Raw genomic sequence first — 71,711 nt, forward strand, 5'->3', positions numbered from 1 at the left:
TCTACACTAATAACATGTTTGAAACGTAAACAAACCTACAGTAAAATTTATAATTATAAGCAATGGACGCTCAGCACGGCTTTGTTCCCAGTAGACATTCACATGGCATTTCTTTGTATAACTTAACAACTGTTACATCTACATATGTGGAAGAAAAGAAATCACAAAAAATATAGAATAAAGATAGCCCTCTAACTGTATTCACTTCGGCATCGAAATAATGATAAGACAAGACAATTCTATATAATATATCTTTTCTCTTGTATAGAGCAGTTCTTAAAAACCTTAACTCTTGTCATATAGTCAGCCGTGCTTCCTTTAAAATTAGTTCAATCGGTAACTTGTAAAAGTTTTTATTCTGACATCCTTGACCAAAAGTATTTTACCGTTATACCATACGTTATTGACAAATTTTCTTTAAAGACACATTATGTCTTAGGAACGAAACTGTTTTTCATTCTTTGAAAGGGCATAAACGTTTAAATAATGGTTTTGGAGCATGTCAGATGTTTCTCACCTGATGATTTAGTGCTGAATGTGGAACTAATTGTAATTAAAGTAGCGAAATGAAAACAAAGTAGTATGATGACTTCCATACAAAATAGTACTTCACTAAACTGTCCTTATTGCAAAAAAAGTTACAGATGCAAAATATGATTCAGGTAAATGGCAAATAAGTACTACAATAAAAAGAACACCAAAATTAAGAAAGCTTTTGAGAAATATAAATATAGGCATTTCTTCTGAGACATAAAGGCCCTTTAAATCTAGCGAAAAATGTTAATCCGTAAAGAAAACCTAGATCACTCATCAGCAAAAAATGGATTAAACAAACCAACTGGCAACAAAGCAAATCAAGATTTATTCTCTTAACAGTAGTGAAATTCTATTAAATAAAGCCCAAGGTACGGACTGTGAAGTGATTGTAAAGGTGAGCAATGGCTTGTGGCTTCATTCACATCCCGACGAGTCTGATAATTGTTTCATTTCCCCCGATTTTTGTTTCTCATTCAAAAAAATGGTACTATAAATAACACCCTTTTGCAATGTAGAATGATAGACAATGTCTATAAGGCTTGCCCTGTCTGTCTCGGTTTAAATTCTAATCTTACACAAAACTGCGAAAAAGCCAGTGACATTTCCCTTTTGAATACTAGTATAGCTGATACTCTACTCAAATGCAAGACATATAACACAATGCGATATATAACCGCTAATACCAGCATATTCAAAACATAATTTAATACCAATGGTACTTCAATGTATTGAATGATGTACACGAACAGTTGATACGTCACTGTAATCATTCAGTGGACTTTGATTCGAACTATGTTTTTCCTTTTCGTTTGGGTTTACTTGGTTTTACTGGAATCAAAATGAATCGTATATGAATAGTATTATTTCTACAATTGAGAAAAGCGTTTTTATTTCATTTCATCATACTTTATTTCAATTCAACTTTGTCCAGTTGAATTTGTGATATCTTATAGGAAAAATTAAACAAACTTCATTTTTCATGATTTTATTATCAAAAATGATCATTAAGATTATGTACATAATGCTTTTGTTTAAGTAATACAAGTATCTTCAAGTTTCCTTTGTTATAGAGTAACAGTTGTGTGTAAATCAAAATGAGCAGAAAATAAATATTGAATTTCAAAAATTGCGTTTTCATATAAATAAAATAACCTGTCAACTTTTATTCACAAAGTTAAACATATTCTATTTAAAACTTCTCACTATGATAAAATGTATATATGCAAATGCTACGTTTTAGATCACAATAAATTATACATATTAATATTCAAGAGGTTAGAAAGATAAACATTAATGTTTCCAGTTTCCATGATATCAATTCAATAAATCAATGAATGAACTCCGACATATTGTTAAGACCCTTTAACGCAGCGGAAAGCAACAGCATAATCATTATCCGAAATTCGTTTCGGAAAGGAAGCTCCTTCACAATACTCTTTTGCATCTGATCTAGCATGGTCAATGGTTGTTCTGTTTATTGAATAAATACCATCCACATGACCTTCGTCAATGTTTTCTGCATAAAAAGTGAATTTTCCGTCACTTAGGTATTGATTGACGATATCATAATTGAGATTGGACTGATTAATGTGTATTTCTGTAACTTCGCATCTACCGTACTGAGACGGATACTCCAATATAATCTTTACCTTCGTCTTATCAACCTTTTCAATGTTACAATGATCTATAGAACCACTGCATCTATATTCAATGCAATACGTCTTACGTGAATCAATTTTGGCTTCATGAATACCAATAATCTTACCTTTAATGTCATTGAAAGTACCGCCGAAACTGGATACGCGTATTTTCATGTAATTTGAAATTAAAGTGCTATCTATTCTAACTTTTACAAAGCAAGCCTTTATTCCTGTCCTTAAATTTGTTTGATACCAGCTTCTCATTCTCAAATCTGAATTTTTAGAATGGCAATCTAATGGTGATTTCTCATTAAATTTCCACTCATAATTAGACACTCCGTAAAAGAAACGTAGGTGGGGAGCTGACATTGAGTTTGATGCTTCACATAGTGATTTAGTCTCATAAAATGGTCCACTTCTAGAAGAACAGAGTTGCATCGTAAGGACTCTTCCATCGTTCGATATTGAATGTGTAGTGCGTGGATAAGGCCCATCTGTATATATTTGTTTTGTTCGGTCATAAGCTGGATACATTGTGATGTAAGCTTTTTCGTCTTCACAAGGTATATTTAAACATACTTTTTTGTTTGTATTATGTCTGATAGAATGCGCCTCTGTTCCGCGGATGATATGAATATTAAACCGTAACGTGGGTAGGTTAGTGACGGACTCCGCCATTTCTATACTTTTATACAAGTCAAATTTGAAGTAACATTCAGGGTTTTGAATTAGCCAATTTGTAAACCTTATCGTAATTGTACCATGTCTGTTTCGATACGTCTGCGAGAGCACCGACCCATGCATAAGCATTGCCATGACTTCTCCTTTTCCGTGTTATTTCGCCACTGTCTTTCTCCAGTTCCCAAATGCCAGTTTGGGGACTTAAAGTCCACAATTTAAAGTCTCCGGACGTTCCACTTTCATCGACATCTTGAGGCATATAAGCATCGATTACTTTATTCATTATCAAAGGATTGCCAGATATATCTTCAAAATAAAGATTGAAAACACCAAGTGAAATCAACCCTCCAGAGTTTCCTTCTTCATCAATATACTCAAACTCTCCTGGCATATCATCAAAAACAGAAGTGTTTGACGGATCAAGAAATGTTAATCTTGCTTCAACTATTCCAAAGAATTGACTACCATTTTCAAAATAAAATGCATTTGCAGGTACAGATAATAAAATATTGGAAGAATTTGACTCGCTAGAAGATCCTGCTTGCAGCATATTTTCTACCGATGAGTTTATCTTTATAGGTTCAGCAGCCCTCATCATTTTCACTTCAACTTTCAAAATATCACTCAGACCGTCAGATAATTCAATTATTCTAACAGCTGGAAGAAATTCATTGAAGATATTATCCTTGATAATTAAAATTATTTTTGAAACCAACGGTTCAATCGAAAATTCGAAAAAACCTTGGTCTGTTGTATAACTTTTTATTTCCCCATTCACATATACAGTTCCGAATTTAACAGGTGTTCCGTCTTGTTGTCCCTTTGCAGTTCCAAGAACAGTCATTTCTGATACCTTGCAAACATCACATTCACAGGATTGTGCGTCCACTAGTTCTAAGACATAATCAGAGCAGTCCACAGTTACAATCTGAAAATCTTTTATTGCGCAGCAAAAGTTATCCTCATCTCTACAGTTCTGTTTCCCGGTAGACGTGTAATTTCTACATGGAACACCTGAGCATTCGTGTAGCTCATATGTAGTTGAATTTGTATTTTGTTGAACACAATCATCTGGCAACTGCAACGGTTTTAGCTTCAAAGCGTCATTACAAAATTCATTTGGTGTAGCTAAAAAAAGAAAGTCGTTAAAATCTTATAATTCACAATCATATTTTATTTGAAAAGATGGCTACTTAAAATATTCCCTATTAAAAATTATAAACTGTCTCTGAAAATGAGACATAGAACTTTCTGGTATGAATTTGACATAAATACGATATGATTATAACAATTCAAAAAAGCATGTTGGTAATCTATTTAAAATTAGCTCATAACAAACACTAAGTTAGGATCTGACGGGCACCAATAGGAGCTCACCTCTTCGTGACCTTTCAAACAGCCAATCATCGATTAGCTTTCAAAATTTTGAAAGCAATGCGGTTTTTATTTTAACCTACTGGAAAATAAAGTACAAAATTGGTAATTTTCACGATTTCAAGAACAAACATTGCCTTGTTTATAAAGCCGGCAGGTAAACTGGCAAAACAATCTTGCTTTTAAAATTGAGTCTATTATTTCCACTTTATTTGACCTTTCCAATTACTCGAACAGTTTTGTTTTTTACAAAAATCAACAATTTGTTTTACTTCCACGGACAGCGATATTTTAATTGATACTTCGTCTAATGCCTATCTTTAAAGGACGCTAAAATAGCTCTCCCGTGAAAACCGAATCACACTACAGGCGAAACAAATACGATGATATTGAGATCTACATGCAAGAAATAACTTAAATAGATCTGAACACTTCATTGAAATTGGCATGTTATAAAATAATTATGGTTAAAATGTACCTTTTACATTTAATTTTGCAACTTCAGACATTATAACTCCTGTATCACTGTAAGCTTTACACTGGTATATCCCGCTATCTGACTTACTCAAGTTTGTCAAAAACAGTTGTGTTTGATTCGGATAAACATGGCTATCTAGTTTGGAGTGATTTCTAAACCTGCAATAGTAAGTCATTTACTCAAAGAAGTTTCAAGTACTGCTAATCTTTAAACTCAATTGTATGCTGTAAAACCTTTCTTGATGTTTACATAAAAAAATGCATTATACAAAATGTAATGTTTTAATTTTAATATTTATTAAGTTATGTTAAAGAGTGTTTAAGTAAAAATATTTAAAGTTATGCCAACTAATAAGTTGAATAAAATTACCATTCATAATAGTGAATGTCTGGATTTGCAAATGCTTTGCAACAAAACGTAACATTTTCCGCTATCAATCTGTACTTCGATTGTGGCGTCTCAACGAGATAAGGTTTAACTGCATGAAAAATAAGTAAATTAGCATCGGTATCGGCGGGAAGTTTTGACGTCAGTTTCTAAACAAAATATTTTTCTCAAAATAACCACAGTTTTCCCTTCAGTAATAAACATAGATCAGACAAGTTTGGACAACATAAAACTTTCGCATTGGCTTCATAATTCATATGCTTTCTGGAAAAGGAAATAAATCAAAGAAAAACATAAATTGAATATATTATATTCATTTGTCAATAATTCATTGGTTTAATTTATCAATTCATTCAAATATTTACTTTAAACTATAACATTATAAAAAGATGATTTCATAAACTTCTTGAATTGCAATTAATTTTTCGAAATTATTGATTTTACCTATCTTCGGCATATGTATCTCAAGGTAAGAAGTGCTAACATCTATTGCTGTATCAACATAGCCCTTTTTCGAGACATAAAGCTTTGATGGAGTACAATTAGTTTTCAAGCTAAAATGTCCTGTAAGATTACTTAGTGCAAGCTGAACTGTCGTCGGTTCGGATTTCGGATCAATAGTTACATTCCCTAATGGATTACCAGTTGACACAGAATACACTCTACCAGTTATTTCACAAAAACATAAGTTGCACCTAGCATCACTTGATCCGATGTTGCAATTCTGAGGACAATCTAAAATATTAAAATATAATATGATGTAAATTACCGCTCTATGTCTGTCTCGTTTGTTTGATTTATACGTTAAAATGTGGGAATTAATTGTATTGCCTTAAATAACAAATTAATTATTATCCAACTCCTTTATTCGTGATTACGTTTCAACAACTGGTTCATTTAAATTTGTTTTAATAATACTTTATTGTATATTTTCATTCAAATTATCACAGTCACTCAAACTTATATTAATTTTAAGAATGAAGAATATTCCTTATAAGAAAGGATTATTCCACTTCTAAATGCGCACGTTTATTTTGTCACACAAACATTAATAAAATAATGATTTAACAACTTTGCATAGTATCCATACAGTGATTTGTTGTTGTGCTATCCCGACAATGCAAAGGTCGTGATATGGCGATATTCCAGCTTTAATTGCCCTTCGCACAAGCAAGCAAATTTAAATTATTTGTGGATAAGATATTAAATAATAAAAATCTATCATTTTGTAATGTTAACGGTAATTCCCCTTATTGAAGTTCAAAATATATAGATTAAAGAACCCAATGAGATTGCGTAAGAACATTTCAATGCTTGCTACGAAATCATCCGGAATTTTGAAAATTGACAGCAGTTTTTTTTTTATTTTGAATCTATTGAGTCGCTGGTTTAAATGTCAAGATGTATTCTTTATGAAATTTGTACAATTCAATAAGTGTCTTCTTGTAACTTCTCAGCATTATTGGTGGGGGAAGATATCAAATCCCCTTCTGTGCATATACCAAGAGCGAGTACATGAGTAAGATCATTGTTAGTAGTTTAACTGGATATTATGATTAATCATTCATTACCCACCGTAATGCGATAAAGAGCCAGTTGTTCAAAATTAGCAACATTAATCATTCCGTCACGGTGGTTCCGTGTAAATAAATAATAAATTATAAAAGTGTATTATCTATGTTATCAATTAAAGTGACTTATCTTGAATAAGGTTATGTACACAGTATCTATTTGATAAATTGAAATAATCAAATCAAAATTTTTAATCAAGCTTCAAACTGTTAATATTTTTGTACCAGGTGCCAAACATACCTCTTGTCTGCTTTTCTCCGCCATCGTCGTTTTTGTTTTTTGTGAGAGCGACAGCAAGCCCTGCTATCAGACCTAGCACACAGAACTACTATGACAATTGCTATTTCGACTCTAGTACAATGTGGCGATGCAGATTCCTTAATGCCTGTAAATTTTTCATTGCAATCCCTTGTCTCTACTTGATCTAATTGTGTAAACGATTTTTCCTTCTCTCTTGAAATAATGTTAAAAATGTGTGATGTCGGTGTGTATCTCGGCTTCTTGTTCGCTAAAGCTTTTGCCATGCTTTTATCAAAACAATACCGATCTTATTAAAATGCGCAAAATTGTTTGTTCTTATAAATGTCAGAGAACAGTTACGTCATAGTGGTGGACCCCGCCCTAATTGTTCAATAATACAACTCGACGTTTTTAATTGGCTCATGCGATATGAAACAATCCTTGTACACTGTTTTCCACAAATGAATGTTTTAATATCTGATAGTTTATACCATTTAATTACACTGTGTCTGTAAGGAGATCAGTGTACTTTGTTTTAATTAACACTACAGGTGCTTAGCTTCTAATACGCGAGTACACAACTGAAAACAAATATGAATGAAAACCAGTAATATATGCCAACTTGATTGTATGTTCATATAAAACGATTAAACGTTCGTTAGTTACCGTCAATATCCTTAGAAATATATAATTGACGTGAATAGCACTAGTACTTTACCACACTTGATTCACGTAAACATAATGCATTCATCATAATATTGAATGCACCGTAAGGAAAAAAAGTGTTTCAAATACACTTGTTAAGATGTTAGTATTTACAATTATTTATTTTTGATTAAGGTTAGATTTAAAAATACGAGTATATCCATGAAGGTTTACTTGTTTTCTTACAGTACTATGCAAACTTCAATATTAACTAAATGAAAGAGCATTAAAATGATAAAAGTTCCAATGCTTCCAATTCATAAAAATAAAAATCATTGTAAACGTATAAGGCTTTATCATACATTTCAACAATTACATTAAGACTAGTGTAAAAAATCCGAAAATGACAAACGATGTCCGATTTGCAATTAATGATAACTAGAATTTGAAATTTGACAGTGACATTATGCCCATTTACACCCGGTGATCAAAATAACTTTACGTTTTGCCATAATTGTGTTCAATTTTAAATTTTGTCATGCAAAAATGATTAATAGTCAACATGACCAACGGTCTTTAATTATTGTTCCGAATGCATCGGTAACGTTAAACGTTAAAAAAAAATAAAAGTGTATAGCAGTCTTTTTTATAATTTAGGTTTTTATATTTCAATCATTTTTCATCATCAACAATTGGTCAAATACCATCAAAATAGTCTTTCTTTTGAAGTATACTACTAATTCAACACGACAGTGAAAAATGGGCCCAATGTCACTTGAAGTTTCGCCTATATCTTTGATATATATAAAAGATACCTGTAAAAACGTATTCTGTTTTTCTAAGGCAAAGCTTGTTTGTTTTGTTCAAGGTTAAATATAAAAGGTTCAAAACAGCTGTCTGGTATGTCTTCATAAACATATGTTTGACATTCTGATGTCCTTGTTATGTTTACCAAATGCATGCTATTTTAATCTCTTTCTTTCCATTAACTTGACAATCAGATAACTATAAAATCAACCCATACAATACTGTAGTTTAAATAATACGCAAAACATATCTTAATTTAGTAAAGTTTGATATTTATGCATTGATCAAACAAGTTTGAATCAAGATGCTAATATCAGATACTAATGTGTGAGCTTAAAGAAGGTATAACCTAAATAGATAAATGTGTCTTAACTAAGGCAAAACATAAACTTGAAACGCAACAGTCTACATCTTGCATAAAAGATATTTGCTAAAAATATCTCGAACTGCATACACTTAAGGTTATTCTGTTTTTCAAGTGCAATCGAACTTTTTACACGTGCCTACCTTAAGGCAAATAAAAATGAATACGTCTATATGGAAATACATTCGACTACCGTTAAATGCCACAACAGTTCCGGTATATGTCGCAAGATAGTATCATATCAATTTTAACGTTATGTTTGTAATCTGGGGACCAGCAGTCTTTCAGATAGGAAAGGATTGTTGTGATATCTAAAATAGTTGGTTCAATTTGAAGTCATCTTAGTCGGTACTATAACTTGACGACCATTATTTATGACAAAGAGCCCCTTGATGATTTAACACGTTTGTTTAGCAACCCAGGTGTCGTGGGTCAAAGTTTTGACATCATCTTGAGATTGATCTAACACACCAAGAAGTCTATTCTAGGACGATTTCATTACTATTCAATCCATTTATCATTATCAAACTATTGTAGAATTGATATTTCAATAGCGTGATCAAGCATATTTGAATTTACAAATATAACAAACAAAGTTTTCAGCACGCAAGGTATTTGACTTTTGCTGTAAATGTGTGCTTTTGCGCAGTTGTTGTACACTACCTTGTAATATTATGGTTTGGTTGAAGGTCAAACAGGTTTAAATTACCACCCAGACATAGTACATCTGAACTATATACACGTGTTTGCCTGTACAAAATTAAATAAACTTACTGTTTCAGAAGTAATATAATTTGACAACAAAAACATATGTAAGTGCAAAAATGAACGAAAGAGTAACGCATTTTCATAAATATTATTGATTATGAAGTGAAACAGGATTACTGGCAACCAGTAGGAGGGAGACGATGAGGGTACAAAATAACATTTCATCGCTTAACCAAAATAAACCTTGATGTGTTATCAAATATTTTTGGTCATCTAACCAACTGATATGGGTGTAGATATATGTATGCAAACCTGGAATGTATTAGTCTTGGATAGACTATTTAGACAAACTCTTCTCATTTATGCCACTTTCCCAGATCGTCAGAAAGGACAGATTATGGAGAATTAATCATATCTTGACTTCTAAGGTAAACAACCAAACGTTGATGATGTAACTAAAGGAAACAAATAGAGATTTGCTAGACCATGCTTTCAAATATTCATCTACAACTGAATCAGGATATTTCAAATACGGTGGCTGCAATTTTAATGCCGAAACCCTAATATAAAGGCCATAATATATCATATCTCTACTGCATGTTTATAAATATCTTAACAAAATACGAAATGAGTATTTTAAGCAACTATCTACAATACATTGTATTTCCTTTAAGAATGAAAAAAACATTGAATCATTTTAGCACTCATACATTCTTTATCTTAATGTATACACTAAAGCAAATACAATTCTTGTACAATATTTATACCCTGCACTACATAATCTTAACATTGAATAGAGTTGCATATTGTAAAAAGCCATGAAATACAAGCAACTTTATTTTTAACATATTCAGTATTGACATGATATATTCATATTGTATATTTTTCAACAAAATACCATTCTTCCATCTTATATGTACGCCACACTACATAATGTTTAAGTAGAACATTGTATTTTGTTGCACATTATATAAAAAATACTAAATTTAAAACTAACTGTAGTTACTCACTAAGAGGTATGAATGCAACATCTTAATTGACTTTTATGATACAATTGGGCAAATGGAGGTAATTGGCAGTCACTGTACTTTATTTTGGCAACCAGTGGTTTTGATTTGATAACGATATTTTCACAATTATGTTACTTACATGAGAAATTTTACTGATTAAAATCGATTGCAAGCTCTATTTTCAGCAAACCACAAAGTCAAAAGTAGCAAGTTGATGCTATTTAATTTTTTTTACCTGTTTAAAAGATTTGTTACGGAACATAGTTAATTATTTTGAGATCATAATCTGATGTCATATATGTACTTTATCCTTAGTTATTTAACAATTTGAAATGAATGATTGGTTTCAAACACGGAACACATTTTTCGATGAAAAATTAGTGCACAGTTTATCAAATAGTCAAAGACAATTTGTTACGGAAGCATAGTTTTCTATCATCTTTTTTCAGCACCATAATACATATATTCAGTTTGTTTACAAAAACTGTTCCAGTGAGTTTTTTCATTATAAAGATATACGAAAATGGTGTCCAATATTAACTGGAAGTCTAACATGATTTGTATTGTGTTGTAAGGTTGCAGCTTTCCGTTACGGAACATTTCAAATTTGTTACGGAGCATAGCATTCATAAATGCTATGTTTGAATATGATTTTTTATGTTTTTTACTATTTATAAAATACCAAAATTGTATCATTATGTCACTTACATTATCTAAAAGTTTTAGAATTACAATTATCATGAAAAAAGTAATATTAATAATGATATTAATGTAATAATGATAAAAATGATGATTATTATGTAATTGTTATATTGATAATCATGATAAAAATAATATTTTAATGATGATCATGTATCAAGGTTAATAAATTTATAATATGCAACGATTTTCTTGTGTAGAATGGTGCTTTTAAATACAGAAATACAAAAGACAAAAGCAGAGAGGGGAAAACAACAAATCATTCAAAAGAGAAAGAAAGGAGAAAAAAGTATGTTCCCATTCAAAAAAGAAAAAGCACTGGTGAAGAAAATGTAGAGAGAACTACATGAAACATTATAACATTACAACAAATTTGTGTAAATTAGGCAGAAATAAAGCAAATAAAAGTGAAGAAAAAAAATTCTTGTTCATTTTCAGTGAAAAACATAATATTTTATTTTCCATAACATATGTTCCGTATTATATATCTTTTCCTGCACTACTCACTAAATTAAACTGTTGATGTTATTTTTAATTGATACAGTGTTTTATGATTATTGTTGTTTGTGAAGATACCACATTTAAATTGTTAAAGTAATTTTAAAGAGTAAAAATATTGAGTTATAAATCCTAATATGTTTTATAATTTTTCACCTATGTTCCGTAACAGATCATAAGGACTGTTTGATGAACATTTGTGCAGCGAAGTTTTTTTGGGAACGTTACACCGATTAAAAGTTATGTTTGATTTGTTTTCTGCTTCTGTTTTAGATATAATTCGATAACTTTTATGACAGTATTTGTTTGTGCATTGTATCGAAATAATGTCAATCTTTAGTTACGAAAATATTTGCTTATACAAGCTTTTCAAATACGAAGTATACAAGTTTCAGAATAAGATATGACATGAAATATTTTTGCTTAAGGTAACCATTGGTCTTCAACTTTACAATGCATATTCTTTCGGATTGTTTAATTTAAAATGTTAGTTAAACAATAATTCCAAAGTAATTCCTATGGTATATATATGTTCCGTAACAATGTAATTCAGTAACTCACTTCAAACGCTTTCAGTATACAAACGGAGCGAATGGTGTGTGTTAAACTTCCACACAATCTGTCCAAGGTATTGAACATTAAAAGCAAATCATAGAAAACGTTGTTTATGAAAGTCAGATTTTTCATTTTTTGTGAACCAAAAGTGCTTCAATTATGGGAGAATGGCTGTACATGTACAACTGTTTATATATCATCTTTATACTCTATACGATCTTGTAAAGTGAAGTACGGAGTTATCAACAGTAAAATTATGTGGTTTCATTATATTATTATATGGTTGATTCCCGAAAAAAGTTGTAACATAGAATGTCTCTGTTATTCATATACATGGATAATGTATGTAAACAGAATGAAATGTTCTGGAAACAATTTTTTTTTTTGCTATTTTAGTAGGATTTTATCCGTTTAGCAATGATTTGTGCATGCGTCATTCCCTTTTTAAAGGCAATTACCTACCATATTTATTTCGGAAGTTTTTTGTTTTAAATTAAAACAATGATTTTTTGCAGATATAAATAGCTTAATACACTTTAACTTTTTGCTATTTTTTAAGTAATGAATATTTTGTCGTTATACTGATAATAAAAATATAAATTAATTTGATTATACATGTACTTATTACCAATTAGCATACAGTTAATACAATGCTAAAACAGTAACACTTGTGTTATTTGTTTGTTAAATTAAACAGATATTGGAACGGTACCAAATGAGATTAAGTAGTAAAGTTTATATAAGTTTATTGAATACAGATCTTTAATAGCATCTTTTACGGCAAATTTGATTGAAACGCGCATCTTACAACAGGATAAATCATTTTCCTTTCTTTTTTCAAAATTTCACAAACTTTCAAAACTAATTATACAAAAAAAGAAAATAATGTTCTTTTCGTGTCTTATCATTTAACAGCCAATAATCTTCTTATATACAGCAAAACAGTTGCATGCCTAGACACGTCGTTTGTCAACGAACATGTACATTCCATTTTCTGTTCTCATTACCGCCGCTTGATTCTTCCTAACTTCGTGACTTGTATCCAGACGAAATGTAAAACTGAAATAAACATATAGTTGTCAACTATCTATTTCATTGAAATTGACTTAATTATCTAAATTGAAACATAGACCTTTCACTGGTTGGTTCATTGCAAATACGCTCATGTTTTTGTGTACCACCTATTACAAATTGAAACTAGAACTTTTATATTAATAAAAACTTGTTAACTACATATGATATTCCATATACATTGTTAATCACATACCCTTGTCGCCTTTGAGACTCCTTAAAACGGAATTGCACGGCCGTGCATATTACGTGACGTTATTTTCAGCACAGTATGCAAACAAAGCGTAAAAATATGTGATAAACAAAAGTATTTCGTCTAGTTTTATCTGTAAAGCTTTACTTAAAGTCTGGCTTTTTTCAATTCGTTCAATAATATAAGTAATGAGCCTACACTCATTCCATGTCCTCTTGATATGCATGAGAAGTCTCCTTAAAGTGACTTACTGTTTTAGGAGTTTTGACAGAACCACCTTAAGTTCGTTCATTGCAAAGTTCTGACCAATGCAGTTCCTAGAATAACAAATACAAAAAAATTTGTGTATTATAAAAAGGAGCCAGTGAAATGATTCAATTTACATAAATATAAGTAATGCTTTTTTTATCATTTCTTTTTCCGGTCAAAATTGCTCTGCCTTTCTTTAATTCACCATTGAATTTTAGCTTTTATTCTATATAACGTATGGCAGCAAGGCCGCGTTATTGCATAAAAAGCGTTCAAAGTCTGATTAGACTCGGTAACTAATGTAGCAGGATGAAACAACTATGTTACAATATTCACTACACTAACAAAATTTATCTGGTCAGTTACATACACCTTGTTTCTAAATCATGTAAATATCATACACGTTGATGTCGAATATATCAAATTCAGTTTTATCATGAAATGACAATCATTGAAATCGTCGAAAGACTAATGAGTAAGTCTCTTAAGAATCAAGACTCGAAGCAAGCATTAGGAACGAACTTTCCGAAAATGGGGTTACTATCAATTAAATACATGTAGCCCAACTATGTACATTTTCAAGCGAAGCACTGGAAGAGATAATATGCAAAATTCACTCTACTTTATGTACAACAACTGTATGCGGTTTATCATTAGATTATTTCTTTTTCTATGGAACATGCTTTACCTACCTAGGTCCAGCTGAAAATGGCACGAACTGGAAATTTTCCATTGTGTCAATATTTTCTTTTGAGAATCTTTCTGGTTTGAACTCCATATGATCAGATCCCCATATATGCTCCATGTGATTCAATGCCCAAATGTTGATCTGAATCAGTGTCCCTTTAGGTGCAATACGGTCACCAAGATCAAAGTCGTGTTCTATATCACGACTGACAATCGGTACTGGTGCATGAAGACGCATTCCTTCTTTAATACACATCGTGAGATACTCCAATTTACCCAAATCTGACCTACAATATATTTCATATTTGCAAAATCTTCGGGCAGAGATAATCAAATGCGATATTTCAAGAATGTTTAGAGTAGATGTCGTACCATGAGTTAATCATGCTTGCACATATTTCAACGAGGAATTTATATGTCAAGAATGAAAAAAACAACACCAATAAATATAATTTCTTTGTAATCATCAATTACCTTACCATTCAATATCGTTGCTATCTCTGTCTCTTAAAAGTTCGTCTATTTCCTCTTGACATTTCCGTTGACATTCGTCATTTTCCGAAAGGGAATAAAGTATCCACGAAATGGCACTGGCTGTCGTATCATGACCTTTGAATAAATTAAAGGTTTATTAGGTTTTATAAAATATCCTTTATCTATGGAGTCAAAAGAAAGTCTTTCGCGTGATGTTTCCTACTGCATTAATAAATTTAATAGTCTGTCTTTAAAGTGTAGTTAACTCATGTTGTGACCCCCCAACTCCCTTCCCCCACCCCCTAGTCGGCAAGTTAGAAGTATATACTATTTATGGGCAGATATATCATAATTATGTAGCGTACTCAGTGTTCTTTTATACCCCTATTTTTTTCAATTGACTTACCTTCAAATAAGAATGTATCAACTTCATTCCTTACTTCTAATCGTGTAAGTTTGTTGCCATCTTCGTCCTTTGCCTTCAGAAGAATGTCCAGGAAGTCAACATACCGTCGCTCTTCGGGCTTTCCTGTTTCCTGAAAATAGTTGTTTCATGTACTATGTCAGTAATTCAGTTTGGGTACGCCTGAATATCTTGTATTAATCAACAATGTTATTTTCTAAAATAAAACAAAAACATTTCCCAACCTGAGAATCGTAGCTTTAAGGTGTTAATGTGACTTTAATAGTTATATTTAATGGATATCCAACGGTAAAAGTACACAGTTTGAACGACTAATACAATAAGATATTGTAGAATTGAACTGCTAAAAGCATTTTGAAACATGTTATTCCAAAAATAGAACGCTTAACTTTTCTCGGTTATTTGACAGCCAAACCGTAAACTATATTTTCTTAGTTCATAAGTAATCATAAGTTTAAGTTATTTACATACAAGAGATAAAACGTTTGGTCAGTAACCTGAATACATTCGCTTACATATATGTATATGTTTCAAGTTTCAAGACGTGTTATAGGGTACAGCGGTAAAACGAAAAATAAAACTATCAAAAACAATTCATTATACAACTGTAATAACTTTATTGCTTGTTCAGTATTAAGATCAGACTTAAATGGCTATTACTTTTTCACAACATATTGCAAACATATCAATGACATTAAAACATAAAAAAATATCAACAGGCATGTCTATGTTGAAATGAAAAAGACAGCCAAAAATGTATGCACAGTAAATCCATAGTGTAAACTAAGAAATAGTTAGAGTCTGTAAATAGTTTAAGTTCAACTTTAAGTTTTAAGAGGAGATAACTATGAAATATAGACGCTGGGTTATGAACTATTTGCTTGATATGGCAGATGATATAGAACATGCATCTGAAGTTTGGTGAAAATCCCGCAACAAATAGTTTTAAACATTAAAAAGCCTTATTATCTAAACGGGAGATAATTTTGGAAAGAAATATGTTTGAAAGAGATAGGAACCTTATCCATTAATATGCTGTGGTTTTGATGAGGACTATGTATTCGAAGTATGACGTAAATTAGAAGATAAAACATTCTTAATAAAAGATTTAAAGTGGAGATAAAGCTAAAACATGGTAGCTTAAGTTATGAACCTTAGATCACATATTCACAAACAGTGGAAAATGGGGTGGTGATATTGAATACATATGTATTTGTCATTTGAAGTATATCCCGAAAGAAATAAAGAAATTGTTGTAAAATATAAAGGGAATATGATTCTGAAAATATGTACTTGAATCATATAACGTTTGGAATGTATGGAACGTATATTTTATGCATTTAAATTTAGTCCCTTTGAAAAAAGAAGATAGAGTTAAGGTTATATATCTAGACAAAATTTTGGCGCGGACAACAGAGTAACACAGATCTCCATCATATATTGTATATGGGGTATATCTGAGCTAAGATTGTATATGAAGTAGTTGAGAAAAGGGATAAATCTATGCTAGAATTTTATATCTTGAAAAAATAGAGAAAATAACAATCCCTAAAGAAAGCCCAACACGGCAAAATTGAAAATGTTGCAGGCTCTGTTTTAATTGAGTCTGATTATGGACGGTACTGTCAAGTGCAAACTACCGTCCACGCCCCCCTAGCACCGGCTTAAGCAGACTTCAACATTTAACATGAACTGATACAATTTTGAATAGCCAATTAAAATGTGTCCCATGTAAGATATGAACAACATTTTGCAGGTAAACCTTGACAAGGTAAGTGTAAAGCCAAATCTCCAAATCTAGTACAAAAAACCGACGCAATCGCCTCGTGGAATAGTACAGCGTTAAACCGGTATGCTAACTACCAAAGATATAACCGAAACACTGTTATTGCAATTCTGGTGACATATATTTATATATTTATCCTAGTAACATGTAAAATAACTTACCAGTTCAAGTTGACGCTTATCAATAATTTCTTCTGACACTGTATGAACAAATTCACAATCCTTTTTATACTGTCGACTGGCTTTAGTAAGATTCCAAAAAAAGTCAACCAACAAAATTGGCTTCCTGTAACAAAATATACTATATACATGTATATATTTGAAATGATAAATATTATCAAATCATCAATAAGTTTCAGATTTCTGAATCTATACATTTCGCTAATTACTATGCACTGTATATATTTAAAGTTCTGCTCAATTTTGACATTTATGAGTCTAAAATACATGATCACAGGGGTCATTGTTAAGTCTTGTCATTTATTTTTTTTAATATAAAGGTCAATACGCATATAAACAGAATTCAGATGTTTTCAACGATAAGTATTAGAATTACAGAAATAACATAACAACACTTGCTTCGATATCAAGATCAAGGAAACTGCATGTCATAAAAGTGAATAATAAAGTTTTGAAAAGGATGCAACGTGTTTTCGGACGTAATCATATGCCATTTTGTCTTGCTTATCATAATGATGAAATCATGGATTAAAAAAGGAACTTACAGAAATCTTTCGAAGACTCTACAAGTTAAACGATTCACTGCTTTAACATACTCATTTGTCTCTCTGAAATCAAAAATGTATCAGTTAATATAGAAAACCCGAAATATGATGCACACTCCGGTAACATATTTTGATTTTTTTGAAACAATTTTTTATAATAAGAGTATTAAAGTAAAAAATCCGTAAGGGGTATACATTGGAGATTGGCTTCATATCTTGGCTGATTTGTGCAATTCGTGTTTTCGCCCCGCGACCCCGCCAATCGAAAAGTCGAGAATTAACAAGTTTAAATGGAAGGGGTGCGGAGCGAAAAGTCGCAGGGATACCTTCATTATGTTTTAGAGACGAAAACGTAACAAATGGTTATTCAAGTTTTATACTTGAAGATATTATGGGACAGTATATAAATAACACATAGGCTAATAACACGGGACACTTAAGAATAAATATAAATTATGTTAAACAAAACCAAATGGTATATGTCAATACTCATTTGCCTTGTTTTCGATATACAATAGGATCAAGGGAAGTAATCTTGTATAATAGCTACAAGAATCAGTACTTGAATTATCTTTTTTTTTTTCAATGCTATGTTAATTTACAAATGTATTAATAATTACTTAAATACTGTTTTAAGAAATTAAAATATTAAACAGTCATATACCCTGCGGTTTGCACATTTTTCGTGTATGAAAATGCACATCTCAGCATGCTATCCAGCGTACATAAACATACTTCATTGAATACCTCAAATCTTTTGCCTTCTTCCGCCTTTTTTGTCAACTTTTCCTGAAATTGTAGTGAACTATTTGCGCAAATATTTTAACTTTGTGTTTAATAATTTATGAGTATAAAATGCTACATACAACATTCGTAGATAATTTGCCTACGCACGCTAATGATAATAATAATCAGAAAAACTTTTTACACAACTATGTATTTTAACCCTTATAACGCTATGTATTTTAAAAAGGGACGTCAATTTTTCAATTTGTACAAAACTATTCACATTTTTAAGAAATGACTGAATATGCAACAATGTAAACAATGATCAGACATAACGAATATCCCAACCGGCTGATCTCAGTCTACAGTAGTCACAATCTTGCCACCAGCAGGCAAATGGTTTATTAATTAAATGAGCCTCGCCATGACAAAACCGACATAATGAGTTTGCGACCAACATGGATCTAGACCAGCCTGCGCATCCGCGCAGTCTGATTAGGATCCATGCTGTTCGCTTACAAACCATATAACAAGAAGAGAAACTGATAGCAAAAAGCTTGGATCCTGATCAGACTGCGCGGATGGATCTATGCTGGTCGCAAAGCCACTGTTGGTTTTGTCATGGCGCGGCTCAAATGTTAATTTAAAGCCAGTTGAGCCCCCTTTGCTTTCCTTTTTATTTCTTAAAAACTTTAATTTTGGTGCATTGTTCCCAAAACCGTAAAATATTCATCTACCTGAAATGTTCAACTTCAACACCAAGTCTGAGGACTGTTGAGCAAAACGTTCTCTAGTAATTGTTTGGACAACTTTAACATGTTTAAGCGGTCAAGAGCGCGATGGCATTGATTTGTACTGACTTACCAAAAATCATCTACTAGTCATAACCACCCTCGACATTAATTTCTTGTCTTGCAGGCCAAACCCTTGTCCTGTTATTGGCAAAGACTAGCGCAACATTGACCAATGACTGAATTAATAGGAGTCATTTTCTAGTCATAACACCATATACAACAAATCTGATGACTGTTGCCAAGCGTTCTTTAGTTACTGGTTCAACTTTTAGTGGTCAAGACATGTTTTGAACATTGACCGACTGGCCTAAAATCAAGCGACTCGATCAACAATTAATGGCTAATCATAATATAAAATCTCTGGACTGTAGGCAAAAGCGTTCAATAGTTATAAGTCAGACAATATGAGCTTTATAAACATACCGACAAGCGCTGTGCAAAGTAATATATATCCCTCCTCCTCGAGATAATGTGGTGGGGTGTAAAAAACGAAATTAGTTTGAGATAGGTAATAGATAAACAAAGCAATAAGTGACATAACGACTGTTGTTAAATAGGTACATGTACATGTAGAACATAAAAATTGGCCAAAATAACTTGTTTCGGAAACCATTTGAGCCGCGTCACGACAAAACCAACATAATGGGTTTGCGGCCAGCATGGATCAAGACCAGCATGCGCATCCACGCAGTCTGATCAGGATCCATCCTTTTCGCTATCAGTTTCTCTACTTGTAAAAGGGTTTGTAAGCGAACAGCATGGATCCTGATCAGACTGCGCGAATGCGCAGGCTGGTCTGGATCCATGCTGGTCGCAAACCCATTATAGATCCTGATCAGACTGCGCGGATGCGCAGGCTGGTCTGGATCCATGCTGTTCGCAAACCCATTATGTTGGTTTTGTCGTGACGCGGATAATTTCAGAAATACCACAAGTATGTCCGCCGATTCGTTGAACACCTTCACGTAAGGCATCAGTATCTCGAAATGGAAGGCAGGGGTTAGCAGACGTCTGTTTCGCGCCCATTTTTCTCCATTGGCCACAAGTAAACCTTCGCCAAGCCATGGCATCAAGAGACGATATAAACCGACAAACCCTCTTGATTTTGGCTCTGAAATCCGAAATACAAACTGTTAAACTTTTATCTTTATAACAAATATAGTCGGAGATGAAAACAGGATAAAATATATCGCAAGAAAGGTAATATATAACAAATTTACCAGTGTAGGATATTTTTTTTTGAAATATTGAAAGATAAAACAATTACGTCTCAGTCAGCTATACATATGTTCACCTTACACAACGCAATAATTAAGCAAAATAAGTATCATCAATTTTCCTTGACAAAATGTCTTTAATTAATGTATCTGTAATTTCAACTCTTACCATCACCCAGGGATAAACGATGACCTCAACTCCTGCACGCAACCCCGCAGTCAAAAAGGGGGCTACCATTTTTTTTTTTAATAACGATTATTATAATAGTCATTGACCAGTTATTGTTAATAAAAATGGTGAAGTACTAAATGTAAAAACTGTCTTAATATAAAAAAGACTGTCCCACTCTTTTATAAGAATTTATTCTGAACTAGATTATTAAATTGGAAGCAATTGTGGCAAAATTTAAGTTCTTTTGACATTATCCTGTCCACCCAACACTTGGATGGGCATATGTCACTGTAAAATGTTATGAGGGAATATGTATTTGTCAATTTGCAAATAACTGCTATGCATGCATCAATATAAATGTTTGACATGTATATTACTATGGTAGGTAACTGATAATTATTTTGTTTGAAAGTCAAAATACCACTGCGTTTATATCTTGCACTTATTTCACATTCAACGCTATTTTTTTTATTTAAATTCAGTGTGCATTATTGTACAGAACCACTTACTACATGTACATGTTCTAGCGGAAACGGAACAATAGGATTGCGAAATCTATACTGTAGTCTGACGCGATGAAAATTTTCATGACTAGAATGAAATCATGAAATATAAACATATATTTTGATATACAATATTGTTTACACTGGTAAAATGTAACCTTGAAATGTATTATTTTAATACACATGTGTCGTCTGTTCCAATGTTGAACAGCGATATTTAGTAATATGGCCTACTTAATTATGACAATAACTTTTCCGCCTTATAAGTATAATTTTAATTACAAGCCTCTACCTACACGTACAACATTAAATTCTTATCACTAACACTACAAACTACATGTAGATAAATTTGTAAAAGTAAATTTGTAAAAGTTTGAGTAGGGCATGTACCAGGGTACCAGAGTATCGATCGGCTCTACTTTGCCGGTTAATCGGTCCATTTTGATAACCCTGGTACATAACAAAATCTTAATCTTACCGTTACTTTTCAATATTTTCCCCATTATCCTTGGACTGCATGCTATAACGAGTGGTTTTTTAAACATGCCCCATATCAACACGTAGCCTTGTTCCTTTCCGTATTTATTACAAATGTCAAGGAAATACTGCATTCGATCATGTCCATCTTTAGGGAACTGAAATTTAAAATGACGACAATACAGAATTTTAGACGGAAAGTCTTCAAAATGATTCACTCATAAATTAAGCATTGACAAAGTAATTATGTCGGAACTAAAATTCAGAACTATATAATTGTATGTACAAATATTCTTGGTATGACATATTTACGCATCTGGAAAAATTCAATCTGGCAAAGATTTATCTATACATGTAATTGAAAGTAAAATTAATGAATTAAAAATAATAAGAGGACAATTTTTCGTTTGAGTGAAATATGGAAAATATTTTCACGAAATATGATAAAAATTCCATATATTTTTACAAGCCGGAACATATTTCATGGGTACAATTAAATAAAACGTCAGAATTTTCTAGAAGGCCACTTTTAAAATCATTAATATTGATCTTAAAACAGGAACTAACAAAGCTGATAATGGTTATAAAGAAATCCCAATAGTGTAAAACTAAATGTGCTGCAGGCTCTTGTTGACTGAGCCTGCCCGTGGACGACCGGTAGTGGTAAGTGCAAGCTATCGCGTCCACGCCCTTTAACAGTATTTAATCCGTATCCAACGTTTCTACATAAAAATGGTGAAATTTTGAATTATGATGAACCCAATCTGTGCACTGCACTTTCTAAAGGATAGTACTATGTTAATCGGAGATGTAACTCTGCGTCCCTTACAGCTTCTTCACTCCTTCAGCTTTCCACTTTCTTGCTGTATACATCTTCACACCAACCACTTTCACTTTCTTATCCCAGCTGCCACGGAGCATAATGACTTGGCGCGCTTTTGTGACCCAGGTTGTGCTTATTTCCCCTTGAAACCTTTTTCTTTACAGTAAGATTCATATATGCAGAAAATAAAGTCACTTATAAAGTGCATCTTTGTTACTATACCAATCTCTAGTTTCTGCCAAACTGTAGCGAAAAAGTCTATATAGAGAAAGGAAAGATAAGGTTTGCAAAGTAGTGTTTCAGCATCCAGCAAAACATTTCTGCTACATGAGCTGTTTTATCTTCTGTGTCAACTACATTAAATGTGGAACAGAGCTATAACCGTTGACTAGATCGATCCAAGGTTTTCGCTCCAGGTTGTCACTAAACTATTTTCAGTTGTCAGCTGGCACATGTATTTCCAAACAGAGATCGGTAAACCAAAGCATCGACTACTGTTACCATCCCCTTCCCCATGCAGGTAGGGATCATATTCATCGGTTGTTAAGGCGCTTCTCACTACTTCTCTCTTGCGTCAGATTCAAAATAAAGCTGTTTCTGTCTCATGTGCAAGGGCTAATTTGGCTTTGTTGCGCACATGTCTTGTCATCCCGAGAACGCCCGCAAAAATTATCACGTTTGACAGCCAACTACCACTGGAAAGAACCTAAACCTTATTCCTTACATGTTTTCATTAGAGGCAACTGTATAGCTCGCAATTCTTTTGAATACTCTCTTCTCATAGAAAATAGGTTTAAGTAGGATAATTTGCTTGGTAATAAGTGACCATAAAACAATGTTTAATAGTTATCTGCTACACAAACTTTTTCTATCTCCAACGTTTCGAGGGGTTAAACCTCTATTTTTTCAATCACATATTTATCTTCTTATATGTCTTATCTTAAACAAGATAATTCTTCATTAATTGTTTCCAGATTGAACATTAAACAATGACAGGTTTAAGTTTGGTCATAATATTGTCAAAGCTTATTGTTTTTATCTCTTTATGATTTATATAGGCCTACGTGATCATTAACAAGTGCAAATTGTTGAGAATATGTGTAGCATATTGCTAACATGACGTTAATCTATAGCTTCGATTTCCAAAGATTAAATGACAAGTAGTGAATATCTTAAACTCATCGATAAAATAATACTAGAACTTTTTCGACGTCTGCTCCAGTAAAATATATACAATGCACTATATTTTGCACTCACACTGTATATGTCCTACATATTACATGATATGCGAAGGCGTAGTGCACAAACATGTGTGTAACGTGTTAAATTCATATATATATTTAAAGACTAAAATATCTGACATTTAAAGATTTTTTCTACAAATATCGACTACCGAATTAGATTATTTTAAAGTGTATCCTGAACACAAATAAATGTGTTTATTTCATAATTAGTTGTGTTTAAGAAGTAAGGCTAACATTGATGCCATTTCAAGAGACTTTATCTATAAAGATCACCTACAGAATTAGATAATAATAAATTTCACAGTACATGTATACCTATAAACAAGTGTTCTATCTGTTTTCGAAAGAAAGGTGCTAGTTAAAATGCATGGATATAATAATTGTTTACACTCTTATTAAAACATGTAAATTATGCTCCCTTTAAAATCAATTTAAGGATGAGTATCTTGAACTCCGATAGCATTTTTCAACGTCTGATTACATGAATAAGACGCTTTGATCTGACATCCTTCCCTACCGCTACCCCACTCCAGTCCAAAAATAACATTTAAGGTCAATTTTCACATTTCGTATTCATAACATTAATAATAATATGCCACTATTACACAATTTTCATGATGCCTCTATAGTATAAGTTTTATAATTATACTATATAACGTCTTATCCCTGTGGTAGCTGGTTAACAAACTAACAATAATGTTTGCATAAACTAGAGAAATCTCTGCTCCCCTTCTTTACAAAAAGCATGTCAACCTTCATCCGCCACTGACTCCGCTTAAGTGGTATTGAAAAATATAAAATCTTACGTAACTTACGTGCACAAGTCCCTTTGCTCCCTTTAATATAGTTGTTATTCTCCTATGATACAATACGATATATAACCGCAGATATATACCAGCAAAATAGTTTTTAAATATAATTATCAATGAGACTTCCATTTTTAAATCCTTTGAAAAATATACAATCCATGCACATGTAACTTACGTGCACAACACTGCCAAAAAGCCAGTGAAATTTCTCTGGACCCTTTGCTCCCTTGAATATAGCTGTTATTCTCCTCACATGCAACAAATATAACACAATGCGATATATTACCGCAGAACCTAGCAAAAGGAGAACAGTTTTAAATATCAACGAGACTTCCATTTTTTAAACCCACTACCCTGTAGGATGTACAGGGTCAAATGATACGCTGTGGCGATCTTTCAACAATAAATACAGATGTGCTCACTCTATGAAAATTAATTCAAGTTCATCACAAGTCAGCTGTGTTTTTAAGCACCATACGTTCACAGGAACTTGAAATTCTATCAAATAACCAAAATTGATATATACCCCCTATGTACTATAAATAAACACTTGAAATTCTATCGAATAACCCATATTAACATTTTTTGATAACATCCAAATGTACCTATACTATCAATAATTTTTATGTTATAAGAGGGTATACATTTTGCATATTAATATCGTTAATATTGATAGAATTTCAAGTTCCTGTGATACGTTAATTGAATCAAAATTTAATTAGCCTATCACTTTAAAATTTAGAAAAACGTTGTTTTTTCTTATATAATTTATCTGTAAATATATGTTTATTACTACTTGTACTATAGTAAATTTGTAAAATTTTGTATCGTTACTTGATTTACACTTGAGAACCGGAATAATAGTACCATGTTAATAATATACATGTATAACAAAATGATAGAATGTCTTTCTCGTATAGTTATGTTTATGGGCAAGGCAAACAAAAGGAAAGAAAAATCAAATTATTTTTGTTATCAACAATGATGTACAAACTGAAAAGTTAGATCTGAGTTAGGAACGTAGTGCTGATTAGCTGAGAATAGGCTGTGATTCCTTCAGCTTACTAAATGGTGATAATTTCGCAATCATGCTCAAACTTACATTGTATATTTATTAATTTTGCATTGTGTTGTATTGCATTTGTGTATTATCTTATACTGTGATGTATTGTATCATGGAAGACGGGAGCAACAGGTTTTGCGTACAAAATGTAGGTCTAAAGACTTATTGAAGAGGACCCTAATGCCCGGAGTTAAATTCAAATACACCACCATCCGCTCTGCGTTGTAATAATTTTGTCATATTTTATGTACATGCAATAACAAGAATATGGCTGTTTTGTATAAGTACTCAATTAAAGGTATAATAAATTCGATGCGATGACGCCGTTAGTATGGGTTATTTTGTAAAAAAAAATTGTACCAGCTTCAAAAGGGCACGTCTAATAATAAAACTGTGTATTAAATATACCAGGACAGTATGTTGATAGATCCCTACTTTGACCCTTAATTTGAAAAACAATAGAGAGAGAGAACATAGCTCTTTTGTTAACAAATATGATGGTATCCTGTTCTCTGATGTTAAGAATTAAGACAGGTCAGAGATCTACATGCATTCCTCGTTATAGGCAAATTTCTCGTCAGGGTTGACGATTATGTGGAGTGTATTCTTATTTTATAGGTGGTAATTTTTTACTGTTGCATCATAGTTTGGAGACCTTTCTGTTGAAAATGTTTTAGAGTTAAATCGTATACACATACAAAGTGCGTTAAGTGAGGTGCCCGCACTTCAGAGCATGCTCCTTGATTGGCTCATTTTTTTTCTTGGGGCAACAATAGGAAAGTCAAATTCGGATGCTCGTTCATTGGTTACTTTTTTCTGGGGTTTCATATTGTGATGACAGGGAACGTGCTTTTATTTCTGTTTATGATAAAAAAGAACATCAAAACAGTCGGCAATCTGATTTACATTAACTAACTAATCAGATAACCTCAGTCTGTGTTTCAATGCTCTTTCTATTACTTATCATTCTAAAACGGAAACCACGCCATTTTTGAACATATGTTTTAGATTAAAATTGGGTATAATTTAGTAAAATCCATGGTGAAAAACAACAGACTGCATGCCATACAAAATTGCCTCAATAAATGTATTATTATCTCCTTTATTTACTTTAAACATAACACACATTATACTTGAATACTTTATTTCATATAAAAACATCAATTTCAGTAATTGCTAAAGTAGGAAATATCTCAAATATCTAAACACACACTTTGATGTTCATCTATTAGAGAATCATATACAAAATGTTTTAAAAATTCAATTCCAAATAACTAACAGCCCCTATAAAATTAATTTTTAGTATTTTTTTTTTTTCATGATTTCCTTCAATTTTTTTATCACATAGTAACAATCAAAATCAAAATGCAAACATCTTTACCCTTTACCAGCTAATTTTCTTATATGGACATGTTAAACTTCAACTTTTGAACAGCCCATAACCGATTTTAGGGATGTCAAAATTTAAGACTTATCACTTTGAATCAAACATATCTTAGGTAAAGCAAAATAATAAAGCATGTCCTATACCAATTTCTTAGTTTAGTGATTGCAATCAAAGCCAATTATTCATTAAACCTTACCCCACCTTCCAATTAACATATTAAAAGTAATGATAGTAATAGTTGAATAACGCTTTGAATTACTTCTCTATCAAATTTATATACTTCCAACACATATTTTATTTTATTGCTAAAACAACATTCATCTTCCATTCATGTAATAGCATTCAGCATATTCATTTTATTCTCCATGTTCACTCTTAAATGTGTTAACATTAAATGACTCAAAAGCAAAGCGAATTTCTTCAATATGAAAGATTAAAAATCAATGTTCTACCTATAACAGTTTTTATTAGAATCTTAAATCAAAGTTCTAAAATAATTAAACAATAAAATTTATCAGCATTTATCAGAAATAATACAACTTTGCTACATCATCATGATCATCAGTCTAAAATGATTTACAATGATGAAGAGACACCATTTAACCCATTGGGCAATATTACACTTCCAAAATAATATCTAGGTCATTTTTTCCCCATAGATTAGGTCCTATATATTATATTGATGACAGCAACTCTCTTGACTTATAGCTTCTGATGTACGAAACGGTGTCCAAACAATGGTGTCCAGTACATTGAATGATTGATAGCTTGCTCTAGAATGAGTCCTTTCATTTGTAAAAACATTGTTCCTGAACTTAACACTTGTAAATGTTTTCAATAGGATGCCCATATCCGCGGACTAGTTGACAAACAGTATAATAATGATAGTCCAAGTCCTACAGCACCACCTTTACGGAGTCCTTTTAATCCCCCTAGAAAAAAAGACAAGAACTTATTAATGTACAAAGGCAAAAATTTCATTATTAAAAGCAAACTAGAATTGTCATTAAAATTATATGATACAGGATTTCACAGAAATGGTCTTTTTTGTTATTTAAAAAAAATTAACAAGTCATAATTCTGCTCTCATATAACCATATAATGACCAAATCACAAAAACACCTAAAAACCTGCATTAGGCAACTTATTAACAAAAAAAGTGAGAAAGTTTGGTTGACATCCCTGAGAAATAGAGGAAGTGTTGGACAATGTTCACATGCCAATCGGATTGCCAGTTTATACCATCAGAAAACCTGTTTATAAATGACACAGACGTACTTAAATAGAAAATTTTGTGTATTACATTATGCATACATCACCAGATCCTAATGTCTATTTATAGAGTTTGAAAGCAAATTATCACAATACTTGTTTCTATGGAAACCTACCTGTACATTTATATAAAAGTCCTGTTGTTGTTCCAGATATCACTGTATTCAAGTCTTCATCATGACTTCCCAATAATGATAAACTTGTGTCTATTGCACTGTACATAAACGCTGAAACCAAACAAATGTTGAATATGAATATATATTTAAGTTTAACAATTATAAATAAATAATACATTCAAATTAATGAAATTCACTATTTCTATACTCGATGTTCAATGTATATCTTGAACAGATTCTGAGACAGGAATGGGCTTTTTTAGAGATCAGTTTTTTTATCAAAGTGGATTTATACATTGCAAATACAGAAATAAAAACAAAACTTTTTTGATTAGTTGCATTATGCCAGCAGAGAGAAAGATACCTCCTGAATTTCTTAGATGGATTTTTCAAGCTTCAGATTTCAGAACTGTAATTTTCATTTTTTCATCATATCAAGATGAAAAGTTTTAGTTGGTCAATCAATAGTATAAAACAAAGATTAACATGGCAAGCTGACATTCACAGCATGAAACGGTAACACAACCCAGTCACACCAGCAGAGCACCTTGGAGGCACTGAGCCAACTAGAACTGCCACTGTCATGGCGTGAATACCCCATCATACCACTTTGTCAGAATCAACAGTGGCAGGACAACCTCCATGCCAAATCTGAGGTCACTAAGCCAGTGCACTGCTAAGTTAATTGTATTCTACACGCTTTAAATGTTAAAGTGTCAAAATCAATACACTGTGGACAGGCATTCTTAAGCATTTGAGCAGACAAGCTTATTATAGTAAAGGCCCCTAAGACCCTGACCTTTGACACAGTCACATAAAAATCGATAGGGGTCATTTACTATCATAAACAACCTCAATACCATATATAAAGACTGTTGACCAAAGTTCTCTTACGCAATTTAGTGGAAAAGCTTTTTTTGGACCTTTGACCCAGTGACCTCAAAATCACTAGGGGTCACCTAATGGTCATGATAAACCTCCATGCCAAATATGAAGACTGTGGGTCAAAGGTTTCTGAAGTTATTGGACAGACAAACTTTTTGGTCAAGGCCTCTGTGAACTTGACGTTTGACCTTGTGACCTCAAAATCAATAGGGATCATCTACTAATCATGACCAATCTAAATTCCAAATATGAAGGTTGTGTGTCAAAGGAATCTTAAGTTCTTGGGGGACAAGGAAAAACCAACAGGCGGACTTCAGGGCAGACAAGCCGATTCCATTATTATGAAAACGGGAGAGGACACAAGGGTGATGAATGCTTGGGAGGGAAGTCTGGTCAGGATATAATGATACATAGGCTGGTATGGTTCTATCAACAACTGAACATTCTCAGTTCCAGCATGGTTAAGGTTAATGAAAGCTGTTGATCATACTGCAAGTCATTTATGTACATTAATACTTAGAGATAATACCTACCAACAGTTCCAAATGCCTGGGCTGATGATGCTCCTTGTTTGCTAATAACGTTTAACATGCTGAAACAAGATTGCATTTGAGAAAAATGCTATGCCACCGCATTAATACCTAAGCTGTAAGGCCTTTTGGGCATTTACAAGAAGGTATTTTAAGTTTTTGAAGCCTTGTACCTACAGACAATAAGATTTTTTTATTTTTTACTATATGTATATATTGAAAATCAATGACCCCCCGGGCGGGGGCAATTTTGACCCCAGGGCTATAATTTGAACAATCTTGCTAGAGGTTCTCTACACAATGTTTCATGCAAAATATCTAACCTCTAGCATTTGTCAATTGCTAGAAGAAATTTTTTTAAGTTTTTACTATATACATATAACGAAAACCAATGACCCCCGGGGCAGGGCCGATTTTGACCCCGGGAGGGCTATAATTTGAACAATCTGGGTAGAGGTCTACAACACAATGCCTTATGCTCAAGGCCTTTTGGGTCTTTACAAGTAGGTATTTAAAGTTTTTACTATATGTACATATAGTGAAAATCAATGACCCCCGGGGCGGGGCCGATTTTGACCCTAGGGCTATAATATGAACAATCTTGGTAGAGGTCTACCAGGCAATGCCTTATGCAAAATATCTAAGCTCTAGGCTATTTGGGTCTTTACAATAAGGTATTTTAAGTTTTTACTATATGTACATATAGTGAAAATCAATGACCCCGGGGCAGGGCCGATTTTGACCCCAGGGCTATAATTTGAACAATCTTGGTAGAGGTCTACCAGACAATGCCTTATGCAAAATATCTAAGCTCTAGGCCTTTTGGGTCTTTACAAGAAGATTTTTTAAATTTATTCTTATAATTCCTTTTGGTTGCCGTGGCAACCAGATTTCTGCATGGAATGAAATTCTTTGAACAACTTTGGAAGCCCTTCACCCAAGGATCAATCCTGCCAAGTTTGGTTGAAATTGGACTATTGGTTTTTCACAAGAAGATTTTTTACGTTCACTATATAATCTATATAACAATCACCCCGGGGCGGGGCCTATTTTGACCCCAGGGCTATAATTTGAACAATGTTGGTAGAGGTCTACCAGACAATGCCTTATGCAAAATATCTAAGCTCTAGGCTATTTGGATCTTTACAATAAGGTATTTTAAAATTTTACTATATGTACATATAGTGAAAATCAATGACCCCGGGGCGGGGCCGATTTTGACCCCAGGGCTATAATTTGAACAATCTTGGTAGAGGTCTACCAGACAATGCCTTATGCAAAATATCTAAGCTCTAGGCCTTTTGGGTCTTTACAAGAAGATTTTTTAAATTTGTTCTTATAATTCCTTTTGGTTGCCATGGCAACCAGATTTCTGCATGGAATGAAATTCTTTGAACAACTTTGGAAGCCCTTCACCCAAGGATCAATCCTGCCAAGTTTGGTTGTAATTGGACTACTGGTTTTTCACAAGAAGATTTTTTAAGTTCACTATATAATCTATATAACACACACACACACACACACACACACAAACAAACACACACACACACAGGTGAATCGCTATATGCCACCGCATCGCAGATGCTGCGGTGGCATAAAAATGAACAGGAAAATGTGAATGCATATTTGTAAACACACATTTTGTAATCTCAATTTCTATATAAACTTAATTCATGGCTGACAGGAATTTAAACATAGGTTTACTCTTAACAAGGTCTTTTAGCTCAATTTGACATTATGATTGTTGTTTTTTTCATTGTCAAGCTGAGCCGATTTTACTACATTGAATATATCTCAAAAGATTTACCATTGATAATAGTAATTGATTAAAAGTTCATATTAGAAATTTTTTTTGGATAAAATATAAATCTGCCTAAAATATAAAAAGACTACCCAACTCTTTTTATAAATTGAATGTTACAATTAAAATTTCTATAGATATTAACAGAAATTTTGTTCACTCACTATATACCCTTGTATTGGCATAATGCATGTCAGAGCCAGTTTGTATTATGAAATAATTTTACATTCATCTTTCTACATTACCATGTGGCTTAAAGTTATTGATGTAAAACACTTACTGTGTTCTTTTAACAGAGGCTTGGTACCCCTTTGATGTTTTGATGCCTGAGATAACACCATTAGCTCCTCCCAGTGCCCCACCTGAATAAAATAATGAGGAATATAATAATAATAATTAGGTTAACTGAGTAACACCTTTAATCAAAATAAATTAGCCTTTATCACAAGTACAGAATATAGAGCCACACCAGCCGGTACATCTGGGAATTCTAAACAGCTCTATAATGTTGGCAGACATTTACATTTTCATCTTAAAACATCAACAAAATTGAGGGACGAAATATTGTCATTTTAGGGCAGTAACTGGTTAAGACTTACTAAATCAAATAGGAGTTAACCAGTTCTTGCTCTAATGTGACGACATGTCCATTTAAGAAATTAAGCCAGTTACGGAGTAGTCATCTACGTCCTACATTAAAATTTTTGTTAAGAATTTAAATTCAAAATCAATGTATTTGAATATTATTTTACTTCATTTTCATACATGCAGCTGAATGTTTTTTTTTGTATGTGTATACACAAACAATTTCAAATGACAGCGGAGACCGCAGATTTTTAACAGAACAAATATTTTAAGTTAAAAAATAAAATAACTTGAAGTGATGTTTAAGAAAACTATTATTTTTTCAACAAAATCCAACTGTGAACAAGGGACATCAAAGCCAGTGTAGGACAGCTTTTCATATAATTTGTGTAGTCATGTTAAGAATCAAGGTGGAAACGAGGTATTCCTTAAACACTCACCTATAAATACACATCCACCTATCTGAGAGAATGCTTTTTCAAACTTGCCTCTCTGATGACCTCCAGCTCCCTCAGATAAAATGTAATTTTCATTATCCTGAAACATAAAGTTACATATATGAGCCGTGTCATGACAAAACCAACATAAAGGGTTTGCGACCAGCATGGATCCAGACCAGCCTGCGCAGTCTGATCAGGATCCATGCTGTTCATTAACAACTATATAACAAGTAGAGAAACTGATAGTGAACCCATTATGTTGATTTTGTCATGACTCGGCTCATATATAGTTTACATGTATGTGTAATTTAAAATAAAATATTCTTTCAGGGTAAAAATATATTAGACAAAAAGAGAGTTTGAAACGGTATACAATAATAATGTGCTGCAATCATTGCTACAAGGTAGGCTAGTCAACACCAACCCTTCAATTCTACCCGTAATTCAATACCACACTGGTTTTCTAAAGTCCACAATGATTCACCTTGTCCCAAATCAAACTTAAAAGTAAATCTGGCAATATATCTTCAGATATTTACTTATTTTCAAATTAAGAAAATAATGTTTATACAATGTAACATTTAACACACATATTTGAACCAGCATTACTCGAAATTAATGCAAACAAATAACTTTTTAGCTTAGTCACATCCTCTGTGCAGGAAGACTAAGTAATTGAGACCAGTTTGATCTTCAGGCAGGTTGAATATCATTAAATACATGTAGAAATTTATCAGTACTAGTTTTAAATTGATGCCTTTTCTAACTTTAGTATATGAAATCTATAAAGTTAATGAATATGGTAAATATTACACTTACTTGAACTATTCTTGGATCTAAGTTCATGTAAGGTGAGAGAGCTGCTGTCCCTTTCACTAAAATACAAATACAAAGAAACATGATTTTAATTTGTGAAACAAGAGCGGATGTACCGGGTTATGCTCCCGGAAAATACAGAGAACACAGAGAAAATATCTCTTATAGTTTCAGAGTTATGTCCCGGACAGTTCAGTGTAAAGGTGAAAAGGGCAATAACTCTAATATTAGGCAAGGCAGAGTTACAATTTTATACACTGCACTTCTTCTTAACAAAATATATTTAATAATACATAAACCACATATACTATATAATATTTATATACAAAGTTTCTTCTTGATACCAGTTATGTCCCAAAGGTTCAGAGTTTAAAATGAACAAGGCAATAACTTTAAAATTAGATAACAAAGCGTTATGGTTCTTTCGCACTGCACTTCTACCCACTACCCAATGAGATATATTAACCTACAAAGTTGTTGAAACCTCTGGTAGTTTCAGAGTTATATTCCTGAAGAAAATTAAGACAGACGGACAATGCGACGTCCATAACAGTTTATAATTATGCTCTCCCTTCGGGCAGCATAATAAGATTAAGAAAAGAATTAATTTATCACATAAAGATAATTAAACCCGGCGCAGGAGTATAATAAATAGAGGATATTGAATTACTGTAAGTTAAATCCTGAATTTATTGAAAGAGTTGAATAAAATTATCCCCGTACTGCCTCTTTCCAATCAGCTAACAGATTTTTCAACAATAACTGACAGTGAAATTATATATAAAAAAAATTCTCTTTCAATTCTGCAAATATTATCATTTCAGCTAATAAATGCACCAACTTTTTAAAATTTTACTTGTATTATTACTATGAATTGAGGACAAATCATTACTGACCCATTTTCCTGTTCTTCAAAATTTCACAACCACTTTTCAATCAGTTAACAAAATATAAACTGTACCACATAAAAAATGTCATACAATGTTAAAATATAATTAGTTCTGTATTTTGGAGAAATTTTGACAAACTCAACTTCAGATAAATGGTAATAAACAATTTTAACCTAATTATAATGCCGTTTTTCAATCTAGATATTTATTTGCAGTGGTAAAGCTGTCACAATTGGGGTATGGATGTACATTTCAATTTGCATAACAGAAAAAGCATGTTCTTGTGAAATTTTTAGGATCTTAGGGTCTATATGACCCGATTCTAGTGACTGCTTACTGAGAGTTATCACAGAGAATGTTTTTCCTTGGTTAAGTGACTGTTACTTTACTGATGTATTACCTTCCAATTAAGAACTGTATGGTAAAATATGTACATATTAAAATTACAACTTTTGAAGTGCAGTATACATTGTGACTTCATGATATTGAAACAGTTGTCCAACTTAATATCCATTTCTGCAGACTGACAAAAAACTGAGTCTGTATATCAATTATTTTTAGAAAATTATTGCGATTTGTAACTGTGTAAATAAAGGATTAGTGGAAAACACACTTTTTACATATTTTGAACTAAAATGCTAGCATTTTCTTTTTTTATCGCCTAAATTGACATTGCTGCTGATAAATTTAGTCAAGGGGAGTACAAGATGTGCTTACAGTTTGGTTACATGACAAATAAGGTCAAAAATAAAAAAATTCTAGGGGTGATTGAAAAGTGGTTGTGATTGAAAACTGGCAGTGTGTGGATATATGCAATCCGGTCAACTCGTCCCCTGGTCAACTCGTCCTCTGGTCAACTCGACACCTTTTTGGTCAACTCGTCCCCTACTTTTGGTCAACTCGTCCCTAATATGGTCAACTCGTCCCCTACTTTCGATCTCTGTCTTTAAAATGTCTTTAAATAATTCTTTTATGTAAAATATGTAAAATTAATACTGAATTTGATTGATATCGAAATATTAATAAAATAATTACGTCTTTTTACGTTAAATTTTAATGATCTTTATCTAAGTGCACGTGCATAGCTTTGATGTCAAACTACAATGACAGGTAAGTTTACAAACATTCAATTAATGTTTAATTAATCGGAGTTTAATGATAATTAAAACTAAAATTAGGTCCAACTCTTTTGATTTTTACCGCCTCCCTGAATGGATTAAAGACTGACGACAGATTAACAGAAATTAGAAGCGCTAAAACTTTATGTCGGTGCGTATTGATCTCATTATAGAAGGATCGTGTTAATTAAATGAAAGTGTGAAAGTGAAAGTAAATATATACATGTATGACATAATATTGACAAAAAAGACATACTTTAAGATATTTTATCTTTGCATATAAAACATGTTTTTATACATTAAATGTTATTGCTATTGATCGTCTTTGTGTTTTTTTTTCTGTATGTAATTTAATCAGAATTATGCATATATATCCTTATTATAAGATGAAACTCCAAATATTCGCATACAAAAAGCGTCAAAATATGTCCAATTCAGTAATTTTATAATATATTATTTTAACAGTCTATAATGATTTATGAACTATATGAAAAACAAGTAGTAATAAAATATAAGGGACGAGTTGGGGACGAGTTGACTAGAGGACGAGTTGTCCAGGGGACGAGTTGACCAAAAAGGTGACGAGTTGACCAGAGGACGAGTTGACTCTGAATCGGATATATTATGCGAGTCTCGGGGAGCATATTATTATTTTATTTAAAGAGTTCAAAACATTCAGTAATGAACTTATACGAATTTGATATTCTATTTATTATAAATATACATTTTATTTGGATTTTAAAGGCGTTTTGAGCTCCACACCCCAAGTGTCACACAGTCTGTGTGGGTAAGCAGGGAAAGGGAGGGGGGGGGGGGGGGTAGTAACCAATCAACGTGCCAAACACCTGTGGTAGGATGCATGATTGTGGGATGTAACATCTTCATATAAATCTTAACAAAATTAAATATACAAAATATACTATATATCTACCCAAACCATATAAATTTTCTAATTACCCCACCCATTCTGAAACTCATGGCGAAGGACAAATTGAGTTTTCTTAAAAACGTAAGAATCATTCCCGTTTTAATGAGTTAAATATAAAACCTTTATACCTGGAATATTTAGATCTGGATCACTGGACCCGAAAAAACCACCAAAGCCTTTATTTTCTGTCATAATTATGGCCTTATGCAATAACACAGAACATGGACAATTTTTGGGATGTTCTTGTTTAATAAGACATATGAAGAATATGTTCAGTTTTAATAGAGGTAGGTTGAGTACCGCTATTTCGGATAATGATTATGAATAAAAGTCAAGATATTACGAAACTATTGAGTTAGATGCCAGCCCGCATAGCTCAATCGGTTAGAGCGCGAGACTTGTAATCTCGACATTGTGGGTTCGATTCCCGGGCTGGCCAACTAAAATTACTAATCAGTCTTTAAGATGGCTCTTTAAATCGAGGTCCCGTGTATGGGTGCTTTAATACTTGGCACGCTAAAGAACCAGGAGAAGCTTCTGGAATTGGGGCATCTTTCTGTACTTGTAATTGCACTATCCTCCAAAAAAATAAAATGACAAATACTCTTCTGGAGGACTCGCCCATATGGGCAACCGGTGGCGAGTATAAATAAACGCAAATACACACACGTACACAACTATTTAGTTGTTTTGCCATGTATAGTAGATGACATTATATAAATTATGCAGATTGTGTTGTTGTTATTTTGGTTTGTTTGTTGTTGTTTTTTTTTTCTTCAAAAATTAATATTAATGAAATGTTTTTTATGGAATGAAGTCTTCTCTTATACACGTATATGTGATAGTAGTCAGATCGAAGTAAGACCCGCAAGGTATACCACCCTTAAAGTAAGAAAACGGTAAATCCGCTGAAACAGACATAGATAAAGCCGAAACACTTAATTGCCAATTTACTAGTGTTTTTACAGAGACAATTTACAGTTCTGTTCCGTACTCCAAACCTGGGACATACGATTTATGCGCAAAAAATTTCAAATAAAAGTATGAATTAATTGATTTTATTTTCTGTCATTTAAACATATTTTCATTTAATTATTTTCAGTTTTTATTCGAATGTTCTTAAATTATTCTTTGTAATCGTGTTTTTATATTTATGATGTTAATTATAATTAGTTATCATTTGGAAAGTTTGGATCTCTTTTTACAGTACAGTGTATCCAATTTGGGATATTTTGGGACATACAATTTATTAATTAATTGCCCTTTAAATTTCTTTAAAAGACCCTGTGTTTTTTCCTCTTTTCAAACTCTGACGAAGGTCAGAACTTTATATTAACACTGATATTGATTTTAAACCAGTTTTTTATGATAAGATTAGAAAATTCCACTTCAAAGACAATAATATCTAACATGCGTTTATGCCATTATGATTATTTTTTACATTTGATTATACAACAAATACAGTCATTTATCTATATATGTCTTACACGTATTTTGGAGGGAAAAAAAAACAGGAAATTTCAAATAAATATTGCATACATCTGCATTTTTGTTATTTACCCTGAGGCCCTCTTATCAGCAGGAGAGTGGTATAATGAAAACAGTCCCTCTCAGAAAATACCAATACACAGTATGACTTGAGACTTTTCTCTTGAATAAAAGCATTCCCTTTATACATTAAATTTTTAATATAGAAATCTCGATAACGTTATCAATTTTATTTATTCCATGGAAAATTTTTAATTATTTATATCTTTAAAAAGTATGCAAGCATTTCATGGTTAAAAAACATAATATCACAGTGTATGGATTGTTTTAAAATCAATGAATTAATATTCTCTTTTAATCTTGAACATGAGTAATTGCCTCTTAAGTTATATATTATTATGCAAAATGGCAAGAAATGTGGATAAATTCCGCTTTAGAGACAATAATATCTAATATGCATTTATGCCATTATGAGTTTTTTGTATATTTGATTATACAAAAATGATGTTCATTTATCTATATGACTAAAAAGCCTGAGTGCAACATGCATTTTGAGAAAACCGGGGAATTTTAATGCATACTTATAATCTGAAAAATTGACTGTCATTTACCCTGAGGCCCTCTTATCAGCAGGAGAGTGGTATAATGAAAATAGTCCCTCTCAGAAAATACCAATACACAGCATGACTTGAGATTTTCCTCTTCAATAAAAGTATTCCCTTTATACATTAAATTTTTAATATTGAAATCATGAATAAAGTTATCAAATTTATTTATTTTATGGATAATATTTTAATTATTTTTATCTTAAAAACATAATTATGCAAGCATTACACAGTTGAATACTAAATTATTAGAATGCATTGAAATTCCCTGGTTTTCTCAAAATGCATGTTAGTCATAAGCCTGGGATTCATCAGGTGTTGGCACTCAGGCTTGTTAGTCTGTTATATAGATAAATGACCATAATTTTTGTTTAATCAAATATACAAAAAAAAATCATAATGGCATAAATGCATGTTAGATATTATTGTCTCTTAAGCGGAATTTTCTATATATATATCCATTTATCCACATTTCTTGCCACTCTACATAATAGTATATAACGTAGGAGGCAATTCCTCATGTTCAAGATTGAAAGAGAATATTAATACATTGATTTTAAAACAATCCATACACTGCATGATGATACACTGATATTATGTTTTTCAATCATGAAATGCCTGCATACTTTTAAAAGATATAAATAATTAAAAAAAATCCATGAAATCATGGAGCTAAATATAAGTTTATATATCTGTGCATGAAATAAATAAATTGATAACTTTATTTAAGATTTCTATATTAAAAAATTAATGTTTAAAGGGAATGCTTTTATACAAGAGGACAGTCTCAAGTCATGCTGTGTATTGTATTTTTCTGAGAGCGCCTGTTTTCATTATACTGTCTCCTGCTGATAAGAGGGCCTCAGGGTAAATAACAAAAACGCAGATGTATGCTATATTTATTAAAATTTTCCTGTTTTTTCCCCCCAAAATACATGTAAGACATCTAAGATAAATGACTTTAATTTTTGTATAATCAAATGTAAAAAAATAATAAAAATGGCATAAACGCATGTTAGGTATTATTGTCATTATTGTCTTTGAATCTTATCATAAAAAAACTGGTTTAAAATCAATATCAGTGTTAACTATTCTGGAAAGACCTCATATCAATATTTTCCACATTTCTTGCAATTCTGCATTTAAATCATCTTTGAGTTTCTGAACTGGGAAATGTTATTTTTTTCTATTATAGATTTGACAAATTTACCTTGTCAGTTTAAACACATTTAGAAGATAATATATTTTAAAGAAATTTATACATGATTATAAAACTTTTGCAACTCTTCCATATTACTTTAATGCAGATCTGTTTTTTATTTTTAACAAAAATACCATACATGATAGAGTGTAGGACAAAAGCCCCCCCCCCCCCTGACGAAAGCCCCCCCCCCCCCGTCCAAAAAATGACAAGGTGGACAAAAGCCCCCCATGAAATTTTCACATAGGACAAAAGCCCCCCATCAAAAATACAGGTAGGACAAAAGCCCCCCCCCCATCTTTTTTCACACGAGCAGGTGCTCAAATTCATCAAATTTCACACAAACTTTTTAAATAAAAATGAAAATAATTTGTTTTAATGTTTATTTATAATGTATATATTGAAGTGATAACAAAGTTTATGATAAAAAATTAAATAATGCATGCATGCGATACCGAATTCATAGCTTTTCAAATACACAACAAGGGTCAGAAGAGTAGTAATGTTTAATCACTTTTGTAAAGGGATCAAATTAATATCCTAAGCACTATGTCACCTACATGTGATGTCCATACATACCTTTTAAACACATAAAAAATCACAACTTTAATACACTATATGTAAATTTGATTGACAATGTGGGGGGGGGCTTTTGTCCTACCTTTACTTTTTTATGGGGGGGGGCTTTTGTCCTATGTGAAAATTTCATGGGGGGGGGCTTTTGTCCACCTTGTCATTTTTAGATGGGGGGCTTTCGTCCGGGGGGCTTTTGTCCGTATCCCGCAGGAAACAGTTACAGAAGATTGAAGTGTCAAAAGTCATGCTGTGTATTGGTGTTTTAATATAGTACCCTGCTGATAAGAGAGCCCCTCAGGGTAAATAACAAAAGGCAGATGATAAATATAATTAAGTAGGCAATGTAAAATCTGTATTCTTTGGATGTTGGTGCAAATAAATTTCATTACAAGTAGTACAAAAAAGAAAAAAGGAAACTGAATATTTTTGCATTTTATAATAAACTCATCAAAATAATAATATTGCATAATTATGTAACAATGCATGGAAAAAAGAAAAAAGATTGGTGTCGTCTCAAAAAATGGAATTGTAAGATTTTCTAATCTTTTTGTTAATATCCATGTCAATTAAAGTATACTGCTGTCCCACAGGTACATTTCAATACTAAATCCACGCATATCAATATATTTAAATATACCCATTATTTATATATAAATATTTATTTTTAGAATATATATATTCATTTATATAAATCTTAGGTAAATCTCAGTTTCAGAAGGTAAGAGAGATTATAAATGAGATAAAATTGACAAAATTTTGGCCAAGTATAAACATATTAAATCTATAATGTATTTAAAAGCTATTAATGCTTAAAAGTATTACCTTTAACTAAAACAACCATAAGTTAAGATCAAAAATAACTAATTGGTATAATTTGCCCCTCCCCCCCCCCAAAAAAAAACCAAACAAATACAATGTTTCATATTTCATTACCAGATTATAATAAAATAGAATCATATTAAATATAAATTAATTTTGTTTATTTATGCACTTATAAACATTAAAGTTATTACTATTTATATTTACTTATTCTAACAATGTCTTAAAACAGGACAAATAATGACTTTGAAAAATTATTGTTCTAACATTTTACGCCAAATTTTACAAAATCCAATATTCACAACTTCAAATTTATTATGAAAAACTATTATACAGATATCTATATTTATCAGTCAAATTGCTATTCATTGAAATAAAAGGTAACTGCTTTATACCTATAATAGGTCTGGTGCACTACAAAGTGCACTTATGAAGTGCACTAGTAGTGCACTACTAGTGCACTTTGAAGTGCACTAGTAGTGCACATCTAGTGCACTCCTAGTGCACTTTGTGTAACCTTTAGTGTGAACTCAACGTACTGTAGGTGTCACCTCCCCTGGCCAGCCTGGTCATATGGTCAAGTGCACTAGAAGTGCACACTGTGTGCACTTCTAGTTCAGCTCTAGTGCACTAGAAGTGCACAAGGGTGGGAAGTTTATTGTGAACTCAACTGTATAAACATTGTGAAAATGTTTAATTCGGAATAAACTTTCTTGCATAGCAGACTGGCGTTTCTGTGAGTTTTACCACGGATTTATATTACATATAATATAAATCCGTGGTTTTACCCATGCCGGAAATTCGTCCGTTCGTTCATTCATTCATTCATTCATGATATACAATAATCGGAACTGTTTCCTTGACTTTTTTTTTTTTACATAAAACAGTATGGATATTTAATGGTGTTCAACATTCATAACACTATTTAAAAATTTATTGCAGAAATCAAGCACAGCAATTGTAGATCGCACGTGTTGTTGTAAACAAGCGAATATTTCCAAAAATATTCCTTGAGAAAGGTAATAAAAAGAAACTTTTCCCTGCAAAACTCGTTATATTATTTAGTATATTCCATACTTACTATTTTTTGAACTCTGATATTATTGACATTGTTTAATTCTCTAGGGAATTAAGTTCGGACACAGCTATTCTGGATAAATTTATTCTGGGTAAATTTAAATTTATGCTCAGTTCCTATGATATCACAGGTTCTATGATATCAGGGTATTTACATTTTCATTGACTGCTAGCAAAAGCATATACATATATTCTTCGCTTAGAAACAATTTCTTTTGACTAAAGTTACTGTAAAAGTAAATATTTACCACTTATAATTTTGCAATGCACAAAATCCAAAGTGGCCAAGTGTACACAATGTATAGCAGGGTTCAAATACATATATTTGATTTCAGGATACTTTTCGTGAGTAACCTCTTCATCTACTCAAGAACATTATTCTCCTGAGTTGAAATTTGAAATGGACCAAGAGGCAAGCATTTCCACGCAGCTTGAAAAGACGGATACATGTTCAAATGAATCGAGCATGCAAGTGACAGCTATCCCTGCTTCTTGCAATGATGCAGGTGTTTTAAATAAAAGTGTTGACAGTGGAATTCATGATGTAGAAACAAGAACTCAAGTAGAAACAGGAACAGACGGTGAAACTCCTATTTCAACAGCTGATGACAATTTTGATACAAATATTAAAAATACAGTGGAAGTGACAACAGTAAAAGAAACTGCTGTCATTAAAAATACAGAAAAAGGTGTATTACCTAAAGATATGACAGAAAATAGTGATAAGAAAGATAATGAAGGAAGGAATGTTAGTGTTGGTTTGATTGAAAAAGAATCTTCAGATGAGAATTCTGGCATACATAATGAAGCAGTTATAACAAAAAATGATGAAACAAGTAAAGAATCTGTAAATGTCACCATTGATCATTTTGATACTATTCAGTCAGAGAAATCCAAAGACACAAATAAAGGAATGGATGTTGAAGAGAAAAAGCAAGCTGATGTGGAAATTGATAATGAAACCTTAGTTGACAGTTCAGGTAATGTCATGATGGAATACAGAACTGTAAAGAAAGTGATAGCTGGAGATGGTAGTTCTGACTCATCACCAGACAGTGACTCTGAACCTGAGACAGCTAATGATAAGGCAATAGAAGCTAAAGATACAGAGGCACAACTGAATAAGTAAGAGGCTAAGTACACATTTGTTACACAAATACTTAATCAGAACTATACAATCAGAACTATACAATTTTGCTTTTGACTAACCTCAGGGTGGGTGATCATGTGACACTTGTTTAAAGTATCATTGGGTCACCGCTTTTTTCATTTGCTCATTTTTGTTGTATTTTTCAATATTTGACTGACAAACAAATACCATGTTCCAGGAAACTATTTGCCTATTCAAATGGTATATAAAGTTCCATTGTAGCTCTTTTACATTTCCTGTTTAGTGTTATATGCTTGCAGAAATTTTTCTGTGCTGCAATATTTTGATGAAAATATGTGTCACAGTTCTTTCAAGCATATCTAAGAAAATACAAGAGCTCCTTTGGGAAGATATGAACCATTAGAATTGAAACATCTTTGCCAGGAACATGGTGTGAGTTTATGATTCAAATATTGAAAGATGTGTTGAAAAATAAGCGAAGCACTGCATGTTTTTTTTAAATGAAATCTTTCCTTTGTTAATTCCTGCATTATCTAGGCTCACTGAGAATAGCTGAGCATGTGCACTGTCCTACTGTCAGCTCTTGTAAAGTATTTTGATGTTCCTGGAACATTGAAATTCAAATCAAGGATAAATCCAATAATTAGTAATGTCTTTCAATTTTTGGACACATGTGATCATCATAGTTTAAAACAGTTTTTATTGGCATTTAATATTATTCAGAACATGATTGTATAATAATTATATATAGGAAGGAATCATGTTTGAATAGTAATAAATAAATTGAAAATAGCAGAGCAAAAATTAAACAGTATATTATGTTTTCAAGGATAATTTCTAATCAGAGAGATGCTTCACCAGAGAGGGAGAAAAGGGTCAAATTAAACAGATATGGTTTTGAAGATATTCGAACTAAAGGGGAACTCCTACCAGAGGTAAATGATACTGATTTTTTTCTCAAAGGTAAACTGGATCACAGAAAGACAAAGGGGTCTTCACAGCTAAGTAGTGAACTGAGCTGCCTTATAATCAATTGCGCCTTCATTTTTGTGTGTTTGAATCCCAGCAGGGAATCTTTGGTGTGAGTAAGCTATTAATGTTTCTACTCGAGTGCTAGCTGGTGTCTGCAGTAATACATGGATTAGTATTTTTAATCTCCTTCCAACATTAAAGCTTTAAAACTGCTTAATGATCTTTACAGTAATAGTATGGCCTAAGACCAACTAAAAACAAACATACATGTAAAACATTTTGAAATTGTTGGTTTTAAGCAGGAAATTGTATAACTGTACTGACATCTACTGAAAGGCAACACAAACAGTTTCCTGACTGTACAAGACCAGCAAGTGTGATATTGTTTTTCAAGCATAAACAAAATGGCTCCATCTTACTTAACTTAAATGTTATGAAAACTAAAATGTCATTTAAGCTCTGCTTAGGGAAACAAATTGTAAGCAACTTTCATATAAATATTTATAATTTACAGGATTTACCTCCCCTTGAAGAGTTGACAATAACAGTAGATGAGTCTGTTGTTTTGGTAGAGGTTGGCAGCATCAAAAGCATTGTTGGCATTCTAGGTATTTATAATGATGTCTCCCAAATTGTTTTTCCTTTTTTCGTCTGTCCGTCTGGTTGTCCATCCATCCGCATTAAGCTTGTCCACCCTTCACAGGACAAACTACTGGTGGGATTTCAACCAACCTTTACAGGAGTGATCAGTACCATCCCTAGTTGTGCACAACACTGGCATGTTCTGCTTTGCTGCACGAAATGGCCACCAGAGCTAAAAATAGAAAAATCTTGTCCGGCCTTCACAGGTCAAACTACTGGTGGGATTTCAACCAAACTGTACAGGAGTGATCAGTACCATCCTTAGTTATGCACATCACGGGCACGTTTAACTTCGCTGAAAAAAAATGGCCGTCAGAGCTAAAAATAGAAAAATCTTGTCCGGCTTTCACAGGTCAAACTACTGTTGGGATTTCAATGAACCTCGCATGAGTGACCATACATAGTTTTTGGAGACATGTTTTTGTGACAAACCCTTCTAGTATATTTTTGCCCTCATCTTTTCTTCGACTCTCACAGTGGCATCATTGTTTTTTCACCTATTTGGTTAAGTTTTTGTTTATGGTCATGAGCATCAGTACAAACAATGTTGTTAAGTTGAAACTAAACGTGTGGCCGATGAATTGTTTCTGTCAAGTTGAGCTGAATTAGCTATGTATTTAAAAAGATTGACTATTATATAGGGGATTAACCAGTGATTGATAATGGCAAATGATAAGGATATAATGTAACAAGTGCCTAACATGTATAAATATTGCCCAACTCTTTTTTTATACGCCCGTTTGAAAAACGGGACGTATTATGGGAACGCCCCTGGCGGGCGGGCGGGCGGCGTCCAATTTTGTCCGGAGCATATCTCCTACATGTATGGAGGGATTTTAATGAAACTTCATATAAATGTTCACCACTATGAGGAGCAGTGTCGCGCACATGAACCAGGGCTCTAGGTCAAAGGTCAAGGTCACACTTAGAGCTCATTGAAAAATGCTTGTCAGGAGCAAAACTTCCACATGTATAGAGGGATTTCAATATTACTTGGCACAAATGTTCACCATTGTGAGGCGGAGTGTCGCGTGCAAGATTCAGGTCCTTGCGGCCAAGGTCAAGGTCACACATAGAGGTCAAAGTTCAGATAAAAATATGAAGATGTGTATATGGAGCATTTAGTCATCATTTATTGAGGGATTGTAACACAAATGGTCATTATCAAGACTATGGCTGTGATACATATAATTTAGGTCAATATATACAAGGTCAAGGTCACTAAAGATGATGAAATATCCAGATTTTGTAAATAGAATTTAATCAAAGGGAGACAACAAAGTTATTACTTTGTTCATAAATGACTTACACAATTACTCCCCTTGATCTATTTTCACTTTCAATTCTAAAAATAGAATTTAATCAAAGGGCATGAAATAATCCTCTTTTCTTGGACTTGAGTATGTTCTAAAGAATGTAACATTTATTTACACATGTTTCATTCATTGGTCAAGATTCTTAACTGTGATAACTATGGTGTTCTGTAGACTTGGTATTTGTTCATAAAGATCATACAGTAATTACCTTATCAAATGTAAATACTTTCTCATAGAAATTTAATTATATTTTAATTTTCAAGTAAATATCAGTTCAGCTCATTCAAAGATTAAGAATTGTAATGAAATGTATTTCCCTAGAATAAAATCTTAAATCAGAATTTTTTAGTTATTAAATTACATGTACGTTTTAAACGCCCGTTTAAAAAAAGATAAAAATATGAAGATGTGTATAGGGACGATTTTATCATCATTTATTGAGGGATTGTAACACAAATGGTCATTATAATGACTACGGCTGTGACACATGTACTTTAGGTCAATATATGCAAGGTCAAGGTCACTAAAGATGGTGAAATATCCAGATTTTGTCTGGAGCATATCTCCTACATGTATGGAAGAATTTTTATAATACTTTATGGAAATGTTCACCACCATGATATGTATTGCTCCATGCATGATCCAGGTCTCCAGGTCAAAGGTCAAGGTCACACTTAGAGCTCATTGAAAAACGCTTGTCCGGAGCAAAACTTCTACATTCATAGGGGGTTTTCAATATAACTTGGCACAAATGTTCACCATTGTGAGGCTGAGTGTCGCATGCAAAATTCAGATCCCTGCGACCAAAGTCAAGGTTACACATAGAGGTCAAAGTTCAGATAAAAATTTGAAGATGGTTATAGGGACCATTTAGTCATCATTTATTGATGGATTGTAGCACAAATGGTAACTATCATGACTACAGGTGTTACACATATAATTTAGGTTAATATTTGCAAGGTCAAGGTCACTGGAGATGATTAAATATCCAGATGTTGTCCGGAGCATATTTTCTACATGCATGGAGGAATTATAATGTTACTTTTATAGAATTGTTCACCACCATGAGACGTAGTGCCCTGCACATAAACCAAGTCTCTAGGTCAAAGGTGAAGGTCACAGTTAGAGCTCATAGAAAAAGACTTGTCTGGAGCAAAACTTCTACATGCATAGAGGGATTTCAATATAATTTGGCACAAATGTTCATCATTGTGAGGCTGAGTGCCGTGCATAAAATTCAGGTCCCTGTGACCAAGGTCAAGGTCACACATTCTGTGCATATCTTCCCTATTGATTTGTTTTAAGGTTCATTTAACAACACAGTGCCAAGAATAAAAACTTGCTTGCTAGATAACACTTATCCATAATGCCCCCATCTCCATCTAAAGCTTTTTCGTAAACGGGCGTATTTTGTGACTATGGCACCCTTGTTTTCAAATAAAAATTAACAATAAGTAGAAATTCCTGTGGGTCTCATATGTTATTACATTGTTTATATAAAAGAAATGTTATGGAACAATTTGTTTTGTGTATCTTTGTCTTTTATATTTCAGTTGTGATACAGTCTAATGAAAATGTTCCACCACTTAATGATGAAACTATTCTGTTTGTTGAGGGTCACAAGGTTCTTGGTCAGGTAAATGAAATGTTTAAATTATCAGTGAACTTCTCTATTACCATAAATAAATTTATTACATGCTTTTCGATGGTTTATAGAAATATATCAGTGATATAAAACTGGTAATTTCACTGTTTGAAACAGTGAAATTACCACTTTGATAATTTCACTGTTTTGAATTTAAGCCCCTTACGTTGTTTCAGTGAAATACCAGCGTGCACAGTACTGGGAACCAACTTAATGACGTGACGTTGTAAATGGCGTCACGTTGTATTATTATTTGGCGCGCTTTTCATTCAGTATCGGGGGTTTTATGTCTTTTAAAAACGTTTCTTTGCATATAATAAAAAGAAAATTTGTTAAGTTTAGTGTAAGATCGAAATATATTTCACCTTGTGAACACCAAAAGTTCATATTTCACTCGTGGCTGCGCCACTTGTGAAATATACCTTTTGGTCCTCACTCGGTGAAATATATTCCGATCTTACACTGAACCAGGGGTGTGGAAATCCCATGCCCGACTTGTCTGACTGGGGACTTTATGCCTGCGGACAAGTAGATTTTTCCATAGAACTTGTCCGTGGACAAGTGAAAATCTGAGCCAGTAGAAAAAACAAAATACTGTATTTTTGTCGCTTATCAATGGGGAACATTTATTGTAGAAAGTTAAGTTATGATTCTTGGTTAACTATGAGGAAATCACTTTTTCATATCAACCATTTCAACCCATGGAAGAACTCTTGTAGGAAAGCAGGCTCCTTGATACATGCAGGTCATATGGAGGAACCTAACTCTTTATTTAAAGTAGATTTTAAAATGCACATTTGGTAACAATTGTAAAGTTGTTTTGGTTCAAATTTTTTCAAAAGGATAATTGTATGGATATCATTCATTGCTTTATAAGAGTTGTAGATTGTTTCCTTAAACTACAGAAATGATGTCTGGTCTTTACTAAGCAAATCTGTTCACACTTACCTATATGAAAGGACACTGTTACCTCTAATTAACTTTTGTTTAAACACATGGCCAATGTTTTGTATTTTCATATGGGCAAGTACAGTTAAGCTTCGGACAAGTAAAAATTTCTGGCCAACTTGTCCGTGGGCAAGTGGCAAAATTTCATATTTCCACACCCCTGTGAACTAAACAAATATCCTCTATACATGTATATACACTCCGCAAAATAAAAAAACTTTACATGGACTTAAAATAGGCATATTTCAATTTCTAATTGGTGTATCCGGATAAATCTGGTTAGTCACCCATGAGGATTATGAATTTCATTATAAACTGGAAAACATAAATAACAAAATGTTCAGTTATTTCATTTATCCTCCAATTTAAACTCATCATTTGCTCTTGGATGGGCATAATGTCACTGAACAACAAATGGACAAATCTTATTTTTTCTTGCCAGAAAGTATTAACAATTATAGACCCATATGTAACATTACTATTGAAATAAAATTACACAACAAGCTGCATGGGTATTTTATTATCAAATACATTGGTACAAGTTTTTAGGCATATACCTGAAATTCAGATTTGTTATACTTATGAAAGTACTCGATCTGCTAAAAACCAATTGAAATATTGCTAAATTTATGGTTTTCAGGTTTTCTGACATTTTGACATCCATGCAAATATATCATCAATATTTCTCTTTGTGTATTACAGGTTTTTGAAGTGTTTGGTCCCGTTAAGACACCATGGTATTCAGTCAGATTTAATGAAGTGAACAATATAGAAGCCAAAGGTCTGAAAGTGGGTATGCCAGTTTTTTGTGCTCCACGAGAAGATTCTTTCACCAAGTTTGTGTTTGTGGATAGTCTTAAAACGTATGTAAATTTGGTGATTAATGACCATATTGTTTGAAGACTAAAATAAAAACTATTGGTGAAGTTCATATATTATATATGAGCCGCATCATGCGTACCAACATAGTGCGTTTGTGACCAGCATGGATCCAGACCAGCCTGCGCAGTCTGATCAGGATCCATGCTGTTCGCTTACCAGCTCTATTACAAGTGGAGAAACTGACAGCAAAAAGCATGGATCCTGATCAGACTGCACGGATGCCATATGTATACCATCATATACCATGACCTTGAAATTTTGTTTTAATTTTGAAAGGCTACTTTTAGTTGAATTTTTCTATTGCAATACACAGAGCAAATTAAGATAAATGATAATTGAGTACAAGTTCTTCTTAGCAATGATAAATGTGACTTCATTTTCTCTTAAATTTGAAATTAAGAATGATTTTGCCAGTTAGTAACTATACTTTTTTCATTTCAGCAGAAAAGGTCAGAACAATGATTTAATTATTAAAATACTATATTTTATTTATTTTAGTATAAGAGGTTCAGATGCCTCTTGGGAAGACAATAATGAACCTCCAGAGAAGGTAAAGATTTCATACTTTTAGATTATGTTTATATGATGATGAAAAATATATATTGGCTGCTGATTTAGCTCTGTCCTTCTGTCCATCCTTCATCATAAATAACTCAGCTACTCATCAAGAGTTTTAAAACAACTTAGCACAAATGCTAATCATAACAATATAACTGTATGTCATGCTCAACACCTAGACCTCTATCTCAATCGTCAAGGTCATACTTGGAAAGCGAAGGTCAACATTGTCTGATGGAGGGTCTTTTTAGCTCACCTGTCACAAAGTGACAGGGTGAGCTTTTGTGATCGCTTTTCGTCCAGCGTCTGTCCGGCGTTTTACTTTAAATGACATCTCCTCATAAACCACAAAGCCAATTTCATCCAAACTTCACAGGAATGTTCCTTTGGTGGTCACCTTTAAAAATTGTTCAAAGAATTTAATTCCATGCAGAACTCTGGTTGCCATGGCAACTGAAAGAAAAAACTTTAAATATCTTCTTTTAAAAAACCATAAGAGCTAGAGCTTAGATATTTGGCATGAAACATCTTCTAGTGAGTGTCTACCAAGTTTGTTCAAATAAAAGCCCTGGGGTCAAAATTGGCCCCGCCCCAGGGGGTCATTGATTTTCCCTATATGCATATAGTAAAAGCTTAAAAAATCTTCTTTTAAAGAACCCAAAGAGCTACAGCTAAGATATTTAGCATGAAACATGTTCTAATGGGTGTCTACCAAGTTTGTTCAAATAAAAGCCCTGGGGTCAAAATTGGCCTCGCCCCGGGGGTCATTGATTTTCCCTATATGCATAAAGTAAAAACTTAAAAAATCTTCTTTTAAAGAACTCAAAGAGCTACTGTCCTAGGATGATAACTTGAGCCTTTGTTTACATAACAAAGACCAATAACAATGCGAAAAATAGGTTAGGCAGATCAATGCCACAATCTATAAAAATGAAAATAAAACTACATGTTATCATATGTCTTGTTAGCGCAGTAGGTAGAGCAACCTTGTCAGTAATGAGTTTATCCGTACAGACAGAAGTTCGACTACTGGTACATTTTTTTTTTTTTACCTCGGAACAGTCAATTGTTTGACCGGTTTTATGCATACATGAATATGAGATCGAATATTTTATTTCACTGTGATCAAAAAATACAAAAAGAAAAAAGAATAGAAATAAAAAATAAATATATACTATAAAATATATATCATAAGAAGAAAACAAAAAGGAAAACGAAAATAAATGAATAATTATAATGATAAACAAGATTGCATTTGAGAAAAATGCTATGCCACCGCATTAATACAACACTAAATAGTAGTGTAAAAACAGATTTTTTTTGTTTCTATACAATTTTGAAGATTGTCATAATGCATAGATCCCTGACCTATCTAATTCTTATTATCAGATTAGTGGTTAAATCTGTTGTTAACTCAATAAAAGATCAGAGTAGGAATATATCAATGCACTTGAGTCTAGTGAATTTGATGGTCATATTTACACAGCCTAAATTTCATGACTACATCAAAGGACAACACAGTAAGACACTTTGTCAAAATCTAGGTCAGCTGAAATCAAAGTTCACTTAACATCTTAATCTGTACACATGGTTCAAATTTTATAGCTGTACATAAAAGGACAAGAAAGTAGGTCACATCATCAAAATCTAGGTCACCTGATATCAAAGTTCAATTTTACAACTAAAACTGTGCACATGGTCAAAATTTCATTGCTGTACATCAAAGGACAAGAAAGTAGGTCACTATCAACTTGGGCAAGGCAAAATTTTGGACCCAAGGGTTTAATTCAAAACAATCTTGATACAGGTCCACCAAACAACATTTCAAGTCAAATATCTAAGCTGTAGCTTTCTCCCATTCAGAAAAGATTTGTTTTATTTTCTGTTTTTACTATGTGAACATAATGAGAATCACTGCCCCTGGGCGAGCCAATTTTAACACTAGGGGCATAATTAAAACAACTTTAGTAGAGAACCCATAGATGATATTATATAGCAAACATCAAAGCTCTATGCCTTGTACCTTCAGACAAAATTTTTTTTTTTTTAATATATGTACATAGTGAAAATCAATGACTCCTGCATAACTAATCAAGGGCCATAACTCTGAGTTAAAGTGTCTGACCGGAACAAGCCGACGATATGCGCATCTCCTCTTGGTATTGAAGGTTCCCATAAAGTTTCGTTGAATTCCAGCCAGTAGTTGCAGAGAACTACTCCGGAAACGATTTTTTACTCTATATGCATACTACATAACTAATCAAGGGCTATAACTCTGAGTTAAAGGGTCGGACCGGAACAAGCCGACGATATGCCCATCTCCTCTTGGTATTGAAGGTTCCCATAAAGTTTCGTTGAATTCCAGCCAGTAGTTGCAGAGAACTACTCCGGAAACGATTTTTTACTCTATATGCATACTACATAACTAATCAAGGGCTATAACTCTGAGTTAAAGGGTCGGACCGGAACAAGCCGACGATATGCCCATCTCCTCTTGATATTGATGATTCCCATAAAGTTTCGTTGAATTCCAGCCAGTAGTTGCAGAGAACTACTCCGGAAACGAAATTCGGACGGACGGATGGACGGAAGGACGGACGGACAACGCCAAAACTATATCCCCCTCCCGATTCCATCGGTGGGGGATAACAAATATTCAAGCTCTAAGCCTTGTACCTTCAGACAATAACATTTTTTTATTTTTTACTATACATGTATGTATATATTGAAAATCAATGACCCCCGGGGCAGGGGCAATTTTGACCCCAGGGCTGAAGTTCACTTCACAATGTTTCATGCAAAATATCTAACCTCTAGCATTTGTCAATTGCTAGAAGAAATTTTTTTACTATAAAGTTTTTACTATATACATATAAGGAAAACCAATGACCCCCGGGGCAGGGCCGATTTTGACCCCAGGGCTATAATTTGAACAATCTGAATAGAGGTCTACCAGACAATGCCTTATGCAAAATATCTAAGCTCTAGGCCTTTTGGGTCTTTACAAGAAGGTATTTTAAGTTTTTACTATATGTACATATAGTGAAAATCAATGACCCCCGGGGCGGGGCCGATTTTGACCCCAGGGCTATAATTTGACCAATCTTGGTAATGGTCTATCAGACAATGCCTTATGCAAAATATCTAAGGTTTAAGCCTTTTGGGTCTTTACAAGAAGTTATTTTAAGTTTTTACTATATGTACATATAGTGAAAATCAATGACCCCCGGGGCGGGGCCGATTTTGACCCCAGGGTTATAATTTGAACAATCTTGGTAGAGGTCTACCAGACAATGCCTTATGCAAAATATCTAAGCTATAGGCCTTTTGGGTCTTTACAAGAAGATTTTTTAAATTTATTCTTATAATTCCTTTTGGTTACCATGGCAACCAGATTTCTGCATGGAATTAAATTCTTTGAACAACTTTGGAAGCCCTTCACCCAAGGATCAATCCTGCCAAGTTCTGTTGAAATTGGACAAGTGGTTTTTCACAAGAAGATTTTTTAAGTTCACTATATAATCTATATAACACACACACACACAAACAAACACACACACAGGTGAATCGCTATATGCCACCGCATCGCAGATGCTGCGGTGGCATAAAAACAGAGCAAGAAGAAAAACCTGTGGTTATAAAATGGCACTACTTCGAACCTATGAGAACAAAACTCTAAAAGTTACAAATAATTTTGATCTTCAGACAGAGCCATAACGGTAATACGCAAACGATACTGTAAGAATAATGCTATATAGTATTTGTAAGTGTTTACTTTTACGATAACGGATAATAATCCAGATAACCCCGTTTTTGGACTTTCCCATGTACCGTTAAGACCAAATTATCATCCTAGGACAGTATGGCTAAGATATTTAGCATCAAACATGTTCTAATAGGTGTCTACCAAGTTTGTTCAAATAAAAGCACTGGGGTCAAAATTGGCACCGCCCCGGGGGTCATTGATTTTCCTTATATGTGTATAGCAAAAACTTAAAAAATCTTCTTTGAAAAAACCCAAATAGCTAGAGTTAAGATGTTAAGCATGAAACATCTTTTAGTGAGTGTCTACAAAGTTTGTTCAAATAAAAGACCTGGGGTGAAAATTGGCCCCGCCCCGGGGGTCATTGATTTTCTTTACATGTGTATAGCAAAAACTTAAAATCTTCTTTGAAAAAACCCAAATAGCTAGAGTTTAGATATTAAGCATGAAACATCTTCTAGTAAGTGTCTACAAAGTTTGTTCAAATAAAAGCCCTGGGGTCAAAACTGGCCCGGCCCCAGGGGTGTCATTGTTTTTAACTATATGTGTATAGTAAAAACTTTAAAAAAATCTTCTTTTAAAAAGCCCAATGAGCTAGAGCTTAGATGTTTAGCATGAAACATCTTCTTGTGGGTGTCTATCAAGTTTGTGCAAATAAAAGCCCTTGGGTTAAATTGGCCCTGCAACGTTGGGGGTGGGGGTTGGGGGGGGGGCCTATATACAGGTGAGCGACCTCAGGGCCATCATGGCCCTCTTGTTTGTGTAAGGTCTGTAACTTTGTTATCCATCAAGGGATTTTGAAATAACTTTGGCACAAAAGTTCACCATAATCAGATAACATGTTATACACAACAACCAGACCCCTTCCTTCAAGGTTAAGGTCGCACATAGGGTCAAAGTTTAATATTGTCATTTAAATTGTCTGTTTTGTCTGTTTTGTGTCGAGTTAGCATAATAAATAATATTCACCATATTCAAACAATGTGTCGTGGGCAACACCCAGACTCCTAGAATCAAGGTTAAGGTCAAACTTAGAGGTCAAGGTTTGTGTTTTCTTTGCCTAGAGAATAACTCTAAATATATTAGGAAAAAAGAATCTTAAAACAGAGAGAGGGAGTGCACTGTTAAAGAATAATAACTTCATCTTCAATAATCTTAAATATCTCTTTTTATGTTCTAATATTAACTGCTTAAATGTATTCCTGTTATTGTGCCCCCACTTTAGTGGCGGGCATTTAGATTTACCTTTGTCCGTCCGTCCTTCCGTCTGTCCGTTCTCTTTTGTGTTGCACGTAACTCAAAAGTACTTGACCTAGAGTCATGAAACTTTAAGTGACATTACGCTCATATTTCCATAGTCAAGTTGAGCTGAACTGACTATATTTTCAAAGATTGACTGTCAAAATGGTGTTTGACCAACAGTTGATATTGGAAAATGTTTAGGATAAAATTATAAATCTGCCTAAAATATATAAAGACTGCCCCCACTCTTTTTATAAACTAAGCGTTTAAGGTAAATTTTAATGGATATTTATAGACATTTCGTTTGGATCTGTGAGTTATTTATTGTTTATGTGAACATAATAATAAAATTAAAAGGAATCCTGACAAAATGTAAACTAATTATGATCTTCACCCGTTCACTTACTATATACCCTAAGATGGGCATAATGTCACTTTAACAGGAATGTTGATCAGCATGTGCAGTTATGCACCTTGGTATTTTCGTGTGGATTTATTTAGTATTTTTAGAGTTATTGCCCTTGACTTAGTAAAAATTTGCAATTTTCAACTTGTGTCGCATGTTACTGAAAAAGTATTTGACCTAGTCATGAAACTTTACAGGAATGTTGATCAGCATGTGTAATTGTGCACCTGGGTATTTTCGTCTGGATATTTTTGGTATTTTTAGAGTTATTGCCCTTGACTTAGTAAAATTTTGCAATTTACAACTTGTGTCGCATGTAACTCAAAAAGCATTTCACCTAGAGTCATGAAACTTTACAGGAATGTTGATCAGCATGTGTTGTTGTGCACCTGGGTATTTTCGTCTGGATATTTTTAGTATTGTTAGAGTTATTGCCTTTGACTTAGTAAAATTTTGCAATTTTCAACTTGTGTCGCATGTAACTCAAAAAGGATTTGACATAGAGTCATGAAACTTTATAGGAATATTGATCAGCATGTGTAGTTGTGCACCTGGGTATTTTTGTCTGGATTTATTTAGTAGTTTTTAGAGTTATTGCCCTTGACTTAGATTTTTTTTGCAATTTTCAACTTGTGTCGCAAGTAACTCAAAAAGGATATGACATAGAGTCATTAAACCTTACGGGAAGGTTGCTCAGCATATTTTGTTTTGCACCTGGAGTTTCGCTTGTGGATTTATCCAGTATTGTAGAGTTATTTCCCTTGACTTAGTAAAAAAACATTTCATTATGTTGTTATTTGTTGCTTGAGTGTTTTAGTTAACTTTTAAGGAATAATGATCAGCATCACTAAATTACAGGAATAATGATTCACATCACTGTGAAGCTATGCACCTGGGACTTTGCATGTGGATTTTTTTTTCAGTTTTGTTAGAGTTATTGCCCTTGACTTACAGTAGTACAAATTTGCAATTTTCAACTTGTTCATGCATAGCTCAAAAAGTATTTGACTAGTAGGCCTGAAAGTTTACAAGAATGTTGGTCAGCATGTGTTCTTATGCACCTTGGGTTTGCTTGTGGATTTATTCAGTATTTATAAAGTTCTTGCCCTTACTTAGTAAAAGATTTTTAGTTTTCAAAAAATATTTGACCTAGAGTCATAAGATTGACAAACAGTGGCGCGGTGGGGGCACTCGTGTCCTATGAACACATTTCTAGTTTTTTATTGAAAAATCTTGGGGGACAGTTCTTTTCACAAAATATTTGTTTAAAAACTTTGTTATCATTCTTAAGGTATTACCATCCTAATGCCTTACCTCCGCTTCGAAGAGTATTCAAATGTAAAGTTTGTTTAAATTTTGCATACAGGTGTACTAAAGGTATATTTCTGACCTATGATATAAATTTTTCAGTTCCTTATAGTGCCTGTTAGGGTGGTAATATCTTAATTAGTTTTTTTGTTAACATTGTACCATAACTTAATTAATGTATTGTACATAATTGTATTGAATACTTATGTGATACTAGTTCATGTGTTTAAGTTAAATTTTATAGGTTTTGAAAATGTGTCTATTTTTAGCATCTGGATTACTCGGATGATGAAGCAGAACGTAGAGCTAAAGCAAAGAGACGTAACAAAAAGTTTGGAGATACTGAAGCTGAAAATGGGGAAGATAGTGCTGTCCACAAGAAAAATCCGAGGCAGCGCAATAGGAACAGACCAAATAGAGGTAAGTTCTTATGATCTTAACACGCAGAATGCCTAATTTGAATTCACCTGAAGTTGTGATATCAATGATGAATTTGTGATATTGTGTAGCTTGCCTAACTAGCATCATAGTGATTTATATGGATTTGAATAGAATCTCAATGTCAAATCTCATGTGAAAACTTGATTATATCTTAGACATAATATTATTGTACAAGCAAAAGTATTATGGGTTTTTCCCAGATAATTCAAGGGGGGGGGGGGGGGGTATGAACAATTTTTTACGAATACAACTTCGAAAATAGGGGCAACAATCTAGCTAATCTTTTGTGACCATAGTGCGCCATGATGCTATAATGGTAAAAATTTGTTTGTACCGAGGATAAGCTATAAAGAAAGCAAACACATTTGCCAGGTTCTGGATACCATCTATTGACATAAGATTGCAACAGTATTTTAGTATTTAAATGGTAATTAAATGATTCTATGAAATCTTATGACCACAGCATAAATATATTATTATACCCCCGCACAACAAAGTTGTAAGGGGGGTATACTGGAATCAGCTTGTCCGTCCGGCCGTCAGTCCGGCCGTCGGTTTTTCTTGTCCGCCCAATAACTTAAGATTCCTTTGACCCTTAGTCTTCATATTTGGCATGGAGGTTAGTCATGATTAGTAGATGACCCCTATTGATTTTGAGGTCACCAGGTCAAAGGTCAAGGTCACAGGGACCTTGACTTGAAAAAGCTTGTCTGCCCAATAACTTAAGATTCCTTTGACCTACAGTCGTCATATTTGGCATGGAGGTTAGTCATGATTAGTAGATGACCCCTATTGATTTTGAGGTCACCAGGTCAAAGGTCAAGGTCACAGGGACTTTGACTTCAAAAACTTTGTCTGCCCAATAACTTTAGATTCCTTTGACCCACAGTCTTCATATTTGACATGGATGTTGATCATGATTAGTAGATGACCCCTTTTGATTTTGAGGTCACTGGATCAAAGGTCAAGGTCATAGGGACTTTGACTTCAAAAAGTTTGTCCACACATTAACTTAAGATTCCTTTGACCCACAGTCTTCATATTTGGTATGGATTTTGATCATGACTATAAGGTGACCCCTATCGATTTTGAGGTCACTGGGTCAAAGGTCACAGGGACCTTGACAAAAAAAGCTTTTCTTCTCAATTGCTAAAGAATGTCCTGTCCGCAATGTATTGATTTTGACATTTTCACATTTGAAGCATGTAGAATACATAACTTAGCAATGCACTGGCTTAGTAACCTCAGATTTGGCAGGGAGGTTTACCTTGAGCTCTAAATGGCCACTGTTGATTCTGACAAAGTGGTATGCGGGGGTATTCACGCCATGATAGTGGCAGTTCTAGTTTAAACCTTGCTTATAATTGGCTGTCAGTTGGATGCCCACATACAACTGCATATCTAGTTGGTAGGTGATGTCCAATTATATTATGTGAATTTATGTCACAGATTACACTTAATAGTTAATACTGATTAAAATTTATTACCATTAATTCTTTGTTCCACATAATTGATCCAATAATTCAGGGGCAAATCAGTAATGTTGAATAGTTGTGTTTGTAAATTAGAGGTAAATATGCCCTTATGCTCTGTTTCATTCAATGGTCTTAATTATGTTTAATATTTTATATTTTCTAGATGAACAGTCTGGTAATAGGCCAGAGCAGCAGATACAACATCCAAAACGAGGCTGGAATCCATTCAAAGATATTCAGAACGGACATGGTAACAGTGGTCCTCCTAGGTATGGAGGTAGACACCAGGCAAATGAGAACTTTAGCAATTCCAACAGACAAAGATGGCCGTCGGGTCAAAATAACTTCAACCGATCACAGTCTCGTTTTGGTGGGCCGCCAGATTTCCAGAATAGGCCAAGAATGGGTCAGAACCAGGGACAGCCACAATATGGAGGTAGAAATATTCGGCAACAAAACAGTTGGAGACCTCCTATGAATACAAACTTCCCAAATAATATGCAGAATTCTGGTCAAGTGTCAATGAACAGCCAGTCTCCTTCAAACAGACCCTTTAACATTCAAGGCCCTCCCCCACCAATGGGCACACCAGGCTTTGGACAAAGTCAGGGTCAGAGTGCTCCTCAAGCACCAATGAATGTTGACTTTTCTCAACCACCACCACAATTTCAATCTGGTAATCCTGTAAGACAGTCAAACCAACCTGCTGGTGTTAATCCCTGGATGGGTTCTCAAGTTAGCATGACTCCTCCATTTGTTGCCTCAAAAATTACAAATCCAAATAACCAGTCTTTTCTTCAAGGGAATCAGTCCATTAGTCATCATCAAATGAACGCTGGGAACCAAATGTTTAATCAAGGGCAACCAGTTAATAATAGTGCATCATTCCAAAGTAACCAGTCAAATATTACACAGACTGGTAACACTCCATTGCAAAGTAGTGTAGGGAATGCTCCCAACTTTAGTATGAACAATAGACAGAACACATTTAATCAGCCATTGCAAAGTAACTTTCAAACAAACCATAGTCCGTTTCAGACAAACAATTTCAGTGGACAGTCTAATTTCAATAGCAGTAATGAACCTGGACAAGGTGGTCTGAATGTAACTAACTTTACTCCACCAGTAAATACCAGTTTTCAGTTTGGCGGTATGAACCCATTGTCGTGCAATAGTCAACCACCAAATGTACATAGACCAGAGTTGTCAAACTTCCAAATGCCAAATGTTCAAGGACAGACAGGCTTGAGTGTTCAAAATAATGAAAATACAAATTTGGTTCATAATCAGAATTTCATAAATAATCAACAGCAAGGTGTCTCGCAGGGGCCTGTACAAAGTACCAGCTCGAGCAACCAGTTTGTTCCCCCACAGGGATACGGATATCAGAGCAATTTTGTTGGACAAAGTCAGCCTGCAGGACAGGGTGGATTTATACCTACCACTGGTGGTTCATACCCTTATTCTGGGAACAATTTGGTTCCAAATGGAAGTAATCATGGATCCTACCAAATGAGCAGTAATGTGCCGCCAAATGTTGTAACAGATCAGCGATTTATACAGAACAACAATTCCTAGACTGATACAAATCTGAGATTCTAACAAAGAATTTTTTTATATGATAATTATATATAATACCGAATATCGATGGCTCAGCGCAATACTGGTCTAACTGCTATTTTTGAAAATGTTCAGGAGAGACAAAAAACTGATTTTATTCAAAAATACTTATATTAGAAAATATTTTTTTGCTATGTTAACATTAATTATAATAAGAAATAATGCCATTTATATAATTTTTTATTAAAGTGTTACAAATTGTGTATTTAAGAGTTAGACCTTTATTGCACTGAAATTCTGAGCGCAATACAAGACTAACTTGAGTTAGACTCAAATTCCCTCTTGCAATTTGGTAAAAGTGGTACAAATATTTGAGTTAGACCTGTTTTATGTTAAATATTCTGATATAAATTTAAGGTGACAACGGAGTCAATTATCACTGAAAATACCTAAAATGAGATTTTTTGCTAAGTAGATTTATCAACCTTTTCTGAACACATTCGTGATTTAATTTTGGAAGCAGTTAGTCCAAAAATGTGTTTTTAAACGTTTTAAAACGGTACCTATACTATTTGTAACTGCTACTCGCGTAACCTGTCGATTATCGATAACGCTCCGCCCCCTGTTGAGGCATCAATGAGGGAAATCGGTAGTTCCATATATCCGTGAATTACAGGTCCATACTTCTCGTAATACATGTATCGTACAACTACCGTACATCTTTTATGAATATCTCAACATTTAGCCTTTTTTATAAATTAAGAAATTGTCGGCCAATGTACGTAACATAAATAATTAAGCATAGCGGCAAATCGCACTACCACGGGGTTGAATAAAAATGTAGTTGCTAAAATATCCATAATGTGTGAAAATAATTTGTCTGTCCCGTTAATCTGATAGATATTACATTGAGTTGATAGACTTTTGTACGGATTCAAGGGCTTACTTTACATTCAACCTCGTTTTCTATCAATGTCGAGTAAAACAACAACAAAAACAGATAACATTTTTATGTGAACGCCTATATGACTTGTGGTAAGGTGTACCTGACAAATTTCTAAACCATTTTAGATTGTCTAAGGATGATTATTTCTCTATGAATAAAAAAAAGATATTAAAATATATTTTCAGTGAAAATAAATTGTTTGCCAGTAAATCGGATACAGTACTAATAAATCTGGGACAAAGTATGAAATTTATTGTCTATCCCGGTAGAAACTGGATCTCTATGCCGTGCATAGGTGATATTCATAATAGAAGTCAAGAAGGCCATATCATAATGATCGAGTAATACCTTTTATTTCTATTAAAATATGTGAAGCATTATCAATTTGGTGGAAAAAATATATAATATCCTGTTCTTATTTGTACATCTACCATGGACTTTAAAAGACTGTCAGAAGCTCAGTTTTTTGTTATTTTATTTTATATTTTAACGGAATTTCATACACGAATACACAGGCAGAGTGACACTGGTATAATACAATAATAATGCTGATGATAATAATAATAAACTTCAAAAAGGAAACAATTAAATACCCCGCTAGCGGTGCGCAAATGCGTTCCATTTCCCCCCACTGAGTGCCTCAAATTTTACCGATAGTCACGTGACATGTGCGAAAGATACCAGACGAACAGTAAATCACGTTAAGAATTGAAGAAATTTCGGCTATAAACTGATATTAATCAGCAGCTTTTTTAATTGGTCAGATGTCACTGGGTCATAAAATGTTGTTAGAGTATGTTACCGCAACTTGTGACCCTCTCTGGTGCGATATTTGTGTATTATGCAATTATTTAGCGTGAAACGTAGGGGTCCGAGAGAGAACAGCCGATTTATGACACTTCGTTTGATGCGGGTCGGACTAACTTTGAATCGGCATAACTTTTTTAATAATCAAGCAATTAACATGCGGCTTAAAGCACATGAAAGGAAATTCATTTACGGAGGGAACCGTGTCAGGGATTTTTGTTTGCTCAATCAGCGACTTAATTATCTTTAATTACGTAATATGTATGGTGAAAAAAGTCGCATAAAATGTTTGACGTTACGTAATATTTTTTTGAGAAAAGATAGAAAAAATTTGAGACACGGTTCCCCAGCAAATATAAGTAAGGTTATTTTCCAAAAGTTTGATGACAAAAAAATAATAAAAAATGACTTTGATATGACGATTTAAAATTTTAGGATTTTTATTCAAAATCAATCATTTACAAAAGCATTTTTTTCAAATATGTTATTTTTTATGCTGATCAGCTACATTTAATGCATAAAGATTAAATAAATAACAATTATTACTAAAATAACTTGGTTTAAATTACATTTATGTGAGTACCACGGAAAGTGTCTGTTGTCACCTTAAACAAAATTGTTTTGTTAATTTAAACATTGTTTAAAATATTTTGCAAGTCTGTAGAAGAACTTTACAAAGACTAAATCCTTTAATATTTTTCTATAAATATATCATGCAAGCTGACTTTAGATGAAAGTACACTTCTATAATTCTTCTTTTTCAATTTGTTTGAGATTCAGATTTACTTAAGATCTTTTTCAGATTATCTGTGCAATAAATTTGAATTCTAAACAAAATGCAAACAGTTTTGATTCATATAGTGTTATGAACAGTAGTCATGAACAATGATGACTGACAATCCAGGTATATATTATGATATCATCAAAGTTTGAAAACAGGGATTAACGTACATTTTCTACAACTCACATTTGTACAAAGAAGAAACATTTTATTTTCTCAATGCACACCATTACCACCATTGGTGCTTAAATGCTGTGATTCCGATATTAGTGTTATGCGCTAAATCTTAATGAATTTAATGTATGTGGTCCTCTTTTCTGATGATATAATCATTTATAAATATCAAATATTTTCAAAAATGAAAGCCGCCGTTAGACCATGATTTTATTACATATTTTGTATTTACTTTCTCAACTATTTAGAGTATATTTTGAACGTGAAATGTGCAAATTTTATGACATGTTTTGCTAAAAACTGTGCATATCTTAAGAAAAGTGTTTCATTTTATATATCAAAGTCATTTTACCTCTAAATTTTGACCAAATAACAAGAGGTTGTCAAACATATTTTAGAGAAAAAAGTAGGGCAGTACAACCCAATATCAGGTATTCATAGAACAAAGTATTGTTAGCACATGATATAATTCAGAATCATTTTTGTAAAGTTAGATGTGCTTTAAACACTTGCAACCACTTACTCATTCAGATATGAAAAGGCGCACACCTGAAGCACCATGTACACACCTTAGATTGGCACTAATTACAATTACAATGGATAAATGTTTGAATTTTGTCATTGACACTGATACCAAAAGCAGTTGATAGTGAATTACATTTTTAATTTCATTAAATTTGATAGGTAAAATTAATGGCTTTTAGATCTAAAATGAAACATTTTTATCAACTTATAGCTGTTTCTGCCACAAAAGTCAAAGAGTTTTTGACAATTGCACTCTCGAAAATTCAATGGAGCTGTGTGATGTAAAAAATTGTCAGAATACAAGAACTGAAAAGGTCATTATAATATATATTTTGATTTTTTCTGCACATATCACATCAGACAGAAAGATATTGTATCAATAATGCTTGTATGTTCTCACCGCCGATCAGATCAACTCGATCGACCCGATCACATTAATTCCCCGATGAAGCCCCACCAAGCTGGACCTCTGCTCAATCATTGCCAGATTTCCACCCGACCAGATCGTAATGATCGTAATCGAGAATTTGGAAGTTGCTCTATCTTCCAATTTGTAACAGCTAATGAGACACCAACAATAAGTTTACATCTATATATTATCTAGGTCATGTGAACTCTTGTGTGGTCGAATAACTATCGGGAAGCGATCGTGTGTGATCATGTAGCAGTTAGGTAGCAGTCTAGTTATTCTGGACAATAGATCAGACAGAGGTCGAGTTGCGATCGTTTAATGCTCGAGTAGAAGTCGAGATGATCGTGTACAGATCGGGTAATATCATGTATACCTGATGTATACCCGACCAAACTAGATTGTTACACGATTTATTCTCGATCACTAGATCTTCTACTCGATCACTATACGATTGCTTCTCGACCGCTTATCTACTCGATCGCTACATGTCAAAAAAATTCGGGTAGGAAGCCCGAGCCATGCCGACCAAGCTAGACCGCTCCGACCACTCCCGATCACACATGCAGACCGAGCTAGACCGGTACCCGATCACTTGATCGTGCTTGATCGAGTTGATCTGATTGGCGGTCAGAACACAGCATAATATAAGTATTGTGAAGAGTGTGATTTGCACATGTTGACGCTATGTTGCCATTGTATTGCTGGAGTTCATAGTGTAAATTTTACGTATAACTTTACTTGATTAAAGAGAGTGATACAGTAGTAGATACATAATTTGGAAAAAAAGCCTAAGAACGCCCCAAAAAAACCCTGAAATTGTTCATTGTGCTACAGGCTAAGTTTGATTTGGCAGTGAAACAATGTACAGTCTATCCCCTTACATGATCTTACACAGAACACATAATTATAAATATGAACCAAAGTGTAAAACTAAGAATTAGGAAATCTCAGCATATGATTAAACAAAGGTCAAACTAAACAAAATGAATTTTTAGAGGGGATCATAGGTTATGAATCCACTAGTGTAACACGTGTTATTTTCCATTTTTTAAATGTGTGCAAGAGAAATATACACTAAATTGTACAAAAATGATAGTTTCAACTGCACTTTATGTTATCAAATAATACAGTATGAGTATGATGTAATGACTTCAAAGACAAAATAAATGTTTGTGACACTAAATTATTATTAATTTTTTTCAAGGTTACTTGTACATGATATGCAATTGGCTAATATTTTGCGATTAATACAAAGCACTGATGGAGGCAAATAATTTCTAGTGTTTTCATGAATTCTCACATTCTTTATAACACATTTCAATGGGATATGCATATTATTCTGTACCTGGAAGTGAAACATTTAAGGTCTAACTCAAGCATTTTTGAGGAAATGTGATATATTTTACATCGCAATAAGAGACCAACTCAAGTTAGACCTATATTGCACTGACGGAATTGAACTACCTGAGATAGTCTTTTATTTTAAATGTAAATAAAAAAGGCAAAAAAAGCATAAATTACCCTAAACTTTTCACAGAATGTGTATTTGACCTTACATTATCAAAATATGTAAAAAAGTGATTTTTGGTAAAAATGTCACTTAGACCAGTATTGCGCTGAGCCATCGATATGTACTTAATATTGAACATATTAGAATTTAGAGAAGTTGCTGAAGATTATTTGTAATATTTAAAACACCTAGATTTAACATATGAAATATAACGACGAAAACAAGTTTTTAAAAGATATTGCATATGATTTAGATTAATATTAATGTCTTAAAATCAGGAATTAATAAAATGTGGTTTGTTTGTCTTTGTTCCCAGGAAGTGTAAAATTTATACCATGTTGTGAAGAACAGATTCAATATCATTAAGTTTTGATATTTTATTAACAAGAGCAAGGGAATAATTAAAGCTTAGTTAAGCCCACCGTATTTGTTCTTTTTCTTCTTGTGAAAATGTTTAGGTTCCCTTGGAGTAAATGGGAGATGTCTAAATTCACCCTTCATCTGTCTGATCTTGTCATAACAGTCAATTATGTACAAAAGCTACCTGGATAATATGAGCAGTGAGGTAACCATATGGAGATTATGCCCCGACATTGTAATTATTTATCATGGTTGCTTTGGTTATGGAAATCCGGCCAGTACAAAAGTTAAATTGATATAATTTGGTTTGTGGCTTGAGGACCATTTGGAGTTTCTGCGTTTCGCCTGTCCGTCATAACCTTGTTTCATATGAATCGAGAGCCTGCCATAACTAAAAAAAGTACAAGATCTAGGTTGATGAAACTTTATATGTGGGTTTAATGAAGGTTATGCCTTTTAAATGTGTTTGTCGCACCGTTCGGCCGTTTCTGTCATACCGTTCTCCAAAGAAATCTAGACTGACATAACACTTAAAAAGTACAATGCTAGCTGAACCCATTACTTCGTGAGCATTTTGTGAAAAATGGCTGTTTTCATTGAAAAGTCTCCCATTACAAGTTTAAATTGCTATTAACCCATTACCAAATGACCCCAGGTCGATCAATTGCCAATGATCACTTTTTTGCGTTGATAATTCCATCAAAATTGATTTCGAAGTGCTGCCACTTCTCAATGGATTGAGATAGAGTCAAATGCTTTACAGCGTTGGTTACACGTTACCTTATGATCGATCTGGGATCATTGTTAGCCTCTCACAGGTCCAAAATTTTCTTGGCGATGAGGGGGACTGCCGTATTAAGGTTCTGTGTTCTGTCCGAAGAATTCTGGATCCTGCCTTAACAGAAAATACAGAAGATCGGTTGATAATACTTTGTATACATAGAGTACCATTTGGAGATTACATCATTTCAATGCTTTCATTTGAATAAAATATCAAGATATATCTAAATCGATCCAGAATTGTAGAAAATATGCACTCGGGCCAAAATCTCCTAGAATTCCTCATTTATGGCTACACAAAACTGTCGATACACGTTTTTATATGACGTGGCCATGTGTGACCTTGAACGCAGACAGCTGAATATTGCGCACAACGATTCAGAGTCAACTCGTCCCCTGGTCAACTCGTCCTCTAGTCAACTCGTCACCTTTTTGGTCAACTCGTCCCTTGGACAACTCGTCCTCTGGTCAACTCGTCCCTTATATTTTATTATTATTTGTTATTCGTATATTTCATAAATTATTAGACTGTTAAAATAATATATTATAAAATTACTGAATTGGACATATTTTGACGCTTTTTGTATGAATATTACAAATATTTGGAGTTTTTTTTATCTAATAATAAGTATATATATGCATAATTCTGATTAAATTACATACAGAAAAAAAAAACACCAAGACGATCAATAGCAATAACATTTAATGTATAAAAACATGTTTCATATGCAATGATAAAATATCATAATTATACGAGTAGTATAAGTCTTTTTGTCAATATCATGTCATATATATTCACTTTCACTTTCATAGTTTTTTTCATGCACATATTCATTGTCTTTTTTTGACATCTTACGACTCATGGGGCTTATATAAGTTCCCGAATTCTCTTAGAAGTCCCGTTGATGACAACTCCCTATTCCTGTCCCACAGCTGGTGCGTCTGTCCCTGGAGAAAGGTGTATTTTTTCCGTTGGTAGCGGCGAAGTCTTCCTTCACTAACCAATTCCGAGTTCCTTACTGCTACCTGGGCCTCATTGTACAGAAGTTTTACCAAAAGGTAGAATGGAGGCGTTCCCCTAGCCCTCCCATTCAGTCTTCTATGTCATCCTATAAAATAATAGAAGTATATTACAATACCAATAAAATAGGCACTGGTCAACTATAATAGATCAACTATAATAGATATATTTATCTCTTTAATGCGGTGATGTATGAATCCATGAAGGCATTTCTCAAATTCGCTCACACTGAAGTGCTTGCTGATTCTTCCGCACATCAATGCAGGGGTACATTGTCACAATTAACGACACAAATAAATTAAAAAAGTCACAATCAACAACACAAATAATTAAAATTGTGACATACACCGTTCACATGCAGTCTATAATCCAACAATATGGAATTCTAAGAAATGATTAATATGCACTATAAAAATAATCCAATGTTGATATAACGTAAAACGCAAATGTGATTTTAAGAATAAATCTTATATTTATCAGGGCAACTTTTATATTGACAATTTCACAACAAACAATTATCATGTTTTTAATTGACACGACCCTTCTATAATGAGATCAATACGCACCGACATAAAGTTTTTAGCACTTTTAATTTCTGTTAATCTGTCGTCAGTCTTTCATCCATTCAGGGAGCCGGTAAAAATCAAAGAGTTGGACCTAATTTTAGTTTTAATTATCATTAAAACTCCGATTAATTAAACATTAATTGAATGTTTGCAAACTTACCTGTCTTTGTAGTTTGACATCAAAGCTATGCACGTGCGCTTAGATAAAGATCATTAAAATTTAACATAAAAAAGACGGTAATTTATTAATATTTCAATATCAATTTTACATAAAAGAACTATTTAAAGACATTGATTTACAACATAAAAGTGACGAATAGATCGAAAGTAGGGGACGAGTTGACCATATTAGGGACGAGTTGACTCTTTGAGGACGAGTTGACCAAAAGTAGGGGACGAGTTGACCAAAAAGGTAGACGAGTTGGCTAGGGGACGAGTTGACCGGATTGCCGCACAACACAGCGTAACAATCGTGAACATTTGTGCAAAGCCATATTTAAATGTATGTAGAAATTTTGCTCCGGATATAACAAGCGTTTACTTTTGTCCTCTAGGTATGACATTGACCTAGAGACCTTGTTCATGCGCGCGACTAATATTGATGAAATAAAATGCGTATTTTTCTTTTTCCGTATTTTAACTGTAAAAATATATTTTTCACTGCAGTGAAACATATTTTCCGTATATTTTACTTGCGTTTTGCCGGACTACTTTCTATACACAAAAATTATCTTTTCAAAAAACTCGATCCTTTTCCGTCAATACATTGGAATCAAACAATGTTTTAAAATGGTGTCTGTTTTGGCAGCGTATTTCAAGTCGGTAATCTATGTATATGTTTTCTTTCCAATAGCAACATCTAGTTTCTACGAGGTGCATATTTAAAAAAGTGGCAACGGCAGCGCGTTTTTATAAATAAGTCATACGTGAGAAAAATGATAAGTAGGGTCCTTCAAAATATTCACCATGGACCTCTTCACTCTTTTCTAGCCTCAGAATCCATTCCGGAAAAAGCATTTTTGAACTGTTCTTTGGGTATACTGTTTATACACTGGCAGAGAACGTTTCCGACGGTACTACGGGTTTCGAACCGGTGACCGCGAAGGCAAGATTTGGTGTATGAATTTAACCAAAAGCCACAAGAAGAGGCTCATAACTATAAGCGGGATGTAGCAAATCCTCAATTCTCTGCTCCTATATAAGCTTGAACTAAAGCTGACCGGTGCGCAGGTGCATTATCATGGAGTAATATGATCCCGCGCACCCCTTGGACCTTGGATTTTCTGTAATGTAGTGAATAACTGCAGCAGTGAGAACATGGTCATGGTAAAATGTTCCAGTTACACTATTCCTCTGAGGCACAGTGACACCGGCCACTATTCCATCACTGTCAAAAAATAGAACGTACATGACTCTTTTAACGCTCCTGCTACGTCGAGCAACAACTGGGCGATCGCTGTTTTCACCCTACCCACATTTTGTTACTGAGTTTATTATCGGGCTAAAAAAGCCAAATTTCATGCCATCAGGCCTCTAGGGTCTCGATCTTTGAATCTAGTCAATGAGGCCGAGGCTTTTTCAACCCGCTCCCGTTTCTGGTCAGAAGTTAGCAAATGCGGGATCCAACGGGCGCACACTTTTCTTAACTTTTCTTTCAAGATGGAAAACACATAGGCCCGATATGTCATTTATCTCCTCCACGGTGTATCTTGATGTCTTTTTCAGCGGTAGCGAAAATTGGCCGCCTAGGGCGGGGATCATCCTTAACATTAGTTCTACCTTCCTTAAACATTGATACCCACCGATATGGAAGGGCATTTCCTCCATAAACTAGATCCGTTTTTATTTCTGACACCCAATAACCCACGAATTTGCAATACTCTCTCAAATCACAATGTTTACAACCAGTATACAAAATCACATGCATTTAAATGACCTGCTAAAATTTCATTGCACATGCGAAAATCGACTGTTGGTTAAAAAATCAAATATATTTCCAACGGTATAAATTATTATACAATCATGTACTTCCACGTGCAAATCATAATTAATTTGAATTGTTTCCACAACGTACTCGTATAGAAAAATTTGGAAAGCGGTATTTTGTTTAAACGTTTTTTTAAACAAATAATGAAATAGCGAAGAATCCATCTTGCGATACACAAAACATATCTTAATGTGCATGCATACTCGATTATGTACATAGAGGTTAATACAATGTGCACAATTTACTTAATCTAGACGGGGTCTTTCAAATAGAATTCATTTCGATCTAGGCCATTCAAATTGTATCATATACAGACATATAATCTTTTCGAAAAAAAAAGCATGTCAACAGGCTGTTTTATTCAAATTGAAATGATTTTTATTCACTGTCACAATTTGTATTTGATTTAATTCAGATAACGTGTGTTAAACTAGTACAAACTAAGTCATTCTCGCTATACTTTCTGACGACAAAAACATGGATGAATTCTTGCAATGGAACATGTTCATATAGACATTGAGGTTTAAAGTTTTCAGTTTTTCGAATCAGTTCAGTAGAAAGTGAAAAAAGCGGTTGGTATGTTTTTTCTGTTTCAAATTGCAATCACTTTATGAATATTAAATGGCAATTTACATTTTTTTTTTAAAGTAAAAAGTTTTTAGTCATTCAATTTTAGTATACGAGTGCACATAGATCGTTGCACGGCGTATGAATTTAACTTATAATGTCTTGTAGAAGTTTAAGGTTTTGTTCAGTCTCAATATGACTTAAGTTATTTCTTGCATGTAAATCTGATTGTTACCGTATTTGTTTCACCATGTGATTCGGATTTCCCGAAAAGCTATTTTAACCATGCAATCAAACCCTTCTTTACAGATAGGTATCGGAAGAAGAAGTAAAACTTTTTTTGAAATATGGTGGAAGTAAATTGAAAAAATTAAACTGGGAATAATAGACTTAATTTTAATGGACAATATTGTTTTGCCAGTTTATACCTGCCGGCTATATGGACAACGTTGTTGTATGTTTGTTCTCGAAATCGTGAAAATTATCTACTCAGTATTAGTTTTCCAGTAATTAAAATTAGAAACTGCATCGCTTTCAAAATTGTGAAAGCTCGGTTGACAGGTCACGAGAAAGTGACCACCAATTCGCCACCCCCGTGTGTTCTGATTATAATCAGATTGGTTCAAATTCAAAAGTTTTTTGGGATATTAAATACAACACGATTTTACGATCGTGACTGTTATATAACTTACATGTATATACACGACTTATGCATATTCTTTACATTATAAACTACTTATTTTTTATCATGATGAAAGAAAGAACCACAACAAACAATTTGCTCCAGACATTATATATAACCTTTCTAATAACAAATATTGTAGTTTCATCGCAATTTCAT

At 33.2% G+C, this 71,711-nt stretch overlaps 4 protein-coding genes across 5 annotated transcripts; 1 reads left to right on the plus strand and 3 right to left on the minus strand.

Moving 5' to 3' along the window:
- Positions 1–2,890: 2,890 nt before the first annotated feature.
- On the minus strand, positions 2,891–7,644 carry LOC132755796 (cartilage intermediate layer protein 1-like). The gene is made up of 5 exons (XM_060746714.1): positions 6,910–7,644; positions 5,542–5,832; positions 5,080–5,188; positions 4,711–4,868; positions 2,891–3,986 (listed from the first exon to the last, which is right to left on the minus strand). Exons 2-5 carry the CDS (start codon positions 5,552–5,554, stop codon positions 2,893–2,895), a joined length of 1,374 nt encoding a protein of 457 aa, XP_060602697.1. The 5' UTR covers positions 5,555–5,832; positions 6,910–7,644; the 3' UTR covers positions 2,891–2,892.
- Positions 7,645–12,924: 5,280 nt separating this feature from the next.
- Positions 12,925–24,940, minus strand: LOC132755797 (cytochrome P450 4F1-like). Of its 2 annotated transcripts, none has more exons than XM_060746715.1 (11): positions 24,744–24,940; positions 21,694–21,850; positions 20,253–20,434; positions 18,468–18,592; positions 17,804–17,866; positions 17,241–17,364; positions 15,276–15,405; positions 14,875–15,004; positions 14,401–14,682; positions 13,711–13,776; positions 12,925–13,254 (listed from the first exon to the last, which is right to left on the minus strand). In XM_060746715.1, the coding sequence occupies exons 1-11, from the start codon at positions 24,903–24,905 to the stop codon at positions 13,149–13,151; spliced, it is 1,527 nt and encodes a 508-aa protein (XP_060602698.1). In that variant the 5' UTR covers positions 24,906–24,940; the 3' UTR covers positions 12,925–13,148. The 2 variants fall into 2 exon arrangements, with proteins under 2 accessions (XP_060602698.1, XP_060602700.1); XM_060746717.1 differs by lacking the exon at positions 24,744–24,940 and adding an exon at positions 22,522–22,695.
- A 2,365-nt stretch (positions 24,941–27,305) lies between these two features.
- Positions 27,306–36,650, minus strand: LOC132755798 (mitochondrial import inner membrane translocase subunit Tim23-like). Its single transcript, XM_060746718.1, has 7 exons — positions 36,528–36,650; positions 33,467–33,522; positions 32,648–32,744; positions 31,903–31,984; positions 29,825–29,883; positions 28,407–28,517; positions 27,306–27,950 (listed from the first exon to the last, which is right to left on the minus strand). The coding sequence occupies exons 1-7, from the start codon at positions 36,589–36,591 to the stop codon at positions 27,853–27,855; spliced, it is 567 nt and encodes a 188-aa protein (XP_060602701.1). The 5' UTR covers positions 36,592–36,650; the 3' UTR covers positions 27,306–27,852.
- A 5,372-nt stretch (positions 36,651–42,022) lies between these two features.
- On the plus strand, positions 42,023–60,513 carry LOC132755799 (H/ACA ribonucleoprotein complex non-core subunit NAF1-like). Its single transcript, XM_060746719.1, has 9 exons — positions 42,023–42,107; positions 42,501–43,290; positions 44,106–44,211; positions 44,763–44,856; positions 47,760–47,842; positions 49,502–49,662; positions 50,180–50,231; positions 57,228–57,378; positions 59,038–60,513. Exons 2-9 carry the CDS (start codon positions 42,566–42,568, stop codon positions 60,450–60,452), a joined length of 2,787 nt encoding a protein of 928 aa, XP_060602702.1. The 5' UTR covers positions 42,023–42,107; positions 42,501–42,565; the 3' UTR covers positions 60,453–60,513.
- The last annotated feature ends 11,198 nt before the right edge of the window (positions 60,514–71,711 follow it).

The sequence above is a fragment of the Ruditapes philippinarum genome, unplaced genomic scaffold (genome assembly GCF_026571515.1).
Source record: "Ruditapes philippinarum isolate M1 unplaced genomic scaffold, ASM2657151v2 ctg3192_1_1_1_1, whole genome shotgun sequence".
NCBI classification, from domain to species: domain Eukaryota; kingdom Metazoa; phylum Mollusca; class Bivalvia; order Venerida; family Veneridae; genus Ruditapes; species Ruditapes philippinarum.

Excerpts from the sequence above, each read along its gene's own strand:
- LOC132755796 (XM_060746714.1), bottom strand. Across the intron at positions 4,869-5,079 it reads GACATTCACTATTATGAATG|GTTTAGAAATCACTCCAAAC; the intron begins GTAATTTTATTC and ends TTACTATTGCAG. Across the intron at positions 3,987-4,710 it reads TGCAAAATTAAATGTAAAAG|CTACACCAAATGAATTTTGT; the intron begins GTACATTTTAAC and ends TTCTTTTTTTAG.
- LOC132755797 (XM_060746715.1), bottom strand. The coding sequence starts at position 24,905 with ATGGAAGTCTCGTTGATATTTAAAACTGTTCTCCTTTTGCTAGGTTCT. Across the intron at positions 13,777-14,400 it reads CCATTTTCAGCTGGACCTAG|GAACTGCATTGGTCAGAACT; the intron begins GTAGGTAAAGCA and ends TTGTTATTCTAG. Across the intron at positions 13,255-13,710 it reads CTGTCAAAACTCCTAAAACA|TTTTACATTTCGTCTGGATA; the intron begins GTAAGTCACTTT and ends TGTTTATTTCAG.
- LOC132755798 (XM_060746718.1), bottom strand. The coding sequence starts at position 36,591 with ATGACAGAAAATAAAGGCTTTGGTGGTTTTTTCGGGTCCAGTGATCCA. Across the intron at positions 29,884-31,902 it reads GCCTCTGTTAAAAGAACACA|CATGTTAAACGTTATTAGCA; the intron begins GTAAGTGTTTTA and ends ATCTTGTTTCAG. Across the intron at positions 27,951-28,406 it reads ACTTTTATATAAATGTACAG|GGGGATTAAAAGGACTCCGT; the intron begins GTAGGTTTCCAT and ends CTTTTTTTCTAG.
- LOC132755799 (XM_060746719.1), top strand. The coding sequence starts at position 42,566 with ATGGACCAAGAGGCAAGCATTTCCACGCAGCTTGAAAAGACGGATACA. Across the intron at positions 44,212-44,762 it reads AAGGGGAACTCCTACCAGAG|GATTTACCTCCCCTTGAAGA; the intron begins GTAAATGATACT and ends TATAATTTACAG. Across the intron at positions 49,663-50,179 it reads TTTGTGGATAGTCTTAAAAC|TATAAGAGGTTCAGATGCCT; the intron begins GTATGTAAATTT and ends TATTTATTTTAG.